Source organism: Notothenia rossii (genome assembly GCF_949606895.1).
Source record: "Notothenia rossii genome assembly, chromosome: 4".
NCBI classification, from domain to species: Eukaryota; Metazoa; Chordata; class Actinopteri; order Perciformes; family Nototheniidae; genus Notothenia; species Notothenia rossii.
In genome coordinates this window covers 276,605-340,065 of record NC_136902.1, presented here as the reverse complement: position 1 = coordinate 340,065, position 63,461 = coordinate 276,605, and the positions used below count along the sequence as shown (strand labels likewise).

Here is a 63,461-nt window from a genome sequence, read left to right as displayed (position 1 = left end):
GTTCTTATTTGATTTATTTGATTCTACAACAGATGATACACATGTGTGTGTCAGTAAATATGTACTAACGGAGTCGGGGGTGTGTGGAAACAACGGGGACAGAGCTGCTGTCAGACGATCAGCTGTGCAGCGTCATCACAAACGGACGTCGCTTCAAGCTCCGGAGGAAAGGACGTCCCATTGCTCTGAAAACTCATTTCCTTCTTCTCGTGGTTTCCTTTCCTCTCTCCATGCTTCCCTGGAGGGAGGGACTAGTCACAGGGAAACAACGCAAGTGAGGGACGCAAGGAATCCATTTTAACCGAAGTGAAACGCAGCCTGAGAGAGGTGTTCAGGTCACAAGACTTCGGCCCATTCCCAAACCGCCCCCTAGACCCTACCCCTCCGTTCACGCGGAGGGTCCGCCATATTGAGGGCTGTTCCAAACCAACGGTTGCAGTCCAACAGTACATTTCTCTTAGGAACCTTCCTAACGGAGTGAAATGACCTGGAAGCCCCTCAGTGGCAGCCATGATAAGTGCTGATTCTCTAGATGATAGGAAAGGAGGTTTCAAACTTCCTTTATAACCTCCTTTAGCTTAGGAACCATTGGACCTCCCTTACCGAAAGGAGAGGAGAAAATGCTGCCCCACAATGCATTGCAGCCGCAGCATTTGCGTCACACAACAGTCGGCCGTTCACGGAAACAAACGATTATGACGGAGAAATGATATCATGAAAGTTACAGTGCTTATTAAGCATTTTAAAACGTATGTGGTAAGTTGCCAAAGTGCTTTGTTTTGAACGTTCATCAGTATTATAATCAAAAAGAGAAATATGAACGTTAGTTTTTACTGAAATGATCAAATAAAGTCAACATTTCTCTGAGCTGTGTGGGGTTTGTTCAACTTTTAAAAGATGTTTGAATGATGTACACAGTGATAGGTGTTAAGGACTAAGGTTTATAATAAATACATTTGTATTGATTTAAGATCTTTTCATCAATCATACGTATTGGGATCATTTGTATTAATGTGGACCGGAGGGAGAGGGTGACGAGCAGAAGTTTCACTTTCCTTTTTTATTTCAATTCCATCTTTGGTCATGAAGAATATGTTTCTCTGTTGTTCATAAAGCATAAAGCAACAGCCTCAGAGCACGGTGCAGAGTCTCTAGATGAGTTTACAGTAGCCCCTCGTTCTTATTAAACCTCCATGTTGTAGGCTACTCCGCTGTATAGAACACTGTAGTTTCCATAGTTTCCCCACAGCAGCAGACGCACATTCAGGACGTCCGCTGGCGCATCATAAACACGTCAGATAGTGAAAGTGCATTCTCTTCTCCTAAGTCCTTTTGAATTCTCCTATCCACTATCCCTAACCCCGTGACCTTTCACTCAGAGGTCAAGGAATAGGAGATAGGGTTAGAATTTAGGAGCTGATTTTTGGATTATCGGAACGCAGCCCAACGAGTGTGGAGCGGTGTGGCGGGGGAGTGGGCTATCAAGCTAGACCCTCCAGAAAAAAGCGATCCTGCGATCGCAGAATTTACCGCATAATCAGCAAAATGGCGCATATTTATCAAAAGGCCGAATAATCCCCGCATTTTTCCACAAAGTTGAGAAGAAAAAAAGTTAACTCGTCTTGACGTGACGTCATCAGCTCGCGCATCACAGAAGGTAAACAACACCGTGAGTGAACGTGTGGAGCTCACACGAGAGAGAAAACACCAAGATGAAACAATCTGATCCATCTCATTTACCGACGAACATTCCATCTCATTTACCGACGAACATTTCTGCTAAAGACCGGGCAAAGCAGCACCTCGATGTCTTTCACAAAAGTGGGGGGAAACTATTCTGCACCCCGTGCAACTGTGTGTTGGAGCATAAGAGAAAATCAACGGTGACGACCCACTTTGATTCATTCAAACATTCGAAAATGCTTTCTGCTGCTGCGGACAAGAAAGCCAAACAATTCACGTTCACAGAGGCATCAACCTCCAAAACCCTTTCGAGGGCTACAAGAAACGAAGTGAGTAGCCTACAAGATTGAAGCTGGTCAGATAATGAACGAGTAAATGAAAACAGAATGAGGCGGAGGTGTGTGTGTGTGTGTGTGTGTGTGTGTGTGTGTGTGTGTGTGTGTGTGTGTGTGTGTGTGTGTGTGTGTGTGTGTGTGTGTGTGTGTGTGTGTGTGTGTGTGTGTGTGTGTGTGTGTGTGTGTGTGTGTGTGTGTGTGTGTGTGTGTGTGTGTGTGTGTGTGTGAGATTAAAATAGCCCAATTGCTTTTCCAGTAAATAAACATTGAATGTGTTCGTTAGTGGCAGTTTGTGTGAGAGAGAATAAATAAGACAGCCCAATATTTAAAAAAAAATCTATTATTTTTCGCAATTTAACTGAATAAAATCACATAAAAACCCCGCATGTTTAATCGCATAATCAAGGATTTTAACCCTCGTTTTTCTGGAGGGTCTATCAAGCCCTCAAACAGCGGGTCTGCAGCGGTGCTGACTTGAGACCGGCCTCTACCTGATCGGAGTCACGCTGTGTGTGTCCGTCAGGAAACAAGCTGTTAACAAGTAGTTCCAGCAAACATCCACTGATAAACTGCGATGTTAACAACCTCATGATAACCTCATATGTTTTAACTTAGGATCATACCTGTGTTTAGTCTAGAAAAAGGTAAATGTGTGCATTTTATTATAAAGTTGTGTATATTTACAGACTGTTGCAAAAACTAAGAAGCGTATAAACATCAGGTTTAAAACTAAAAGAGCTTTAAAAAAAAGTAACACATTGAAAGATGTTTGGAGTTTTATTTGAGTTATTAATTTAAACTTTTTGTCAAAGAGATGCTGATTTGAAACCGTTGTTCCATACAGTTACGGCATTTCCTGTTTCTGCCGGAGAGAGGGGAGGCCGTCACCATAGATATATATAAACCTATGATATAAACACCAGATGGCTCATGGGAGATTTTCCAGCGTAGCTGACCGGCCGCCATCTTGCCACAGTCAACAGTTACTCTGATTCGCGTTATGGTAGCTGGTGTAAGGTGAGTGATCTGCACAAAAATACTCTTCACTCGCTGAAATCTTGACTGATTTACAAACGGTTTGGTTTATTATAAACATTATTAGCATGGCTATGATACAGGATGCTTGGACATGTTGAAATTGCAGCTTGTCTTTGTGTATGTGGTTGTATTTATTAGCTGGCTAATAACAAGAGGCTGTGAGTGAGACCTAGTATTACAAAGTTGACCCAGCAACTTTACACCAGTGGGAGAGGCAGAGCTGCTCTTTCTTTTCAACATAACTTAAGTTACACATGATTTCTTCCAAGTGGTTTGGCTTGTTAAAAATATCTTGCATTATGATACAGGAATTTGCTGGCTTTGTGTTTACAGAAGTACCTGACTATGCCAGACTTTTGTGCAGCCTACGGATGCTCCGCTGTCTGCCACCTACTATGTATTTATTACATCTTCATGTTCCATGAGACGCAGCACTGTGTTCCCCTCATATGTTTATGTTTGCTCAGTCTAATAAACCCATAACATGGTTGTGAAAGAATACCAAAGCTGAGGCTGGACGATGATTGATTGTTTGTGTGCCATGTGTCACCGTGTGTCTTATTGGTTTGGTGTTATCCTGTATTTTATTGTGTGCAGCTGGTCCTTATCTCCAAGACACATTTAAAACAAATAACCTTGAAGCCCCATCTCCCCCCACCTGCTCCTGCTTCCTACATCCCCTCCACACCACACCAAGTTGTTCTTCTTAATAATAATAATAATACATTTATTTTGGGGGGCCGCCTTTCATAACACCCAAGGACACCTTACAGGGCACAATATAGGGAACCATTTAAACAGTGGATTTAGTGAGATATCAGCCGGGGTGAGACAAGACAAACCACAAATGGACTATCAATCAATCAATCAATGTTTATTTATATAGCCCAATATCACAAATGTTACATTTGTCTCAGTGGACTTCACAGTTTGTACAGAATATCAGTATGACAATACGACACCCTCTGTCCTTAGACTACAGAAGGACACAAAAGGACACATGGTACAGTTTATATTATTCTTGGTCTTTTTTCAATAACATATTTCAAAGGTTCTGGATTTGTTTCCAAATATAGAAACTAAATACAAAACTAGGATGAGATGAGATCTCATGTCAAAAATAATTGTGATAAATGAGACAGAACTGGCCTGTCTGTGAGCTCATTTGATGTTGGTTTGGTTCTTCTGATAAAGGTGTGAATATCTAAATAATATACCACCATATGCTATTGTCATTAGTTGTGTCCCTGTTCTTCAAGCTAAGGCATTGCTAAATTAACAAATCGTGGCTTACAGAGTGGTAACATGAGACCTATTTTTATATATAAAATATAAATGTATTTTAATGTTATAATTTATTTATAATTTATTTTAAATATTAACAATATAATAAAAATAAATGGAAATATATACACCGGCCAATATTTAATATAAATACCTTGTGTGTGTGTATAGCTATTGCTTTATCCGATTAATATTATTTTCATATGAAAGTCCATGATTATAAGTATGCAGTATCATAACTACATCTTTGATGTTTATAAAAAACCAAACCGTTTGAAAATTGGTTGAAAATTGAGCAAGCTATGGTTATTTAAATAGTAAACCATAATGTTATGAATGAGAGAACTGCCTGTGGCAAGATGGCGGCCAAGTGGCAAGCTCGGTCTCCATTGGTCAGCAGCGCGGGTGAGTCATCTAGTGTTTATATATCTATGGCTGTCACTACCCGATCTGCAGCTCTGCCCGATCTGCAGTGCGCATGTGCGAGATGGTCCGCCATATTGGACAACTCCGGACGGCAACCCAAGTAGGACAATATTGACACAGTGGCTTTTGGCAAAGCTCAAAAATAAAAGGAGAGAGGGATGAGTTATTGTGATTACAACGTGACTTCACTATTATTTAACAACTCTCTTTATTGGGTTCTTTTATATGGGTTAAGTACATTGTCAGAATAAGTGAGAAATGGATTTAACTTCTGTTAGACAGCTATCATACTGAATACATATGTACTGTGAATGTGTGCAAAGATGTATGGCATATAGCTGTCTAACAGAAGTTAAATTCATTTCTCACTTATTCTGACAATGCACTTAACCCAAATAAAAGAACCCAATACAAAGAGTTGTTAAATAATAGTGAAGTCACGTTGTAATAACAATAACTCATCTCTCTCGAATTTTCCTTTTGAGCTTTGCCAAAAGCCACCGTGTCAATGTTGTCCTACTTGGGCTGCCGTCCGGAGTTGTCCAATATTGCGGACCATCTCGCACATGCGCACTGCAGATCGGGCAGAGCTGCAGATCAGGTAGTGACCTTATTATACATCCATGGTAGTAACAGACATCTATGGTGACAGAGGCCGTCCCAAAGCTTGCTGCTGTATTGACTCCCTCCATCTGACAGGAGGGAGCCTCGTTGAGCTGCGAGTGTGGCAACAGACGGAGTTCACTCCGTCACGGAGGGGTAGGGTCGAGGGAGTGGTTTGGGATTGGGCCTTCATGACCAGAGGAACACATGACGACACAGACCTGAGGGGGGAGGTGTTCAGGTCACATGACTTCATGACCAGAGGAACACATGACGAGACAGACCTGAGGGGGGAGGTCACCTCATTCAGGTCACATGACTTCACTAACTGCTCTACATCGTGATGACTCAGATCTGTCACTAAATATGTTTATAATTAATTTAAACTGGTTATAAAACGTGTTTCCACCGGAAGTCCGTCTTTCTGCGTCTCCATGGTCACTTGGCCGTCACAGACCGGTTGTCATGGATACGGTGTTTCGATGGAGGCGGGGCTCTCCCTTCTGGAAGAGAGCGGAACTGCACCTGAGTTATATGATATAACTCAGGTGTGTTTTCACCTCTCACACACTTTACCACCTCACACACACTTTACCACCTCACACACACTTTACCACCTCTCACACACTTTACCACCTCTCACACACTTTACCACCTCACACACACTTTACCACCTCTCACACACTTTACCACCTCACACACACTTTACCACCTCACACACTTTACCACCTCTCACACACTTTACCACCTCACACACACTTTACCACCTCACACACTTTACCACCTCTCACACACTTTACCACCTCTCACACACTTTACCACCTCTCACACACTTTACCACCTCACACACACTTTACCACCTCACACACACTTTACCACCTCACACACACTTTACCACCTCACACACTTTACCACCTCTCACACACTTTACCACCTCACACACACTTTACCACCTCACACACACTTTACCACCTCATACACACTTTACCACCTCACACACACTTTAAGCCTCAATCACACTTTACCACCTCTCACACACTTTACCACCTCTCACACACTTTACCACCTCTCACACACTTTACCACCTCACACACACTTTACCACCTCTCACACACTTTACCACCTCTCACACACTTTAAGCCTCACACACTTTACATGTCTCTGTTTCAATTCACTGTCTGATTATCTAACATATATATAATACTAATATCACTGTTTGTAATGTAGCCTGGGTATTACCTTCTGTCAGTGAGTACAAGTACCTGGAACATGTCCTCAAAGTATTACTAACGCAGCACTAGCCATCACTGACACGTCTTATTCTAATAATGAAAACAAACACATTTAAAGAAAGATTTATAGACAGGAAGAAATGAATCACGAAGCTGTTGTTATTAACACTTTATTATACATTACAGTTCATCAGAGACCACCTGCAGACCCCCAGAGTTCACACATTACAGTTCATCAGAGACCACCTGCAGACCCCCAGAGTTCACACATTACAGTTCATCAGAGACCACCTGCAGACCCCCAGAGTTCACACATTACAGTTCATCAGAGACCACCTGCAGACCCCCAGAGTTCACACATTACAGTTCATCAGAGACCACCTGCAGACCCCCAGAGTTCACACATTACAGTTCATCAGAGACCACCTGCAGACCCCCAGAGTTCACACATTATAGTTCATCAGAGACCACCTGCAGACCCCCAGAGTTCACACATTACAGTTCATCAGAGACCACCTGCAGACCCCCAGAGTTCACACATTACAGTTCATCAGAGACCACCTGCAGACCCCAGAGTTCACACATTATAGTTCATCAGAGACCACCTGCAGACCCCCAGAGTTCACACATTACAGTTCATCAGAGACCACCTGCAGACCCCCAGAGTTCACACATCACAGTTCATCAGAGACCACCTGCAGACCCCCAGAGTTCACACATTACAGTTCATCAGAGACCACCTGCAGACCACCAGAGTTCACACATTACAGTTCATCAGAGACCACCTGCAGACCACCAGAGTTCACACATTACAGTTCATCAGAGACCACCTGCAGACCCCCAGAGTTCACACATTACAGTTCATCAGAGACCACCTGCAGACCCCCAGAGTTCACACATTATAGTTCATCAGAGACCACCTGCAGACCCCAGAGTTCACACATTATAGTTCATCAGAGACCACCTGCAGACCCCCAGAGTTCACACATTACAGTTCATCAGAGACCACCTGCAGACCACCAGAGTTCACACATTATAGTTCATCAGAGACCACCTGCAGACCCCCAGAGTTCACACATTATAGTTCATCAGAGACCACCTGCAGACCCCCAGAGTTCACACATTATAGTTCATCAGAGACCACCTGCAGACCACCAGAGTTCACACATTATAGTTCATCAGAGACCACCTGCAGACCCCCAGAGTTCACACATTATAGTTCATCAGAGACCACCTGCAGACCCCAGAGTTCACACATTATAGTTCATCAGAGACCACCTGCAGACCCCCAGAGTTCACACATTACAGTTCATCAGAGACCACCTGCAGACCACCAGAGTTCACACATTATAGTTCATCAGAGACCACCTGCAGACCCCCAGAGTTCACACATTATAGTTCATCAGAGACCACCTGCAGACCCCCAGAGTTCACACATTATAGTTCATCAGAGACCACCTGCAGACCACCAGAGTTCACACATTATAGTTCATCAGAGACCACCTGCAGACCCCCAGAGTTCACACATTATAGTTCATCAGAGACCACCTGCAGACCCCAGAGTTCACACATTATAGTTCATCAGAGACCACCTGCAGACCCCCAGAGTTCACACATTACAGTTCATCAGAGACCACCTGCAGACCCCAGAGTTCACACATTACAGTTCATCAGAGACCACCTGCAGACCCCCAGAGTTCACACATTACATACACAGCTGTTCTCTAAAGTGAGAGCTGTCAGGTTATTGATCTGACTGATCAGGTGACCCTAACATCCAGAGGTCTGTGATACAGGCTGTTGTTACAGCTGTTAATGATCACTCTCTCTCTCTCCACACACACTGAGGGGTTAGTGGATTGAAGAGTCCGTCCCAGAGGCTCAGTGGGTTCCTGATTCTGATTGGTCCATTTCAGAGGATGTTAATACTGATAACACAGGAAGTACACACTCACAGGAAGTGCAGCCGGCCGTGACACACACCTGGCTGTGTGTGTGTGTGTGTGTGTGTGTGTGTGTGTGTGTGTGTGTGTGTGTGTGTGTGTGTGTGTGTGTGTGTGTGTGTGTGTGTGTGTGTGTGTGTGTGTGTGTGTGTGTGTGTGTGTGTGTGTGTGTGTGTGTGTGTGTGTGTGTGTGTGTGTGTGTGTGTGTGTGTGTGTGTGTGTGTGTCTCAGGGCAGATTGAGCAGGTCATGTTTGGAGTACAGCTCCTCAGTGATGGTGTAGACCTCCCCCAGCACGGGCACGGCCCCCCCCAGCACCTCCACAGCCTGCGGGGGCTCTCCAGCGTTCAGCATCCTCAGGAAGGGGTCTCGGGGGGGCAGCATCCTGAAGGCCAGGCCGGCTGCAGAGCGGATCACCCAGGGGTGGTGCTGCGAGAGGGACTGGGAGTAGGCCAAGGAGCACAGGGTGGGGGGGGTGCCCTCGTCTCTGCTGACCCCCCCCAGGAAGAGCTGCAGCCAGCGGAGTGCTCTGTGGAGCCGGAGGAGGGTCCTGCAGCCAGACACCCCCCTGGTGCCGGACGCAGGGTTATCCCCCCCCTCCACCAAGCCGCTCTGCAGCTCGTACTGAACCATGGACTGCAGCGACAGGTAGTGAGCCCCCTCAGGACCCCCCCGCAGCGACACCAGGATGCTCAGCTTGTTCACCACGTCTTTAGAGATGAAGCCAAACACACTGCCAAGGCTGTTCAGCAACCTTTAAAGAGAGGAGAGAAGAAGAGATGAAGCAAATGGAATATAATATTAAAGTTAACACTAAAACACACACACACACACATACACACACACACACACACACACACACACACACACACACACACACACACACACACACACACACACACACACACACACACACACACACACACACACACACACACACACACACACACACACACACACACACACACACACACACACACAAAAAAACCACACACACACACACACACACACACACACACACACACAAAAAAAAAACACACACACACACACACACACACACACACACACACACACACACACACACACAAAAGTTGACTCACTTGACCAGCCCCCTCCAGCCCTCCACATATTGATCCAGGAAGATCTCCTTGCTGTCGGACAGACTGAGCCTGAAGGAGTCGATCACTTCCTGGAGAGAGAACTCCTCCGACATGATGCTTCACGAACAGAACCAACACAACCAGGAACCAGAACCAACACAACCAGGAACCAGAACCAAAGGAACCAGAAAAAACAGAACCAAAGGAACCACAACCAGGAAAGCTACCCGAAAGCCACTGGACCTAGAACCAGCAGCTGACCGAGGAGAGATGGTGGTTATTAAATACTGAAGACTGAGGTCAGAGCCGGAGAGAGACCGGAGAGGGACCGGAGGAATTAAGACCGGTAGAGACTCTTCAGGAACAACCTGTCAGTCCAGATCCCTCTCTACTGCGCAGACTCCAGATCCCTCTACTACGGAGACTCCAACCGTTGAACTCCGGAAAACTGAGAACTGCGCCTTCAAAATAAAAGCGTTGCCTTCCATGAAAATATGTACAAGAACCAAAAGTAAATAATAAAGTAAAATAGGAAACATGCTATGAAGAATATTACAATATAAAGTCAGCAGAGTAGATTAAAAAGTACAATACAAAGTGAAAAACATTATAAAAATATGTATTGGAAAGAAATACAGTTGCAGCTACTTTATTTTGAAGGCGCCAACCGGAAGTTGTGTCTGTTGTTTAAAAAAGGGGCAGAAATGATCCTCGTGTTACTGTTTAGAAGATAGATTCAAACATTCTTCATTCATTATAAAGTTAGTTATAAAGTTAGTCATAAAGGTAATCAATAGTTTAACTTGTGAGATGCCGGAGATCAAAGTGACGCCGCTGGGTGAGTGACGTCAGGCTGCTAGCCACTGTTAGCTCCTGAATGCTAACTGCCAACAACAGTCTCTCTATTTAAACTTCTTATCTCCACTCAGATTTACTGCAAACACTGTGTTACTCTCTCTCATAGCGAAGCTGCTGTGTGTCCTGGGTTCATCATGTTCTGTTTCTAACCGGTTCATAGCTCTATCTAGGTTCTTTATCTAACGGTTTATCTTCTTCAACTGATTTAAATAAGTGTATACAGTAGTTTGATAGCTGAGGACCATACAGGAGGGTATGGTCTTTAAAGGATATGTAGTACAGGAGGTAATAGTCTTTAAAGGATCTGTAATAAAGGTATTACAGATGGAGTTACAGTGGTCCGGCAGTGGCTCAGTAAGTAGGGGCTTGGACTGGGCGCACAGGATGTATTTATATATATATATATTTTTTTTTATATATATATATGTGTGTGTATTATATGTATATTATATATGTATCTATATGTATCTCTGTGTGTATGTAGGAGCGGGGCAGGACGTGGGGCGCAGCTGCATTCTGGTCTCCATCGGGGGGAAGAACATCATGCTAGACTGTGGCATGCACATGGGATACAACGATGATGTAATATTACTATCATTACATTAAAGTAAACATGTTGTTGTTGTTGTTGTTGTTGTTGTAATATAATAAGGCTGTGTTTCAGAGGCGGTTCCCAGACTTCTCGTACATCACTCAGAACGGACGGCTCACTGAGTTCCTGGACTGCGTCATCATCAGGTCTTTATTACACTTCTTTAATATATAGACATGTATTCATGAGGATGAACCCCTTGAGATGCACCGTCTGGTTTTCAAGGGGGTCCCGACAGAAGCAACGTCTCACAGACAGACATGAACAAAACAACAGAAAGCAAAGCATGACATGAATATACAAATAAATAAATGTTGACCCATTGTCCCAGTCACTTCCACCTGGACCACTGCGGGGCGCTGCCCTTCATGAGTGAGATGGTGGGCTACGACGGACCCATCTATATGACCCACCCCACGAAGGCCATCTGCCCCATCCTGCTGGAGGACTTCAGGAAGATCACCGTGGACAAGAAGGGGGAGACCAACTTCTTCACCTCGCAGATGATCAAGGACTGCATGAAGAAAGTAGTTCCTCTCAACCTGCACCAGACCGTCCAGGTGAGACCAGATCACACACCTGAGGGTCTCCACAGATCAATATCACACACCTGAGGGTCTCCATAGATCAATATCACACACCTGAGGGTCTCCACAGATCAATGGCACACACCTGAGGGTCTCCACAGATCAATATCACACACCTGAGGGTCTCCATAGATCAATGGCACACACCTGAGGGTCTCCATAGATCAATATCACACACCTGAGGGTCTCCATAGATCAATGGCACACACCTGAGGGTCTCCATAGATCAATATCACACACCTGAGGGTCTCCATAGATCAATATCACACACCTGAGGGTCTCCATAGATCAATGCCACACACCTGAGGGTCTCCACAGATCAATATCACACACCTGAGGGTCTCCATAGATCAATATCACACACCTGAGGGTCTCCACAGATCAATGCCACACACCTGAGGGTCTCCACAGATCAATATCACACACCTGAGGGTCTCCACAGATCAATATCACACACCTGAGGGTCTCCATAGATCAATGGCACACACCTGAGGGTCTCCATAGATCAATATCACACACCTGAGGGTCTCCATAGATCAATATCACACACCTGAGGGTCTCCACAGATCAATATCACACACCTGAGGGTCTCCATAGATCAATATCACACACCTGAGGGTCTCCACAGATCAATATCACACACCTGAGGGTCTCCATAGATCAATGGCACACACCTGAGGGTCTCCATAGATCAATATCACACACCTGAGGGTCTCCATAGATCAATGGCACACACCTGAGGGTCTCCATAGATCAATATCACACACCTGAGGGTCTCCATAGATCAATGGCACACACCTGAGGGTCTCCATAGATCAATATCACACACCTGAGGGTCTCCATAGATCAATATCAAACACCTGAGGGTCTCCATAGATCAATGGCACACACCTGAGGGTCTCCATAGATCAATATCACACACCTGAGGGTCTCCACAGATCAGTATCACACACCTGAGGGTCTCCACAGATCAATATCACACACCTGAGGGTCTCCGGAATGTAGGAGCCACATGAAGGATCTTTCTGTGTTTGTTAGGATGTTTGTTGAGTCCCTACAGGTGGTGGGCGTGTCATTGGATTTGTGTGGTGACGTGTGTGGTTCCATCCGGTTGCTTTTACCGGCGCACTTTGTAATAGATGGAGGGGGAGTGAGCTAGAGAAGGGCATTTTCTGTTGACCCGGCACGCACGCACGCACACAAGGATATACGCATATGGATATGGAATGTTTCTGCTTTGGAAATAAAAGGTCAAACGCATACTTTTGGAAAGACTGAGTTTTTGCGCGTCCAGTGTTTTTTCTCTTGTTTAGTCCCTCGCTTTGTTTAAGAGTGTGTGTGTGTGTGTGTGTGTGTGTGTGTGTGTGTGTGTGTGTGTGTGTGTGTGTGTGTGTGTGTGTGTGTGTGTGTGTGTGTGTGTGTGTGTGTGTGTGTGTGTGTGTGTGTGTGTGTGTGTGTGTGTGTGTGTGTGTGTGTGTGTGTGTGTGTGTGTGTGTGTGTGTGTGTGTGTGTGTGTGTGTGTGTGTGTGTGTGTGTGTGTGTGTGTGTGTGTGTGTGTGTGTGTGTGTAGGTGGACGATGAGCTGGAGATCAAGGCGTATTACGCAGGTCACGTCCTCGGAGCCGCCATGGTTCAGATCAAAGTGGGCTCTGAGTCCGTCGTCTACACCGTGAGTCTGAAGAACACCTCCATCACATGACCTACAGAAGAACCTCCATCTCATGACCTACTGAAACACCTCCATCACATGACCTACAGAAACACCTCCATCTCATGACCTACAGAACACCTCCATCACATGACCTACAGAAACACCTCCATCACATGACCTACAGAACACCTCCATCACATGACCTACAGAAACACCTACATCACATGACCTACAGAACACCTACATCACATGACCTACTGAAACACCACCATCACATGACCTACAGAACACCTACATCACATGACCTACAGAACACCTCCATCACATGACCTACAGAAACACCTCCATCACATGACCTACAGAACACCTACATCACATGACCTACAGAACACCTCCATCACATGACCTACAGAACACCTCCATCACATGACCTACAGAACACCTACATCACATGACCTACAGAACACCTCCATCACATGACCTACAGAAACACCTCCATCACATGACCTACAGAACACCTACATCACATGACCTACAGAAACACCTACATCACATGACCTACTGAAACACCACCATCACATGACCTACTGAAACACCACCATCACATGACCTACAGAACACCTACATCACATGACCTACAGAACACCTACATCACATGACCTACAGAAACACCTCCATCACATGACCTACAGAACACCTACATCACATGACCTACTGAAACACCTCCATCTCATGACCTACAGAACACCTACATCACATGACCTACAGAAACACCTCCATCTCATGACCTACTCAAAAACCTCCATCACATGACCTACTGAAACACCTCCATCACATGACCTACTCAAACACCTCCATCACATGACCTACAGAAACACCTCCATCACATGACCTACAGAAGAACCTCCATCTCATGACCTACTGAAACACCTCCATCACATGACCTACTCAAACACCTCCATCTCATGACCTACTGAAACACCTCCATCACATGACCTACTCAAACACCTCCATCTCATGACCTACAGAAACACCTCCATCACATGACCTACTGAAACACCTCCATCACATGACCTACAGAAACACCTCCATCACATGACCTACAGAACACCTCCATCACATGACCTACTGAAACACCTCCATCACATGACCTACAGAAACACCTCCATCACATGACCTACAGAACACCTCCATCACATGACCTACTGAAACACCTCCATCACATGACCTACTGAAACACCTCCATCACATGACCTACTCAAACACCTCCATCTCATGACCTACTGAAACACCTCCATCACATGACCTACTGAAACACCTCCATCACATGACCTACAGAAACACCTCCATCACATGACCTACTGAAACACCTCCATCACATGACCTACTGAAACACCTCCATCACATGACCTACTGAAACACCTCCATCACATGACCTACTCAAACACCTCCATCACATGACCTACTCAAACACCTCCATCTCATGACCTACAGAAACACCTCCATCACATGACCTACTGAAACACCTCCATCTCATGACCTACTGAAACACCTCCATCACATGACCTACTCAAACACCTCCATCTCATGACCTACAGAAACACCTCCATCACATGACCTACTGAAACACCTCCATCACATGACCTACAGAAACACCTCCATCACATGACCTACTGAAACACCTCCATCACATGACCTACTCAAACACCTCCATCTCATGACCTACTGAAACACCTCCATCACATGACCTACTGAAACACCTCCATCACATGACCTACAGAAACACCTCCATCACATGACCTACTGAAACACCTCCATCACATGACCTACTGAAACACCTCCATCACATGACCTACTGAAACACCTCCATCACATGACCTACTCAAACACCTCCATCTCATGACCTACTGAAACACCTCCATCACATGACCTACTCAAACACCTCCATCACATGACCTACTGAAACACCTCCATCACATGACCTACTGAAACACCTCCATCACATGACCTACAGAAACACCTCCATCACATGACCTACTGAAACACCTCCATCACATGACCTACTCAAACACCTCCATCTCATGACCTACAGAAACACCTCCATCACATGACCTACAGAAACACCTCCATCACATGACCTACTGAAACACCTCCATCACATGACCTACAGAAACACCTCCATCACATGACCTACTCAAACACCTCCATCTCATGACCTACAGAAACACCTCCATCACATGACCTACTGAAACACCTCCATCACATGACCTACAGAAACACCTCCATCACATGACCTACTGAAACACCTCCATCACATGACCTACTCAAACACCTCCATCTCATGACCTACAGAAACACCTCCATCACATGACCTACAGAAACACCTCCATCACATGACCTACTGAAACACCTCCATCACATGACCTACAGAAACACCTCCATCACATGACCTACTGAAACACCTCCATCACATGACCTACTCAAACACCTCCATCACATGACCTACTCAAACACCTCCATCACATGACCTACAGAAACACCTCCATCACATGACCTACTGAAACACCTCCATCACATGACCTACTCAAACACCTCCATCACATGACCTACTGAAAAACCTCCATCACATGACCTACTGAAAAACCTCCATCACATGACCTACAGAACACCTACATCACATGACCTACAGAAGAACCTCCATCACATGACCTACAGAAACACCTCCATCACATGACCTACAGAACACCTCCATCACATGACCTACTGAAACACCTCCATCACATGACCTACAGAACACCTCCATCACATGACCTACAGAAACACCTCCATCACATGACCTACTGAAACACCTCCATCACATGACCTACTCAAACACCTCCATCACATGACCTACTCAAACACCTCCATCACATGACCTACAGAAACACCTCCATCACATGACCTACTGAAACACCTCCATCACATGACCTACTCAAACACCTCCATCACATGACCTACTGAAAAACCTCCATCACATGACCTACTGAAAAACCTCCATCACATGACCTACAGAACACCTACATCACATGACCTACAGAAGAACCTCCATCACATGACCTACAGAAACACCTCCATCACATGACCTACAGAACACCTCCATCACATGACCTACTGAAACACCTCCATCACATGACCTACTGAAACACCTCCATCACATGACCTACAGAACACTTCCATCACATGACCTACAGAACACCTCCATCACATGACCTACTGAAACACCTCCATCACATGACCTACAGAACACCTCCATCACATGACCTACAGAACACCTCCATCACATGACCTACTGAAACACCTCCATCACATGACCTACAGAACACCTCCATCACATGACCTACAGAACACCTCCATCACATGACCTACTGAAAAACCTCCATCACATGACCTACAGAACACCTACATCACATGACCTACAGAAGAACCTCCATCACATGACCTACAGAAACACCTCCATCACATGACCTACAGAACACCTCCATCACATGACCTACTGAAACACCTCCATCACATGACCTACAGAACACCTCCATCACATGACCTACAGAAACACCTCCATCACATGACCTACTGAAACACCTCCATCACATGACCTACTCAAACACCTCCATCACATGACCTACTCAAACACCTCCATCACATGACCTACAGAAACACCTCCATCACATGACCTACTGAAACACCTCCATCACATGACCTACTCAAACACCTCCATCACATGACCTACTGAAAAACCTCCATCACATGACCTACTGAAAAACCTCCATCACATGACCTACAGAACACCTACATCACATGACCTACAGAAGAACCTCCATCACATGACCTACAGAAACACCTCCATCACATGACCTACAGAACACCTCCATCACATGACCTACTGAAACACCTCCATCACATGACCTACTGAAACACCTCCATCACATGACCTACAGAACACTTCCATCACATGACCTACAGAACACCTCCATCACATGACCTACTGAAACACCTCCATCACATGACCTACAGAACACCTCCATCACATGACCTACAGAACACCTCCATCACATGACCTACTGAAACACCTCCATCACATGACCTACAGAACACCTCCATCACATGACCTACAGAACACCTCCATCACATGACCTACTGAACACCTCCATCACATGACCTACAGAACACCTCCATCACATGACCTACAGAACACCTCCATCACATGACCTACTGAAACACTTATATATATATATATATATATATATGTGATAACTTATTCTCTCTGTTTCAGGGCGACTACAACATGACTCCTGACCGACACCTGGGGTGAGTCTGCTGCCATTATACTTCATCTTCATCATCACCCTCCTCCTCTTCCTCACTCTCTGTGTATGTCTCTGTGTGTGTGCAGTGCTGCGTGGATAGATAAGTGTCGTCCTGACGTCCTGATCTCAGAGTCGACGTACGCCACGACCATCAGAGACTCGAAGCGCTGCAGAGAGAGAGACTTTCTGAAGAAAGTGCACGAGAGCATCGAGAGGGGAGGCAAGGTACATATAAACATCATATACATCATATATATACATCATATATGAGTATTATTATTATTAGTAGTAGTGTGTTTATACTATAGTGTGTGTGTGTGTGTGTGTGTGTGTGTGTGTGTGTGTGTGTGTGTGTGTGTGTGTGTGTGTGTGTGTGTGTGTGTGTGTGTGTGTGTGTGTGTGTGTGTGTGTGTGTGTGTGTGTGTGTGTGTGTGTGTGTGTGTGTGTGTGTGTGTGTGTGTGTGTGTGTGTGTGTGTGTGTGTGTGTGTGTGTGTGTGTGTGTGTGCAGGTCCTGATCCCGGTGTTTGCTCTGGGTCGAGCTCAGGAGCTCTGCATCCTGCTGGAGACCTTCTGGTAAAACTGACCCTTTATTATCTCTACACTCTCAGGACATGGTCTTCTGTTCTCCCCTGATCTGAATCATAAAGACACCTCGATGAACTGTAGTTTATAAAAACATCCCATAATAACTCTCACCAGCTGATACCAAATACCAGTTATCTCCACAGGGAGAGGATGACCCTGAAAGTATGATGGTGTAATACCAGTTCTCTCCACAGGGAGAGGATGACCCTGAAAGTATGATGGTGTAATACCAGTTCTCTCCACAGGGAGAGCATGACCCTGAAAGTATGATGGTGTAATACCAGTTCTCTCCACAGGGAGAGCATGACCCTGAAAGTATGATGGTGTAATACCAGTTCTCTCCACAGGGAGAGCATGACCCTGAAAGTATGATGGTGTAATACCAGTTCTCTCCACAGGGAGAGGATGACCCTGAAAGTATGATGGTGTAATACCAGTTCTCTCCACAGGGAGAGGATGACCCTGAAAGTATGATGGTGTAATACCAGTTATCTCCACAGGGAGAGCATGACCCTGAAAGTATGATGGTGTAATACCAGTTATCTCCACAGGGAGAGCATGACCCTGAAAGTATGATGGTGTAATACCAGTTCTCTCCACAGGGAGAGGATGACCCTGAAAGTATGATAGTGTAATACCAGTTCTCTCCACAGGGAGAGCATGACCCTGAAAGTATGATAGTGTAATACCAGTTCTCTCCACAGGGAGAGGATGACCCTGAAAGTATGATGGTGTAATACCAGTTCTCTCCACAGGGAGAGCATGACCCTGAAAGTATGATGGTGTAATACCAGTTCTCTCCACAGGGAGAGGATGACCCTGAAAGTATGATGGTGTAATACCAGTTCTCTCCACAGGGAGAGGATGACCCTGAAAGTATGATGGTGTAATACCAGTTCTCTCCACAGGGAGAGGATGACCCTGAAAGTATGATGGTGTAATACCAGTTCTCTCCACAGGGAGAGCATGACCCTGAAAGTATGATGGTGTAATACCAGTTCTCTCCACAGGGAGAGGATGACCCTGAAAGTATGATGGTGTAATACCAGTTCTCTCCACAGGGAGAGGATGAACCTGAAGGCTCCCATCTATTTCTCCACCGGTCTGACGGAGAAGGCCAATCATTACTACAAGCTGTTCATCACCTGGACCAATCAGAAGATCCGGAAGACCTTCGTCCAGAGGAACATGTTCGAGTTCAAACACATCAAAGCCTTCGACCGTTCCTACGCCGACAACCCCGGACCTATGGTACTGAATATATATATATCTGTGTACCTGCAGGTGGTGCGTTCAGGGTCCCTGGTAGTAATAGTATATCTGTGTACCTTCATGTGATGCGTTCAAGGTCCTGTTATAATACCGTATAACTGTTCTTCAGGTGGTGTTTGCGACGCCTGGGATGCTGCACGCTGGTCAGTCTCTGCAGATCTTTAAGAAGTGGGCGGGACACGAGAAGAACATGGTGAGAGACTTATTGTTATTCCATCATATACAGTGCATCCGGAAAGTATTCATACCCCTTCACTTTGTATGTTACAGTCTTATTAGTGCGAATGCTGTTTACATGGAAGTCAATGGAAGATGCCTTCAAATCCTCTTTTCCTACACCTTGTGCCAAATGCTTCTCCTTCCACATGCTTTCAGCTAGACACTTTAAAATGATGACAAGACCTTCAGCTATAACACTTGTTATTCAGATTCTTCATATCTTTTAAACCCTTTGAGATATTGACCTTAGTTTGGAGCTTGGTAGAGAAGCCTTTTTCAGATTGTAACATTCGAGTGGATGGAGCAGCTCGTTAAGTCTAGAGTGCTTTGATCTCAAAACACAGTGGAGCAGTGCTTGAAATTCTCCCCCAAAAATGTTTTAAACTTGCCATAATACCCAAACCCTACAATCCTCAGACATCATTTTCATGAAAAACGTAGGAAAACCTCTCCTCGGTTGGAAAATCAAAAACAAATTAAGAAAAAATATTTAACAAAATAACCCTTGAGGGCTTGAAGTGCCAAAAACATTCAACATGTCTCCATTAAGGCTTATTGTAAATACAGCCTGCTCTTTCCTCACAGCACCAGCCGCACACCTTTACTTAATCTGACAAAAATGCCACATTATTGACCCAAAAGCACAAAAAAACCACACATAGACACTCCCCACGGTCCTGAGACGCTCCACGCATTGACATTTCACCGATATCTGCTACGGTTCTTCAACAAAACGTTCACATGTAAGAGCTTTATCTCTCATTCAAATCGATGGAAAAGCTCCGCTCGGACTGATTACTGCACATCACCATGGAAACCTTTGATCTCTGGACTCACGGGCAGTTGTTTTGATAAGACGTCATTAGCTCAAACACAAACACCTGTGTGATGATGTCATAACTCCAGCTGACGAGCTCAGAACGCCATCAAGCCATCACACTGTGTCCCTGAACAGCTGGGTGACATCATCTAATCAGAGCAGACACGCCCACAGACACACACACACACACACACACACACACACACACACACACACACACACACACACACACACTGAACATCTCTACCACACACACACACACACACACACACTGAACATCTCTACCACACACACACACACACACACACACACACACACACACACACACACACACACACACTGAACATCTCTACCACACACACACACACACACACACACACACACACACTGAACATCTCTACCACACACACACACACACACACACACACACACACACACACACACACACACTGAACATCTCTACCACACACACACACACACACACACACACACACACACACACACACACACACACACACACATACACTGAACATCTCTACCACACACACACACACACACACACACACACACACACACACACACACACACACACACACTGAACATCTCTACCACACACACACACACACACACACACACACACACACACACACACACACACACACACACACACCATGCTTCACTGGAGGGATGCTGTTGGCCAGGTGATGAGCGGTGCCTTGCTCCTTGGGGGCTTTCATGTGTCTTTTGCTGAGGAGTGGCTTCCTTCTGGCCACCCTACATTAAAAGCCTGATTGGTGGAGTGCTGCAGAGATGGTTGTTCTTCTAGAAGGTTCTCCCATCTCCACAGAGGAACCCTGGAGCTCTCTCAGAGTGACCATCAGCTTCTTGGTCACCTCTCTGACTAAGGCCCTTCTCCCCCGATGCTCAGTTTGGTTTGGGGGGCCAGCTTTAGGAAGAGCCGTGGTGGTTTCAAACATCTTCCATTTGCAAATGATGGAGACCACTTTGCTCGTTGGGACCTTCAATGCTGCAGACATCTTTCTGTACCCTTCCCCAGATCTGTGCTTTGATACAATCCTTTCTCTGAGGTCTACAGACAATTCCTTGGACCTCATGACTTGGTTTGTGCTCTGATATGCACTGTCCGTGGGACCTCATATAGACAGGTGTGTTCCTTTCCAAGTCACGTCCAATCTATTGAATTTACTCCAGGTGGACTCCAGTCAGGTTATAGAAACATCTCAAGGATGATCAGTGGAAACGGGATGCACTTGAGCTCAATGTTCAGTGTCATAGCAAAGGGTGTGAATACTTCTGTACATCTGATATTTCATTTGATTATTTTAACAGATTTGTGAACAATTATTTAAAAACGTTTTCTCTTTGTCGTTATGGGGTATTGTGTGTGGAATGTTGAGAAACAAAAATAATTTAATCCTTTTTGAAATAAGGCTGAAACATAACAGAATGTGAAAAAAGTTGAGGGGGATGAATACTTTCCGGATGCACTGTTCCTGTAATAAGTGGTTGTTGATCTCTGTCAGGCGATCATGAAGGAAGCTCACCTGTGATAACCAGCTGTTGTTGTTGTTGTTGTTGTTGTTGTGTTCAGGTGATCATGCCGGGTTACTGCGTTCAGGGAACCATTGGACACAAGATCCTGAACGGACAGAGGAAGCTGGAGTTGGAGGGCAGGTCTATGGTGTGTGTGTGTGTGTGTGTGTGTGTGTGTGTGTGTGTGTGTGTGTGTGTGTGTGTGTGTGTGTGTGTGTGTGTGTGTGTGTGTGTGTGTGTGTGTGTGTGTGTGTGTGTGTGTGTGTGTGTGTGTGTGTGTGTGTGTGTGTGTGTGTGTGTGTGTGTGTGTGTGTGTGTGTGTGTGTGTGTGTGTGTGTGTGTGTGTGTGTGTGTGTGTGTGTGTGTGTGTGTGTGTGTGTGTGTGTGTGTGTGTGTAGCTGCAGGTGGAGTACATGTCGTCAGCTAACGGTGTGTGTGTGTGTGTGTGTGTCACAGCTGGAGGTGAAGCTGCAGGTGGAGTACATGTCGTCAGCTAACAGTGTGTGTGTGTGTGTGTGTGTGTCACAGCTGGAGGTGAAGCTGCAGGTGGAGTACATGTCGTCAGCTAACGGTGTGTGTGTGTGTGTGTGTGTCACAGCTGGAGGTGAAGCTGCAGGTGGAGTACATGTCCTTCAGTGCTCATGCAGATGCTAAAGGCATCATGCAGCTCATCAGGATGGCTGAGCCCAGGAATGTGCTGCTGGTTCACGGAGAGGCCGTCAAGATGGAGTTCCTCAAGGGCAAGATCGAGCAGGAGTTCAGTGAGTACCCTCAAGATCAATAGGCGCTTTCACACCGGAGTACTTTTCCCGTTTAGTTCCGATAGTTCCTGGAATTTTGCGTTCACACCAAAAAGAGAACTTAGTTCATGAGAACTTTTACCGCATTTTTAGGTACTCTCCTGGGGAGAAAAAAGTTCAAATTTCTGATTGGCTGGGCGAATTGCAAACCACGCCCCGTAAAACTCTGAAAAGTTTTGTGAAGCCGTCATTGTATTTGCTGGCATTAGCATTATTAGCATTAGCCCCGCGCACCAACGCAGAGAGAATAATTTATGGCAACACAAAAAAACATGGGAGCGGTGGAGATGAGGAGGTGTCGGCGACTGAAGCCTTCCCCTACTCCGGGGACTTCCGGCCAGGGACTCCGGGTGGCAGTATACGCCGTGAAGTGGTTTGCGGCCTGCCAGTAAACCCAAAGCAGAAGAAGAAGAAGTGACGTCAGCGGCTTAATTTGCCTAATCCACCTTCAGGGATTTATTCCAGTGTGAACGCGATCTGCACTTTAGTTCCATGGGGGAACTAAGTGCTGGGAACCAAGTACGGAAAGGACTTGGTGTGAAAGCAGCTATTATACACACCCGCAAGATCAATATACACTCCCTCAAGATCACTAAACTCAATGTTAGAGTCACTAAACCCAATGTCAGAGTCTATGAACCCAATGTTAGAGTCTATGAACCCAATGTTAGTCTATGAACCCAATGTTAGAGTCTATGAACCCAATGTTAGTCTATGAACCCAATGTTAGAGTCTATGAACCCAATGTTAGAGTCTATGAACCCAATGTTAGAGTCTATGAACCCAATGTTAGAGTCTATAAACCCAATGTTAGAGTCTATGAACCCAATGTTAGAGTCTATAAACCCAATGTTAGAGTCTATGAACCCAATGTTAGTCTATGAACCCAATGTTAGAGTCTATGAACCCAATGTTAGAGTCTATGAACCCAATGTTAGAGTCTATGAACCCAATGTTAGAGTCTATAAACCCAATGTTAGAGTCTATGAACCCAATGTTAGTCTATGAACCCAATGTTAGAGTCTATGAACCCAATGTTAGAGTCTATAAACCCAATGTTAGAGTCTATAAACCCAATGTTAGAGTCTATGAACCCAATGTTAGTCTATGAACCCAATGTTAGAGTCTATGAACCCAATGTTAGTCTATGAACCCAATGTTAGAGTCTATGAACCCAATGTTAGAGTCTATAAACCCAATGTTAGAGTCTATAAACCCAATGTTAGAGTCTACGAACCCAATGTTAGAGTCTATGAACCCAATGTTAGAGTCTATAAACCCAATGTTAGAGTCTATAAACCCAATGTTAGAGTCTATAAACCCAATGTTAGAGTCTATGAACCCAATGTTAGTCTACGAACCCAATGTTAGAGTCTATGAACCCAATGTTAGTCTATGAACCCAATGTTAGAGTCTATGAACCCAATGTTAGAGTCTATAAACCCAATGTTAGAGTCTATAAACCCAATGTTAGAGTCTACGAACCCAATGTTAGAGTCTATGAAACCAATGTTAGAGTCTATGAAACCAATGTTAGAGTCTATGAACCCAATGTTAGAGTCTACGAACCCAATGTTAGAGTCTATAAACCCAATGTTAGTCTATGAACCCAATGTTAGAGTCTATAAACCCAATGTTAGTCTATGAACCCAATGTTAGAGTCTATGAACCCAATGTTAGAGTCTATGAACCCAATGTTAGAGTCTATGAACCCAATGTTAGAGTCTATGAACCCAATGTTAGAGTCTATGAACCCAATGTTAGAGTCTATGAACCCAATGTTAGAGTCTATAAACCCAATGTTAGTCTATGAACCCAATGTTAGAGTCTATAAACCCAATGTTAGAGTCTATGAACCCAATGTTAGAGTTTATGAACCCAATGTTAGAGTCTATGAACCCAATGTTAGAGTCTACGAACCCAATGTTAGAGTCTATAAACCCAATGTTAGTCTATGAACCCAATGTTAGAGTCTACGAACCCAATGTTAGAGTCTATAAACCCAATGTTAGTCTATGAACCCAATGTTAGAGTCTATGAACCCAATGTTAGAGTCTATGAACCCAATGTTAGAGTCTATGAACCCAATGTTAGAGTCTATGAACCCAATGTTAGAGTCTATGAACCCAATGTTAGTCTATGAACCCAATGTTAGTCTATGAACCCAATGTTAGAGTCTATGAACCCAATGTTAGAGTCTATGAACCCAATGTTAGAGTCTATGAACCCAATGTTAGAGTCTATGAACCCAATGTTAGAGTCTATGAACCCAATGTTAGAGTCTATGAACCCAATGTTAGTCTATGAACCCAATGTTAGTCTATGAACCCAATGTTAGAGTTTATGAACCCAATGTTAGAGTCTATGAACCCAATGTTAGAGTCTATGAACCCAATGTTAGAGTCTATAAACCCAATGTTAGAGTCTATGAACCCAATGTTAGAGTCTATAAACCCAATGTTAGTCTATGAACCCAATGTTAGAGTCTATAAACCCAATGTTAGTCTATGAACCCAATGTTAGAGTCTATAAACCCAATGTTAGAGTCTATGAACCCAATGTTAGAGTCTATGAAACCAATGTTAGAGTTTATGAACCCAATGTTAGAGTCTATGAACCCAATGTTAGAGTCTATGAACCCAATGTTAGAGTCTATAAACCCAATGTTAGTCTATGAACCCAATGTTAGAGTCTATAAACCCAATGTTAGAGTCTATGAACCCAATGTTAGAGTCTATGAACCCAATGTTAGAGTTTATGAACCCAATGTTAGAGTCTATGAACCCAATGTTAGAGTCTATGAACCCAATGTTAGAGTCTATAAACCCAATGTTAGTCTATGAACCCAATGTTAGAGTCTATGAACCCAATGTTAGAGTCTATGAACCCAATGTTAGAGTCTATGAACCCAATGTTAGAGTCTATGAACCCAATGTTAGAGTCTATGAACCCAATGTTAGTCTATGAACCCAATGTTAGTCTATGAACCCAATGTTAGAGTTTATGAACCCAATGTTAGAGTCTATGAACCCAATGTTAGAGTCTATGAACCCAATGTTAGAGTCTATAAACCCAATGTTAGTCTATGAACCCAATGTTAGAGTCTATAAACCCAATGTTAGTCTATGAACCCAATGTTAGAGTCTACAAACCCAATGTTAGAGTCTATAAACCCAATGTTAGTCTATGAACCCTAGTCTATGAACCCAATGTTAGAGTCTATGAACCCAATGTTAGAGTTTATGAACCCAATGTTAGAGTCTATGAACCCAATGTTAGAGTCTATGAACCCAATGTTAGAGTCTATGAACCCAATGTTAGAGTCTATGAACCCAATGTTAGAGTTTATGAACCCAATGTTAGAGTCTATGAACCCAATGTTAGAGTCTATAAACCCAATGTTAGAGTCTATGAACCCAATGTTAGAGTTTATGAACCCAATGTTAGAGTCTATGAACCCAATGTTAGAGTCTACGAACCCAATGTTAGAGTCTATAAACCCAATGTTAGTCTATGAACCCAATGTTAGAGTCTATGAACCCAATGTTAGAGTCTATGAACCCAATGTTAGAGTCTATGAACCCAATGTTAGAGTCTATGAACCCAATGTTAGTCTATGAACCCAATGTTAGTCTATGAACCCAATGTTAGAGTCTATGAACCCAATGTTAGAGTCTATGAACCCAATGTTAGAGTCTATGAACCCAATGTTAGAGTCTATGAACCCAATGTTAGAGTCTATGAACCCAATGTTAGAGTCTATGAACCCAATGTTAGAGTCTATGAACCCAATGTTAGAGTCTATGAACCCAATGTTAGAGTCTACGAACCCAATGTTAGAGTCTATAAACCCAATGTTAGTCTATGAACCCAATGTTAGAGTCTATAAACCCAATGTTAGAGTCTATGAACCCAATGTTAGAGTCTATAAACCCAATGTTAGAGTCTATGAACCCAATGTTAGAGTCTATGAACCCAATGTTAGAGTCTATGAACCCAATGTTAGAGTCTATGAACCCAATGTTAGTCTATAAACCCAATGTTAGAGTTTATGAACCCAATGTTAGAGTCTATGAACCCAATGTTAGTCTATGAACCCAATGTTAGAGTCTATGAACCCAATGTTAGAGTCTATGAACCCAATGTTAGAGTCTATGAACCCAATGTTAGAGTCTATGAACCCAATGTTAGAGTCTATGAACCCAATGTTAGAGTCTATGAACCCAATGTTAGAGTCTATAAACCCAATGTTAGAGTCTATGAACCCAATGTTAGTCTATGAACCCAATGTTAGAGTCTATGAACTCAATGTTAGTCTATGAACCCAATGTTAGAGTCTATGAACCCAATGTTAGAGTCTATGAACCCAATGTTAGAGTCTATGAACCCAATGTTAGAGTCTATGAACCCAATGTTAGAGTCTATGAACCCAATGTTAGAGTCTATAAACCCAATGTTAGTCTATGAACCCAATGTTAGAGTCTATGAACCCAATGTTAGAGTCTATAAACCCAATGTTAGTCTATGAACCCAATGTTAGAGTCTATGAACCCAATGTTAGAGTCTATGAACCCAATGTTAGAGTCTATGAACTCAATGTTAGTCTATGAACCCAATGTTAGAGTCTATGAACCCAATGTTAGAGTCTATGAACCCAATGTTAGAGTCTATGAACCCAATGTTAGAGTTTATGAACCCAATGTTAGAGTCACTAAAGTCTGTGATGCCTGCTCAGATGGTGATATATTAATATTTAACATGTCCCTCATGTGTTTTCAGGTATCGACTGCCACATGCCGGCTAACGGAGAGACGGCCACGGTGCAGACGAACCCCAGCGTGCCGGTGGACATCTCTCTGAGCCTTCTGAAGAGGGAGATGGCTCTGGGAGGTCCGTTATATAATATGATATATATATATATATATATATATACACATGTCAAATATATAAACATGTGTATAACATCTAACTTATATATGTTATTAACGCTGTTTCAGGTCCGCTCCCTGACCCTAAGAGGCCCCGCACCATGCACGGCACGCTCATCATGAAGGACAACGTGAGTCCACCTGACACCTGCCCAACACCTGTCCATCACCTGTCCCAACACCTGTCCATCACCTGTCCATCACCTGTCCCAACACCTGTCCATCACCTGTCCCAACACCTGTCCATCACCTGTCCCATCACCTGTCCATCACCTGTCCCAACACCTGTCCATCACCTGTCCCAACACCTGTCCATCACCTGTCCCATCACCTGTCCATCACCTGTCCCAACACCTGTCCAACACCTTTCCATCACCTGTCCAACACCTGTCCAACACCTTTCCATCACCTGTCCCAACACCTGTCCATCACCTGTCCAACACCTGTCCAACCACCTGTCCAACACCTGTCCAACACCTTTCCATCACCTGTCCCAACACCTGTCCATCACCTGTCCAACACCTGTCCAACCACCTGTCCCAACACCTGTCCAACACCTTTCCATCACCTCTCCAACACCTGTCCAACCACCTGTCCCAACACCTGTCCAACACCTTTCCATCATCTGTCCAACACCTGTCCAACCACCTGTCCAACACCTGTCCATCACCTGTCCATCACCTGTCCAACACCTTTCCATCACCTGTCCAACACCTGTCCAACCACCTGTCCCAACACCTGTCCATCACCTGTCCCAACACCTGTCCAACCACCTGTCCCAACACCTGTCCATCACCTGTCCCAACACCTGTCCAACCACCTGTCCCAACACCTTTCCATCACCTGTCCAACACCTGTCCAACCACCTGTCCCAACACCTGTCCATCACCTGTCCCAACACCTGTCCATCACCTGTCCCAACACCTATCCAACCACCTGTCCCAACACCTGTCCATCACCTGTCCCAACACCTGTCCATCACCTGTCCAACCACCTGTCCCAACACCTTTCCATCACCTGTCCAACACCTGTCCATCACCTGTCCCAACACCTGTCCATCACCTGTCCCAACACCTGTCCATCACCTGTCCAACCACCTGTCCCAACACCTTTCCATCATCTGTCCAACCACCTGTCCAACACCTGGGGGTTCACCTGTCGGGGGGTTTACCTATCGCAGGGTTCGAGGGGTTCACCTGTCTGAGGGGTTCACCTGTCTGAGGGGTTCACCTGTCTGAGGGGTTCACCTGTCTGAGGGGTTCACCTGTCTGAGGGGATTATTTATTAAAGTAACTCATGTATTTATTATTATTTGCTGTGTCCCCTCTCAGAGTCTGAAGCTGGTCTCCTCAGAACAGGCACTGAAGGATCTGGGTCTGAACGAGCACCAGCTGCGCTTCACCTGTAGAGTCCAGCTGCAGGACCAGAGCCCAGAGCAGGAGACACTGAGCAGAGTGTACACACACCTGAGGAGGTGAGACACACACACACACACACACACACACACACACACACACACACACACACAGACAGACAGACAGACAGACAGACAGACAGACAGACAGACAGACAGACAGACAGACAGACAGACAGACAGACAGACAGACAGACAGACAGACAGACAGACAGACAGACAGACAGACAGACAGACACCTGAGGAGGTGAGACACACACACAGACACACAGACACACACACACACACACACACACACACCTGAGGAGGTGAGACACATACACACACACACACACACACACAGAGACACACACACACACACACACACACACACAGAGACACACACACACACACACACACACACACACACACACACACACACACACACACACACACACAGACACACAGACACACACACACACCTGAGGAGGTGAGACACACACACACCTGAGGAGGTGAGACACACAGACACACACACACACACACACACACACACACACACACACACACACACACACACACACACACACACACACACACACACACACACACACACACTAGTTTATTAGAACAACCATATCTGTGTTTCAGTGTGTGTTCAGTGTGTTCTCACCTGTTCTCCTGCAGGTACAGGTGTATCTGACCCTCTCTCTCTCCTGCTCAGTGTGTTGAAGGGTTTCTCGGTGCAGCTGCTTCCTGACGGCACCGTCATGGTGGAGTCGATCCTCATCAAGGTGTCCTCCTCACCTGAAGACCCCGACAGCAAGACCCTGCTGCTGTCCTGGAGCTACCAGGTGACTTTACCTCTCTACCTGTATCCTCCTGGAGCTACCAGGTGACTCTCTCTACCTGGAGCTACCAGGTGACTCTCTACCTGGAGCTACCAGGTGACTCTCTCTACCTGGAGCTACCAGGTGACTCTCTCTACCTGGAGCTACCAGGTGACTCTCTCTACCTGGAGCTACCAGGTGACTCTCTCTACCTGGAGCTACCAGGTGACTCTCTCTACCTGGGGCTACCAGGTGACTCTCTCTACCTGGAGCTACCAGGTGACTCTCTCTACCTGGAGCTACCAGGTGACTCTCTCTACCTGGAGCTACCAGGTGACTCTCTCTACCTGGAGCTACCAGGTGACTCTCTCTACCTGGAGCTACCAGGTGACTTTACCTCTCTACCTGGAGCTACCAGGTGACTCTCTCTACCTGGAGCTACCAGGTGACTCTCTCTTCCTGGAGCTACCAGGTGACTTTACCTCTCTACCTGGAGCTACCAGGTGACTCTCTCTACCTGGAGCTACCAGGTGACTCTCTCTACCTGGAGCTAACAGGTGACTCTCTCTACCTGGAGCTACCAGGTGACTCTCTCTACCTGGAGCTACCAGGTGACTCTCTCTACCTGGAGCTACCAGGTGACTCTCTCTACCTGGAGCTACCAGGTGACTCTCTCTACCTGGAGCTACCAGGTGACTCTCTCTACCTGGAGCTACCAGGTGACTTTACCTCTCTACCTGGAGCTACCAGGTGACTTTACCTCTCTACCTGGAGCTACCAGGTGACTTTACCTCTCTACCTGGAGCTACCAGGTGATGTTAGAACAGGTGATGTTAGAACAGGTGATGTTAGAACAGGTGTTATTAGAACAGGTGTTATTAGAACAGGTGATGTTAGAACAGGTGTTATTAGAACAGGTGTTGTTAGAACAGGTGATGTTAGAACAGGTGATGTTAGAACAGGTGTTATTAGAACAGCTGATGTTAGAACAGGTGATGTTAGAACAGGTGTTGTTAGAACAGGTGATGTTAGAACAGGTGATGTTAGAACAGGTGTTGTTAGAACAGGTGTTGTTAGAACAGGTGTTGTTAGAACAGGTGATGTTAGAACAGTTGATGTTAGAACAGGTGATGTTAGAACAGGTGATGTTAGAACAGGTGATGTTAGAACAGGTGTTATTAGAACAGGTGTTATTAGAACAGGTGATGTTAGAACAGGTGTTATTAGAACAGGTGTTGTTAGAACAGGTGATGTTAGAACAGGTGATGTTAGAACAGGTGTTATTAGAACAGGTGATGTTAGAACAGGTGATGTTAGAACAGGTGTTGTTAGAACAGGTGATGTTAGAACAGGTGATGTTAGAACAGGTGTTGTTAGAACAGGTGTTGTTAGAACAGGTGTTGTTAGAACAGGTGATGTTAGAACAGTTGATGTTAGAACAGGTGATGTTAGAACAGGTGATGTTAGAACAGGTGATGTTAGAACAGGTGATGTTAGAACAGGTGTTGTTAGAACAGGTGATATTAGAACAGGTGATGTTAGAACAGGTGTTGTTAGAACAGGTGTTATTAGAACAGGTGATGTTAGAACAGGTGATGTTAGAACAGGTGATGTTAGAACAGGTGATGTTAGAACAGTTGATGTTAGAACAGGTGATGTTAGAACAGGTGTTGTTAGAACAGGTGATGTTAGAACAGGTGTTATTAGAACAGGTGTTATTAGAACAGGTGATGTTAGAACAGGTGTTATTAGAACAGGTGTTATTAGAACAGGTGTTGTTAGAACAGGTGTTATTAGAACAGGTGATGTTAGAACAGGTGTTATTAGAACAGGTGTTATTAGAACAGGTGATGTTAGAACAGGTGATGTTAGAACAGGTGATGTTAGAACAGGTGTTATTAGAACAGGTGTTATTAGAACAGTTGATGTTAGAACAGGTGATGTTAGAACAGGTGATGTTAGAACAGGTGATGTTAGAACAGGTGATGTTAGAACAGGTGATGTTAGAACAGGTGATGTTAGAACAGGTGTTATTAGAACAGGTGTTATTAGAACAGGTGTTGTTAGAACAGGTGATGTTAGAACAGGTGATGTTAGAACAGGTGATGTTAGAACAGGTGATGTTAGAACAGGTGATGTTAGAACAGGTGTTATTAGAACAGGTGTTGTTAGAACAGGTGTTATTAGAACAGGTGTTATTAGAACAGGTGATGTTAGAACAGGTGTTATTAGAACAGGTGTTATTAGAACAGGTGTTATTAGAACAGGTGATGTTAGAACAGGTGATGTGTTCCTGCTGATCAGCTGTTTGTTACCTGTCTGTGTTTTTAACGTCTGTCTCTCTTCAGGACGAGGATCTGGGCAGCTTCCTGTCCTCTCTGCTGAAGAAAGGACTTCCTGCTGCGCTCTGCTGACACTCTGATTCACAGAGTGTCAGTGAACCTCTCACAGAACTCCTGCTGAGAGCTCTGATTCACAGAGTGTCAGTGAACCTCTCACAGGACTCCTGCTGAGAGCTCTGATTCACGTAGTGTCATTGAACCTCTCACAGGACTCCTGCTGAGAGCTCTGATTCACAGAGTGTCAGTGAACCTCTCACAGGACTCCTGCTGAGAGCTCTGATTCACGTAGTGTCATTGAACCTCTCACAGGACTCCTGAGCTCTGATTCACAGAGGGTCAGTGAACCTCTCACAGGACTCCTGCTGAGAGCTCTGATTCACAGAGGGTCAGTGAACCTCTCACAGGACTCCTGCTGACACTCTGATTCACAGAGAGTCAGTGAACCTCTCACAGTACTCCTGCTGAGAGCTCTGATTCACAGAGGGTCAGTGAACCTCTCACAGGACTCCTGCTGACACTCTGATTCACAGAGAGTCAGTGAAGCTCTCACAGTACTCCTGCTGAGAGCTCTGATTCACAGAGGGTCAGTGAACCTCTCACAGGACTCCTGCTGAGAGCTCTGATTGACAGAGAGTCAGTGAATCTCTCACAGGACTCCTGCTGAGAGCTCTGATTCACGTAGTGTCATTGAACCTCTCACAGGACTCCTGCTGAGAGCTCTGATTCACGGAGTGTCATTGAACCTCTCACAGGACTCCTGCTGAGAGCTCTGATTCACGGAGTGTCATTGAACCTCTCACAGGACTCCTGCTGAGAGCTCTGATTCACGGAGTGTCATTGAACCTCTCGTCTCCTTATTTCCTGTACAGTTTAAATAAACCTTTTTCTACTAAAGTCTCGTCTTTCAGTCATTTATAGTTCCCTCAGCAGACCCCACTCACACACACACACACACACACACACACATGCATACACACGCACACACACACACACACACACACACACACACACACACACACACACACACACACACACACACACATGCATACACACGCACACACACACACACACACACACACACAGGCACATGCACACATAGACATCAAAGTGGGCTTGAACCCCTGCCCTTTCTGTTCCTCCAGAGAAAGTGCCCTTTTCCCCCTTTTTTAATTGTTATAAATGATGAATATATATGTACTGCTGTTTGCTCTGTTTCCCTTTCCAACAATATATTGATTGAATAAAAAATATCAGGTCGGGAGATTAGACTGTGAAGTTCCTATGCTCCTATCCTACGCTCGACCCTCCCTCAACGTCTCCTGCACAGCGGTGCGGACATCGGCAGTCCCTTCAGACAGACAGGTAGCAGCACCTCCCACTTTACAGTCCCTTCAGACAGACAGGTAGCAGCACCTCCCACTTTACTGTCCCTTCAGACAGACAGGTAGCAGCACCTCCCACCTTACTGTCCCTTCAGACAGACAGGTAGCAGCACCTCCCACCTTACTGTCCCTTCAGACAGACAGGTAGCAGCACCTCCCATCTTACTGTCCCTTCAGACAGACAGGTAGCAGCACCTCCCACTTTACTGTCCCTTCAGACAGACAGGTAGCAGCACCTCCCACCTTACAGTCCCTTCAGACAGACAGGTAGCAGCACCTCCCACCTTACTGTCCCTTCAGACAGACAGGTAGCAGCACCTCCCACCTTACAGTCCCTTCAGACAGACAGGTAGCAGCACCTCCCACTTTACTGTCCCTTCAGACAGACAGGTAGCAGCACCTCCCACCTTACAGTCCCTTCAGACAGACAGGTAGCAGCACCTCCCACCTTACTGTCCCTTCAGACAGACAGGTAGCAGCACCTCCCACCTTACAGTCCCTTCAGACAGACAGGTAGCAGCACCTCCCACCTTACTGTCCCTTCAGACAGACAGGTAGCAGCACCTCCCACTTTACAGTCCCTTCAGACAGACAGGTAGCAGCACCTCCCACTTTACTGTCCCTTCAGACAGACAGGGAGCAGCACCTCCCACCTTACTGTCCCTTCAGACAGACAGGTAGCAGCACCTCCCACCTTACTGTCCCTTCAGACAGACAGGTAGCAGCACCTCCCACCTTACAGTCCCTTCAGACAGACAGGTAGCAGCACCTCCCACTTTACAGTCCCTTCAGACAGACAGGGAGCAGCACCTCCCACCTTACAGTCCCTTCAGACAGACAGGTAGCAGCACCTCCCACCTTACAGTCCCTTCAGACAGACAGGTAGCAGCACCTCCCACCTTACTGTCCCTTCAGACAGACAGGTAGCAGCACCTCCCACCTTACAGTCCCTTCAGACAGACAGGTAGCAGCACCTCCCACCTTACAGTCCCTTCAGACAGACAGGTAGCAGCACCTCCCACTTTACAGTCCCTTCAGACAGACAGGTAGCAGCACCTCCCACCTTACTGTCCCTTCAGACAGACAGGTAGCAGCACCTCCCACCTTACTGTCCCTTCAGACAGACAGGTAGCAGCACCTCCCACTTTACTGTCCCTTCAGACAGACAGGTAGCAGCACCTCCCATCTTACAGTCCCTTCAGACAGACAGGTAGCAGCACCTCCCATCTTACTGTCCCTTCGGACAGACAGGTAGCAGCACCTCCCATCTTACTGTCCCTTCAGACAGACAGGTAGCAGCACCTCCCACTTTACAGTCCCTTCAGACAGACAGGTAGCAGCACCTCCCACTTTACAGTCCCTTCAGACAGACAGGTAGCAGCACCTCCCACTTTACTGTCCCTTCAGACAGACAGGTAGCAGCACCTCCCATCTTACAGTCCCTTCAGACAGACAGGTAGCAGCACCTCCCACTTTACTGTCCCTTCAGACAGACAGGTAGCAGCACCTCCCGCCTTACAGTCCCTTCAGACAGACAGGTAGCAGCACCTCCCACTTTACTGTCCCTTCAGACAGACAGGTAGCAGCACCTCCCATCTTACTGTCCCTTCAGACAGACAGGTAGCAGCACCTCCCACTTTACTGTCCCTTCAGACAGACAGGTAGCAGCACCTCCCATCTTACAGTCCCTTCAGACAGACAGGTAGCAGCACCTCCCACTTTACTGTCCCTTCAGACAGACAGGTAGCAGCACCTCCCACTTTACTGTCCCTTCAGACAGACAGGTAGCAGCACCTCCCGCCTTACAGTCCCTTCAGACAGACAGGTAGCAGCACCTCCCACTTTACTGTCCCTTCAGACAGACAGGTAGCAGCACCTCCCACTTTACTGTCCCTTCAGACAGACAGGTAGCAGCACCTCCCATCTTACAGTCCCTTCAGACAGACAGGTAGCAGCACCTCCCATCTTACAGTCCCTTCAGACAGACAGGTAGCAGCACCTCCCACCTTACAGTCCCTTCAGACAGACAGGTAGATGAACAAATGATTAAGCTGCCAGTGCCTCGAGTTTACAGCTAATAATAATTAGCTAAAAGACAAAAACACATAGTTAACTAAGGTAGGCTAACTAAGGTAGGTTAACTAAGGTAGGCTAACTAAGGTAGGCTAACTAAGGTAGGCTAACTAAGGTAGGCTAACTAAGGTAGGTTAACTAAGGTAGGCTACCTAAGGTAGGCTAACTAAGGTAGGTTAACTAAGGTAGGTTAACTAAGGTAGGCTAACTAAGGTAGGCTAACTAAGATAGGCTACTTGCTAATGGATAAGTTAGCTCAAGGTTTAGCTAAGGCATTGCATCATGGGCATACAGGCTAATGTACTGAACTTAAGGGGAGACACTAAAGGTGAATACAGTAAAATGTGTAGTGCCGAGAGAAGGGAGTCGGAGGCGGTGCATCGAAGGTTTAACGTTGGCTTTATTAAGCAGAGAAAAGAACATGTGGTCGGCTTGAAGACCGGGAAGCAACGAGGAAAAAGAAAGGAGGGCACACAATAAGTGTCCGTGTGGAAAGAATACCCCCAACCCGTAGTTCCATGTGGGAATTATGTAACCTAGTTAATTAGTGATCACTACAGTATCTAATAATGTCATCACAATCGCCAAACCGATATGCAAATTAGGCGTTAACTAGGCCTAACTAAAATGCGCTAATGTGCTAGCAGTTACCAAGGCATTGCAGGTGAATAGGATAAAACAAAAAAACATATCACCTCACAACTTCCCCAGATAGTTACTTAAGTCACGTCAGTATTTTCCCCTGAAATGTTTGAATGCAGATTAGCTTTAAATCTATAGATGAATTCAGATATGGTCGTGAAACGAACACCATTTATATGTGTTTCTTGGAAGTTTTATTTCCATTAGAGTGAAAGAAAACATGGAAGCAAAATAGACCAAAATAACAAGTACATGAAAAACCGATATTTGTGCCTGTAATGTCCTCAAACAGTAACTCCATCATTTTGATTGTTGGCTGCTCATTTAATAACTATTAATTGTACTTGTCTGTTGTCTGCTCTTGTGCGCAGTGAATACTAAAGAAGACCATTGTCTCTGTGTTAGCTGATTATTTTGTAGAATTCTGTTGAGTATTAAACAATTGCGTGTGTGAGGGTATTAAAAATAAATTAGTCAGTAAGTCAGAGATGTGCAACTATATTTAACTTTTTGTTTTATAACATTTTTTTATAAATGATTATGGGAAGTGCCCTTTTTCTCACTTGAGCACAGCTGAGCGGCGCTGTGACGCAGCTTAGCCTGCAGGCGGCGCTGTGACGCAGCTCCGCCTCCAACCTGCTACTGTCAACACATCTGCTACTGCTGTTGTTGTTGTTTATTATTATTTAAATGTGTTGTTTAGCTATAACATATTAAGTCCGTGTGACGGATCACAGAGCTGCGGAAGAGGAGGAGGAGCTACATCCGGGGATTCAGAGCCGCAGCATCTCCATCTTCAACATCTTCCTCTTCATCATCTCCTCCTGCATCCTCTCGTGCTGCAGACAGGCAGTGAGAGAGACAGACAGGTAGAGAGAGAGAAGGACAGGTTGCCTCGGCTGCAGGTCGGTGTGTTTTTGATCGTTTTGATTCAGATGCATGTCGCTCTTTAAATCTCAGACTGACAGCTGCTTGAAAACAAGACGTGTGTGTGTGTGTGTGTGTGTGTGTGTGTGTGTGTGTGTGTGTGTGTGTGTCTGCTCGCTGATTGGCTGCTCCTCTCTGCAGCTTGTTGATAGTAGGCTTGTTAGAGACGAGCGAGACCGACGCAGATCTGCGCAATTGCGATCGCCGTCTTGCTCGTGCGTTGCATGATGGTTAGTCATTCTGTCCGACTTGCTCTGGAGGCTCGCTCACATGAGACGTTGAAATCTCGCGGGACAAAGACGCCAGCAGCCTTGAGAGCGAGGCGCGGCGAGGCGGCGCAGTTCCTCTCCACGGGCTGCGGAAGCGAAATGCTTGATGGGAAACGACTCGCTGGTATCTCCAGCTCAGCGCTCATTGGTGGGTTTTACCCCATGCTGCTGATGAAACTCTCCAATTGGCTCGGCCAAAGTTTGTTGTTGTTTTGTGTCAGTTTTACGTCGCCACTTCCATTCACATTTTTCATCATTGTTCCACAATGTTTATCATCATGAAATTAATATCTATATATTGTATGCTATACTTGCACTGCTTACCGTTTTCATACTTTATATATCTGAGCATATCCATACACACTGCTCATACTGCTCACAGGCTGCTGTGTGTATCTAGCAGCGACGTGCGGTCAGGGGAGGCAGGGGAGGCAGAGCCTCACCTATCATACTCCAATGTAACGGAAAAACAACTAAAGAAAAACGAAATGGTAATAATAATAAAATGTCTCCACTGATCTGTGTTGTAAATGTGATTTATGTATGATTCCAATCGCTTTTTAAAGTCAAAATCAGCAAATTTGTCGAGCTCCGCTACAACTACGGGTAGCGATGAGAAGTGATGCAGGGACGAGCTCTGCCTCTCGTAAGCCCACAGTAACTTGCTGGAGCGCGGGCACTAATTTGTGAGCGCGCTCAAGCCAGTTACTGTGGGGTGAGGTGAGGCACAGATGAGCTCTGCCTCACCTCAGAATGCGTCACCCCACAGAAACTGTCTGGAAAGCGGGCCCTAAGCGCATGCCTGTTACCATCTCACTGTAGGTCACCAATGTAATGTTTGTAGATCCCTTTATTACATTTATCCTCGCCATCCATAGTCTCTAAATAACTTATTTAACGTATATATGATATTTAGGCTCGCTGGTCTCATCATACAACGGCAATGAAAAAAGCACCAGGGGAGGCAGCCATAACCTCTGCCGCACTGAAGGGGGCGCACGTGAGCCCACAGGTTCTTGTTGCTACTGTTATTCTACGCAGAGACGGTAGACACAAACAACAAGCTAGACTTTTGAAATTACAGGAAGATAAGGAGGACTTTTACAAAAAACTAATAGAGATTGTTGTCCAGAAGGAGAGCATGGACTTCATCTTCAAGTCAAGGTAAGACCACCATTGTAATGAAAATGGGATCTTACTAAGAAAGAACAATCCAATATTTAGATGTTGGGTATCCTTTTGTTGAACGGTCGGTTTAAAATGAATCGAAGCATCAGACTAAAAAAGCTTTTGAAAATAGCCGAATATTTCGATTAAGGTCAAAATATAATATTTGTAAATCTGACTGAAAGAGTCAGTGCCTCACCAACCATGAACCTCACCGCACGTCACTGGTATCTAGTGTATTCATACACACTGTTCATACTGCTCTCAGGCTGCTGTGTGTATCTAGTGTATTCATACACACTGTTCATACTGCTCTCATGCTGCTGTGTGTATCTAGTGTATTCATACACACTGTTCATACTGCTTTCAGGCTGCTGTGTGTATCTAGTGTATTCATACACACTGTTCATACTGCTCACAGGCTGCTGTGTGTATCTAGTGTATTCATACACACTGTTCATACTGCTCACAGGCTGCTGTGTGTATCTAGTGTATTCATACACACTGTTCATACTGCTCACAAGCTGCTGTGTGTATCTAGTGTATTCATACACACTGTTCATACTGCTCTCAGGCTGCTGTGTGTATCTAGTGTATTCATACACACTGTTCATACTGCTCTCAGGCTGCTGTGTGTATCTAGTGTATTCATACACACTGTTCATACTGCTCACAGGCTGCTGTGTGTATCTAGTGTATTCATACACACTGTTCATACTGCTCACAGGCTGCTGTGTGTATCTAGTGTATTCATACACACTGTTCATACTGCTCTCATGCTGCTGTGTGTATCTAGTGTATTCATACACACTGTTCATACTGCTCTCAGGCTGCTGTGTGTATCTAGTGTATTCATACACACTGTTCATACTGCTCTCAGGCTGCTGTGTGTATCTAGTGTATTCATACACACTGTTCATACTGCTCTCAGGCTGCTGTGTGTATCTAGTGTATTCATACACACTGTTCATACTGCTCTCAGGCTGCTGTGTGTATCTAGTGTATTCATACACACTGTTCATACTGCTCTCATGCTGCTGTGTGTATCTAGTGTATTCATACACACTGTTCATACTGCTCTCAGGCTGCTGTGTGTATCTAGTGTATTCATACACACTGTTCATACTGCTCTCAGGCTGCTGTGTGTATCTAGTGTATTCATACACACTGTTCATACTGCTCTCAGGCTGCTGTGTGTATCTAGTGTATTCATACACACTGTTCATACTGCTCTCAGGCTGCTGTGTGTATCTAGTGTATTCATACACACTGTTCATACTGCTCTCAGGCTGCTGTGTGTATCTAGTGTATTCATACACACTGTTCATACTGCTCTCATGCTGCTGTGTGTATCTAGTGTATTCATACACACTGTTCATACTGCTCACAGGCTGCTGTGTGTATCTAGTGTATTCATACACACTGTTCATACTGCTCTCAGGCTGCTGTGTGTATCTAGTGTATACATACACACTGTTCATACTGCTCTCAGGCTGCTGTGTGTATCTAGTGTATTCATACACACTGTTCATACTGCTCACAGGCTGCTGTGTGTATCTAGTGTATACATACACACTGTTCATACTGCTCTCAGGCTGCTGTGTGTATCTAGTGTATTCATACACACTGTTCATACTGCTCACAGGCTGCTGTGTGTATCTAGTGTATTCATACACACTGTTCATACTGCTTACAGGCTGCTGTGTGTATCTAGTGTATTCATACACACTGTTCATACTGCTCACAAGCTGCTGTGTGTATCTAGTGTATTCATACACACTGTTCATACTGCTCTCAGGCTGCTGTGTGTATCTAGTGTATTCATACACACTGTTCATACTGCTCTCAGGCTGCTGTGTGTATCTAGTGTATTCATACACACTGTTCATACTGCTCTCATGCTGCTGTGTGTATCTAGTGTATTCATACACACTGTTCATACTGCTCTCAGGCTGCTGTGTGTATCTAGTGTGTTCATACACACTGTTCATACTGCTCTCAGGCTGCTGTGTGTATCTAGTGTATTCATACACACTGTTCATACTGCTCTCAGGCTGCTGTGTGTATCTAGTGTATTCATACACACTGTTCATACTGCTCTCAGGCTGCTGTGTGTATCTAGTGTATTCATACACACTGTTCATACTGCTCACAGGCTGCTGTGTGTATCTAGTGTATTCATACACACTGTTCATACTGCTCTCAGGCTGCTGTGTGTATCTAGTGTATTCATACACACTGTTCATACTGCTCTCAGGCTGCTGTGTGTATCTAGTGTATTCATACACACTGTTCATACTGCTCTCAGGCTGCTGTGTGTATCTAGTGTATTCATACACACTGTTCATACTGCTCACAGGCTGCTGTGTGTATCTAGTTTATTCATACACACTGTTCATACTGCTCTCAGGCTGCTGTGTGTATCTAGTGTATTCATACACACTGTTCATACTGCTCTCAGGCTGCTGTGTGTATCTAGTGTATTCATACACACTGTTCATACTGCTCTCAGGCTGCTGTGTGTATCTAGTGTATTCATACACACTGTTCATACTGCTCTCAGGCTGCTGTGTGTATCTAGTGTATTCATACACACTGTTCATACTGCTCTCAGGCTGCTGTGTGTATCTAGTGTATTCATACACACTGTTCATACTGCTCTCAGGCTGCTGTGTGTATCTAGTGTATTCATACCCCTCACTGTTTATTCATCATTCAATTCATTCTATATTTATTCTGTAGATTGTGTAGGCTACATTACTTTTCACTTTACTGCTTGTTGCACTCCTGGTTAGAAGCTAAACTGCATTTCGTTGTCTCAGTACCTGTAATCTGTGCAATAACAATAAAGTTGAATCTAATCTTGAGCAGGAACAAATGTATGTACTTAGAACATATCTGACATTAACGATTAAACACATGTGTGCATTCTTTGTAAATGCAAACCGAGTCAAGCCGACTCCGGAGGTGGCGGTATGCACCTTAAAGCTGTTTGCAATCCGCCAAAAAAACGAGAGAAGAAGAAGAAAGGCTTGTTTGAGACGCGTTGCGGCTCGCCTCGAAAGTAGACGAGAATAGCCGATCGCAGCCGGGGGAGGTCTCAAAAAGCTTGCCTGAAGTCGGACAGGTCCGAGTCGGCTTCTTCTTCTTCTTCTTCTTCTTCTTCTTCTCTCGGTCTTTTGGCGGATTGCAAACAGCTTTAAGGTGCATACCGCCACCTCCGGAGTCGGCTTGACTCGGTTTGCATTTATAAAAAATGCACACACGTGTTTAATCGTTAATGTCAGATATGTACTAAGTACATACATTTGTTCCTGCTCAAGATTAGATTCAACTTTATTGTTATTGCACAGATTACAGGTACTGAGACAACGAAATGCAGTTTAGCTTCTAACCAGGAGTGCAACAAGCAGTAAAGTGAAAAGTAATGTACACAATCTACAGAATAAATATATAGAATGAAGTGAATGATGAAAAAAGAGTGAGGGGTATGAATACACCAGATACACACAGCAGCCTGTGAGCAGTATGAACAGTGTGTATGAATACACTAGATACACACAACAGACTGTGAGCAGTATGAACAGTGTGTATGAATACACCAGATACACACAGCAGCCTGAGAGCAGTATGAACAGTGTGTGTGAATACACTAGATACACACAGCAGCCTGAGAGCAGTATGAACAGTGTGTATGAATACACTAGATACACACAGCAGCATGAGAGCAGTATGAACAGTGTGTATGAATACACTAGATACACACAGCAGCCTGTGAGCAGTATGAACAGTGTGTGTGAATACACTAGATACACACAGCAGCCTGTGAGCAGTATGAACAGTGTGTATGAATACACTAGATACACACAGCAGCCTGTGAGCAGTATGAACAGTGTGTATGAATACACTAGATACACACAGCAGCCTGAGAGCAGTATGAACAGTGTGTATGAATACACTATATACACACAGCAGCCTGAGAGCAGTATGAACAGTGTGTATGAATACACTAGATACACACAGCAGCATGAGAGCAGTATGAACAGTGTGTATGAATACACTAGATACACACAGCAGCCTGAGAGCAGTATGAACAGTGTGTGTGAATACACTAGATACACACAGCAGACTGTGAGCAGTATGAACAGTGTGTATGAATACACTAGATACACACAGCAGCCTGAGAGCAGTATGAACAGTGTGTATGAATACACTAGATACACACAGCAGCCTGAGAGCAGTATGAACAGTGTGTATGAATACACTATATACACACAGCAGCCTGTGAGCAGTATGAACAGTGTGTATGAATACACTAGATACACACAGCAGCCTGAGAGCAGTATGAACAGTGTGTATGAATACACTAGATACACACAGCAGCCTGAGAGCAGTATGAACAGTGTGTATGAATACACTAGATACACACAGCAGCCTGAGAGCAGTATGAACAGTGTGTATGAATACACTAGATACACACAGCAGCCTGAGAGCAGTATGAACAGTGAGGGGTATGAATACACTAGATACACACAGCAGCCTGTGAGCAGTATGAACAGTGTGTATGAATACACTAGATGCACACAGCAGCCTGAAAGCAGTATGAACAGTGTGTATGAATACACTAGATATACACAGCAGCCTGAGAGCAGTATGAACAGTGTGTATGAATACACTAGATACACACAGCAGCCTGTGAGCAGCATGAACAGTGTGTATGAATACACTAGATATACACAACTGACTGTGAGCAGTATGAACAGTGTGTATGAATACACTAGATACACACAGCAGCCTGTGAGCAGTATGAACAGTGTGTATGAATACACTAGATATACACAACTGACTGTGAGCAGTATGAACAGTGTGTATGAATACACTAGATACACACAGCAGCCTGAGAGCAGTATGAACAGTGTGTATGAATACACTAGATACACACAGCAGCCTGTGAGCAGTATGAACAGTGTGTATGAATACACTAGATACACACAGCAGCATGAGAGCAGTATGAACAGTGTGTATGAATACACTAGATACACACAGCAGCCTGTGAGCAGTATGAACAGTGTGTATGAATACACTAGATATACACAACTGACTGTGAGCAGTATGAACAGTGTGTATGAATACACTAGATACACACAGCAGCCTGAGAGCAGTATGAACAGTGTGTATGAATACACTAGATACACACAGCAGCCTGTGAGCAGTATGAACAGTGTGTATGAATACACTAGATACACACAGCAGCCTGAGAGCAGTATGAACAGTGTGTATGAATACACTAGATACACACAGCAGACTGTGAGCAGTATGAACAGTGTGTATGAATACACTAGATACACACAGCAGCCTGAGAGCAGTATGAACAGTGTGTATGAATACACTAGATACACACAGCAGACTGTGAGCAGTATGAACAGTGTGTATGAATACACTAGATACACACAGCAGACTGTGAGCAGTATGAACAGTGTGTATGAATACACTAGATACACACAGCAGACTGTGAGCAGTATGAACAGTGTGTATGAATACACTAGATACACACAGCAGCCTGAGAGCAGTATGAACAGTGTGTATGAATACACTAGATACACACAGCAGACTGTGAGCAGTATGAACAGTGTGTATGAATACACTAGATACACACAGCAGACTGTGAGCAGTATGAACAGTGTGTATGAATACACTAGATACACACAGCAGCCTGAGAGCAGTATGAACAGTGTGTATGAATACACTAGATACACACAGCAGCCTGTGAGCAGTATGAGCAGTGTGTATGGATATGCTAAGATATATAAAGTATGAAAACGGTAAGCAGTGCAAGTATAGTATAAAATATATAGATATTAATTTCATGATGATAAACATTGTGGAACGATGATGAAAAATGTGAATGGAAGTGGCGACGTAAAACTGACACAAACAACAACAAACTTTGGCCGAGCCAATTGGAGAGTTTCATCAGCAGCACGGGGTAAAACCCACCAATGAGCGCTCAGCTGGAGATACCAGCGAGTCGTTTCCCATCAAGCATTTCGCTTCCGCAGCCCGTGGAGAGGAACTGCTCCGCCTCGCCGCGCCTCGCTCTCAAGGCTGCGGGCCTCTCTTTGTCCCGCGAGATTTCAACGTCTCATGTAGGCGAGCCTCCAGAGCAAGTCTGACAGAATGACTAACCATCATGTAACGCACGAGCAAGACGGCGATCGCAATTGCGAGGTCTGCGTCGGTCTCGCTCGTCTCTAACAAGCCTGAAGACTCCGAGCTGTCCGACTTAAGGCGAGCTTTTTGAGACCTCCCCCTCTGCGATAGGCTATTCTCGTCTGCTTTCGAGGAACTGGAAGCAGTGACGTCGCAGTTGAACCAGGAGCTGCAGAGATAAATAATAGGCTTGTTTGAGACGAGCTGCGGCTCGCCTCGAAAGGCAGTCATCTCAACTGTGTGCTCTATCTCATACCGAGTTCCCAATGAGTAAAGCCTTAGAATAACTCTGAACAACCAACATTAAATCATATGTTCATGTTAACAATATTGTTTTTATTCCAGTTGATTGTGATTGAAAAGCCTAAGGAGGCTGGTAAACATTGCAAAGAGGGATTTGTATTCCTTAGTAATATCCGTAAACTGAACCATGTTGTAGCCTGCAGGCTAAACCATATCAAAGAATACATTTATTAACTACGTTATCTCATTTAGCTGTAGCTTTTATAAACAACAACAAGACGTATTGAGCAGTCGTTGAACCAGGGACCCTGCGGTCGTGAGTCAACTGCTTTCAGCTGAGCCACAGCCCACAGGCTGAGTCTACCTGAAAACACTGCTGACTATTTATTCATGTTTTTATTTATTTATTCATGTTTTTATTTATTTATTCATGTTTTATTCCTCCATTTATTTATGCTTGTATTCATTTATGCTTATGACATGTTCCGACCTCTATATGAGTGAGGGTCTGAGCTCTTTTAATTCCATCGTGTCCCCAGCGGGCCCGGGTACAGGAGGGGTAATATGGTTCTTATTATACATCCATGGGTATTATGAGCGTTGTGGTTCAACCGATCTGAATCGCTTCCTGAAGCAGTCATGTGGTATCGACGGGCAGCGAGGCTTCGTTTGTCATCGATGACGTCACTGGCCCAAAACGATACAAGCCTCGATCAAGCTTTACAAAAAGCTTCGGGGGTTACTCGACACGCGCTCCGAAGCCTGGGCGCAATACGTAACATGACTAGTTGTATGATGTTTGTTCCAGCAGCTTCAGAGACTTGTGGACATGTCTCTGCTTTGATGCAGCTTCAGAGACTTGTTGACATGTCTCTGCTTTGATGCAGCTTCAGAGACTTGTTGACATGTCTCTGCTTTGATGCAGCTTCAGAGACTTGTGGACATGTCTCTGCTTTGATGCAGCTTCAGAGACTTGTTGACATGTCTCCTCTTTGATGCAGCTTCAGAGACTTGTGGACATGTCTCTGCTTTGATGCAGCTTCAGAGACTTGTGGACATGTCTCTGCTTTGATGCAGCTTCAGAGACTTGTGGACATGTCTCTGCTTTGATGCAGCTTCAGAGACTTGTTGACATGTCTCTGCTTTGATGCAGCTTCAGAGACTTGTTGACATGTCTCTGCTTTGATGCAGCTTCAGAGACTTGTTGACATGTCTCTGCTTTGATGCAGCTTCAGAGACTTGTGGACATGTCTCTGCTTTGATGCAGTTTCAGAGACTTGTTGACATGTCTCTGCTTTGATGCAGCTTCAGAGACTTGTTGACATGTCTCTGCTTTGATGCAGCTTCAGAGACTTGTGGACATGTCTCTGCTTTGATGCAGCTTCAGAGACTTGTTGACATGTCTCTGCTTTGATGCAGCTTCAGAGACTTGTGGACATGTCTCTGCTTTGATGCAGCTTCAGAGACTTGTGGACATGTCTCTGCTTTGATGCAGCTTCAGAGACTTGTGGACATGTCTCTGCTTTGATGCAGCTTCAGAGACTTGTTGACATGTCTCTGCTTTGATGCAGCTTCAGAGACTTGTGGACATGTCTCTGCTTTGATGCAGCTTCAGAGACTTGTGGACATGTCTCTGCTTTGATGCAGCTTCAGAGACTTGTGGACATGTCTCTGCTTTGATGCTGCTTCAGAGACTTGTGGACATGTCTCTGCTTTGATGCTGCTTCAGAGACTTGTTGACATGTCTCTGCTTTGATGCAGCTTCAGAGACTTGTTGACATGTCTCTGCTTTGATGCAGCTTCAGAGACTTGTTGACATGTCTCTGCTTTGATGCAGCTTCAGAGACTTGTGGACATGTCTCTGCTTTGATGCAGCTTCAGAGACTTGTGGACATGTCTCTGCTTTGATGCTGCTTCAGAGACTTGTGGACATGTCTCTGCTTTGATGCTGCTTCAGAGACTTGTTGACATGTCTCTGCTTTGATGCAGCTTCAGAGACTTGTGGACATGTCTCTGCTTTGATGCAGCTTCAGAGACTTGTTGACATGTCTCTGCTTTGATGCAGCTTCAGAGACTTGTGGACATGTCTCTGCTTTGATGCAGCTTCAGAGACTTGTGGACATGTCTCTGCTTTGATGCTGCTTCAGAGACTTGTGGACATGTCTCTGCTTTGATGCAGCTTCAGAGACTTGTGGACATGTCTCTGCTTTGATGCAGCTTCAGAGACTTGTGGACATGTCTCTGCTTTGATGCAGCTACAACACATCTGTATTTCTCATGTCAGTAGTTTCAGTCATTGATTGTGCTGCAGCTCACACCTGTAATTAAAGTCTCCCCCCCCCCACCCCCCACAGGTATGTCTACCCCCCCACCCCTCGCGGACCTCTCGCGGCTCTATCAGACGGAGTTCGTGCGCAGTGTGCGCGCGGTGGGTGCGCTGTGGGCCGTATGCGCACTCTGCTCCGCGGTCCTGCAGCTCGTGGTGCTGCTGCAGCCCGCGTGGGTGCGCAGCGGGGGGGGGGGCGAGGCCAGCGGCACCCTGGGGCTGTTCCAGGTGAGACACAAGGACACGCCCACACACACACATGCTGTCCAATCAGGGTCTGTGTAGGAGATTTATTTGTATTGTATTTAACCAGATAAAAAGCATTGAGATGAAATCTCATTCACAAAGCTGACCGTGACACGGTGAACACAGAACACAGACACATGAGATACAGAGAACACAGACACATGAGATACAGAGAACACAAACACATGAAATACAGAGAACACAAACATGTGAGATACAGAGAACACAGACACATGAGATACAGAGAACACAGACATATGAGATACAGAGAACACAGACATGTGAGATACAGAGAACACAGACACATGAGATACAGAGAACACAGACACATGAGATACAGAGAACACAGACATGTGAGATACAGAGAACACAGACACATGAGATACAGAGAACACAGACACATGAGATACAGAGAACACAGACATGTGAGATACACAGAACACAGACATGTGAGATACAGAGAACACAGACACATGAGATACAGAGAACACAGACATGTGAGATACAGAGAACACAGACACATGAGATACAGAGAACACAGACATATGAGATACAGAGAACACAGACATGTGAGATACAGAGAACACAGACACATGAGATACAGAGAACACAGACACATGAGATACAGAGAACACAGACATGTGAGATACAGAGAACACAGACACATGAGATACAGAGAACACAGACACATGAGATACAGAGAACACAGACACATGAGATACAGAGAACACAGACATATGAGATACAGAGAACACAGACACATGAGATACAGAGAACACAGACACATGAGATACAGAGAACACAGACACATGAGATACAGAGAACACAGACACATGAGATACAGAGAACACAGACACGTGAGATACAGAGAACACAGACATGTGAGATACAGAGAACACAGACACATGAGATACAGAGAACACAGACATGTGAGATACAGAGAACACAGACATGTGAGATACAGAGAACACAGACACATGAGATACAGAGAACACAGACATGTGAGATACAGAGAACACAGACATGTGAGATACAGAGAACACAGACACATGAGATACAGAGAACACAGACATGTGAGATACAGAGAACACAGACATGTGAGATACAGAGAACACAGACACATGAGATACAGAGAACACAGACATGTGAGATACAGAGAACACAGACACATGAGATAAAGAGAACACAGACACATGAGATACAGAGAACACAGACACATGAGATACAGAGAACACAGACACATGAGATACAGAGAACACAGACACATGAGATACAGAGAACACAGACACATGAGATACAGAGAACACAGACACATGAGATACAGAGAACACAGACATGTGAGATACAGAGAACACAGACACATGAGATACAGAGAACACAGACACATGAGATACAGAGAACACAGACACATGAGATACAGAGAACACAGACACATGAGATACAGAGAACACAAACACATGAGATACAGAGAACACAGACACATGAGATAAAGAGAACACAGACATGTGAGATACAGAGAACACAGACACATGAGATACAGAGAACACAGACACATGAGATACAGAGAACACAGACACATGAGATACAGAGAACACAGACATGTGAGATACAGAGAACACAGACATGTGAGATACAGAGAACACAGACATGTGAGATACAGAGAACACAGACATGTGAGATACAGAGAACACAGACACATGAGATACAGAGAACACAGACATGTGAGATACAGAGAACACAGACATGTGAGATACAGAGAACACAGACATGTGAGATACAGAGAACACAGACACATGAGATACAGAGAACACAGACATGTGAGATACAGAGAACACAGACATGTGAGATACAGAGAACACAGACACATGAGATAAAGAGAACACAGACACATGAGATACAGAGAACACAGACACATGAGATACAGAGAACACAGACATGTGAGATACAGAGAACACAGACACATGAGATACAGAGAACACAGACACGTGAGATACAGAGAACACAGACATGTGAGATACAGAGAACACAGACACATGAGATACAGAGAACACAGACATGTGAGATACAGAGAACACAGACATGTGAGATACAGAGAACACAGACATGTGAGATACAGAGAACACAGACACATGAGATAAAGAGAACACAGACATGTGAGATACAGAGAACACAGACATGTGAGATACAGAGAACACAGACATGTGAGATACAGAGAACACAGACATGTGAGATACAGAGAACACAGACACATGAGATACAGAGAACACAGACACATGAGATACAGAGAACACAGACATGAGATACAGAGAACACAGACATGTGAGATACAGAGAACACAGACATGTGAGATACAGAGAACACAGACACATGAGATACAGAGAACACAGACATGTGAGATACAGAGAACACAGACATGTGAGATACAGAGAACACAGACACATGAGATACAGAGAACACAGACATGTGAGATACAGAGAACACAGACATGTGAGATACAGAGAACACAGACACATGAGATACTGAGAACACAGACACATGAGATACAGAGAACACAGACATGTGAGATACAGAGAACACAGACATGTGAGATACAGAGAACACAGACACATGAGATACTGAGAACACAGACACATGAGATACAGAGAACACAGACACATGAGATACAGAGAACACAGACACATGAGATACAGAGAACACAGACACATGAGATACAGAGAACACAGACACATGAGATACAGAGAACACAGACACATGAGATACAGAGAACACAGACATATGAGATACAGAGAACACAGACACATGAGATAAAGAGAACACAGACACATGAGATACAGAGAACACAGATACATGAGATAAAGAGAACACAGACACATGAGATACAGAGAACACAGACACATGAGATAAAGAGAACACAGACACATGAGATACAGAGAACACAGACACATGAGATACAGAGAACACAGACATGTGAGATACAGAGAACACAGACATGTGAGATACAGAGAACACAGACATGTGAGATACAGAGAACACAGACACATGAGATACAGAGAACACAGACACATGAGATACAGAGAACACAGACACATGAGATACAGAGAACACAGACATATGAGATACAGAGAACACAGACACATGAGATAAAGAGAACACAGACACATGAGATACAGAGAACACAGATACATGAGATAAAGAGAACACAGACACATGAGATACAGAGAACACAGACACATGAGATAAAGAGAACACAGACACATGAGATACAGAGAACACAGACACATGAGATACAGAGAACACAGACATGTGAGATACAGAGAACACAGACATGTGAGATACAGAGAACACAGACATGTGAGATACAGAGAACACAGACACATGAGATACAGAGAACACAGACACATGAGATACAGAGAACACAGACACATGAGATACAGAGAACACAGACATGTGAGATACAGAGAACACAGACATGTGAGATACAGAGAACACAGACATGTGAGATAAAGAGAACACAGACACATGAGATACAGAGAACACAGACACATGAGATACAGAGAACACAGACACATGAGATACAGAGAACACAGACATGTGAGATACAGAGAACACAGACATGTGAGATACAGAGAACACAGACACATGAGATACAGAGAACACAGACACATGAGATACAGAGAACACAGACACATGAGATACAGAGAACACAGACATGTGAGATACAGAGAACACAGACATGTGAGATACAGAGAACACAGACACATGAGATAAAGAGAACACAGACATGTGAGATACAGAGAACACAGACATGTGAGATACAGAGAACACAGACACATGAGATACAGAGAACACAGACACATGAGATAAAGAGAACACAGACACATGAGATACAGAGAACACAGACACATGAGATACAGAGAACACAGACATGTGAGATACAGAGAACACAGACACATGAGATACAGAGAACACAGACACATGAGATACAGAGAACACAGACACATGAGATACAGAGAACACAGACACATGAGATACAGAGAACACAGACACATGAGATACAGAGAACACAGACACATGAGATACAGAGAACACAGACATGTGAGATACAGAGAACACAGACATGTGAGATACAGAGAACACAGACATATGAGATACAGAGAACACAGACATGTGAGATACAGAGAACACAGACACATGAGATACAGAGAACACAGACACATGAGATACAGAGAACACAGACATATGAGATACAGAGAACACAGACACATGAGATACAGAGAACACAGACACATGAGATACAGAGAACACAGACATGTGAGATACAGAGAACACAGACATGAGATACAGAGAACACAGACACATGAGATACAGAGAACACAGACACATGAGATACAGAGAACACAGACACATGAGATACAGAGAACACAGACACATGAGATACAGAGAACACAGACACATGAGATACAGAGAACACAGACACGTGAGATACAGAGAACACAGACATATGAGATACAGAGAACACAGACACATGAGATACAGAGAACACAGACACATGAGATACAGAGAACACAGACATGTGAGATACAGAGAACACAGACATGAGATACAGAGAACACAGACACATGAGATACAGAGAACACAGACACATGAGATACAGAGAACACAGACACATGAGATACAGAGAACACAGACACATGAGATACAGAGAACACAGACACATGAGATACAGAGAACACAGACACATGAGATACAGAGAACACAGACACATGAGATACAGAGAACACAGACACATGAGATACAGAGAACACAGACACATGAGATACAGAGAACACAGACATGTGAGATACAGAGAACACAGACATGTGAGATACAGAGAACACAGACACATGAGATACAGAGAACACAGACATATGAGATACAGAGAACACAGACACATGAGATACAGAGAACACAGACACATGAGATACAGAGAACACAGACACATGAGATACAGAGAACACAGACATGTGAGATACAGAGAACACAGACATGTGAGATACAGAGAACACAGACATGAGAGATACAGAGAACACAGACACGTGAGATACAGAGAACACAGACACATGAGATACAGAGAACACAGACACATGAGATACAGAGAACACAGACATGAGAGATACAGAGAACACAGACACATGAGATACAGAGAACACAGACATGTGAGATACAGAGAACACAGACACATGAGATACAGAGAACACAGACATGTGAGATACAGAGAACACAGACACATGAGATACAGAGAACACAGACACATGAGATACAGAGAACACAGACATGAGAGATACAGAGAACACAGACACATGAGATACAGAGAACACAGACATGAGAGATACAGAGAACACAGACACATGAGATACAGAGAACACAGACATGTGAGATACAGAGAACACAGACACATGAGATACAGAGAACACAGACACATGAGATACAGAGAACACAGACATGTGAGATACAGAGAACACAGACACATGAGATACAGAGAACACAGACATGAGAGATACAGAGAACACAGACACATGAGATACAGAGAACACAGACATGTGAGATACAGAGAACACAGACACATGAGATACAGAGAACACAGACACATGAGATACAGAGAACACAGACACATGAGATACAGAGAACACAGACACGTGAGATACAGAGAACACAGACACATGAGATACAGAGAACACAGACATGTGAGATACAGAGAACACAGACATGAGATACAGAGAACACAGACATATGAGATACAGAGAACACAGACATATGAGATACAGAGAACACAGACATGTGAGATACAGAGAACACAGACACATGAGATACAGAGAACACAGACATGAGATACAGAGAACACAGACACATGAGATACAGAGAACACAGACACATGAGATACAGAGAACACAGACATGTGAGATACAGAGAACACAGACACATGAGATACAGAGAACACAGACACATGAGATACAGAGAACACAGACATGTGAGATACAGAGAACACAGACATGAGAGATACAGAGAACACAGACATGTGAGATACAGAGAACACAGACATGTGAGATACAGAGAACACAGACATGTGAGATACAGAGAACACAGACATGTGAGATACAGAGAACACAGACATGTGAGATACAGAGAACACAGACATGAGAGATACAGAGAACACAGACACATGAGATACAGAGAACACAGACACATGAGATACAGAGAACACAGACATGTGAGATACAGAGAACACAGACATGAGAGATACAGAGAACACAGACATGTGAGATACAGAGAACACAGACATGTGAGATACAGAGAACACAGACACATGAGATACAGAGAACACAGACATATGAGATACAGAGAACACAGACACATGAGATACAGAGAACACAGACACATGAGATACAGAGAACACAGACACGTGAGATACAGAGAACACAGACATGTGAGATACAGAGAACACAGACACATGAGATACAGAGAACACAGACATGTGAGATACAGAGAACACAGACACATGAGATACAGAGAACACAGACACATGAGATACAGAGAACACAGACACATGAGATAAAGAGAACACAGACACATGAGATACAGAGAACACAGACACATGAGATACAGAGAACACAGACACATGAGATACAGAGAACACAGACACATGAGATAAAGAGAACACAGACACATGAGATACAGAGAACACAGACACATGAGATACAGAGAACACAGACACATGAGATACAGAGAACACAGACACATGAGATACAGAGAACACAGACATATGAGATACAGAGAACACAGACACATGAGATACAGAGAACACAGACATGTGAGATACAGAGAACACAGACATGTGAGATACAGAGAACACAGACATGTGAGATACAGAGAACACAGACATATGAGATACAGAGAACACAGACATGTGAGATACAGAGAACACAGACACATGAGATACAGAGAACACAGACATGTGAGATACAGAGAACACAGACACATGAGATACAGAGAACACAGACATGTGAGATACAGAGAACACAGACACATGAGATACAGAGAACACAGACACATGAGATACAGAGAACACAGACACATGAGATACAGAGAACACAGACATATGAGATACAGAGAACACAGACACATGAGATACAGAGAACACAGACACATGAGATACTGAGAACACAGACATGAGAGATACAGAGAACACAGACACATGAGATACTGAGAACACAGACACATGAGATACAGAGAACACAGACATTTGAGATACAGAGAACACAGACACATGAGATACAGAGAACACAGACATGTGAGATACAGAGAACACAGACACATGAGATACAGAGAACACAGACACATGAGATACAGAGAACACAGACATGTGAGATACAGAGAACACAGACACATGAGATACAGAGAACACAGACATGAGATACAGAGAACACAGACACATGAGATAAAGAGAACACAGACATGAGATACTGAGAACACAGACACATGAGATACAGAGAACACAAACATATGAGATACAGAGAACACAGACACATGAGATACAGAGAACACAGACACATGAGATACAGAGAACACAGACACATGAGATACAGAGAACACAGACACATGAGATACAGAGAACACAGACACATGAGATACAGAGAACACAGACACATGAGATACAGAGAACACAGACACATGAGATACAGAGAACACAGACACATGAGATACAGAGAACACAGACACATGAGATACAGAGAACACAGACATGAGATAAAGAGAACACAGACACATGAGATACAGAGAACACAGACACATGAGATACAGAGAACACAGACACATGAGATACAGAGAACACAGACACATGAGATACTGAGAACACAGACATGAGATACAGAGAACACAGACACATGAGATACAGAGAACACAGACACATGAGATACAGAGAACACAGACACATGAGATACAGAGAACACAGACACATGAGATACAGAGAACACAGACACATGAGATACTGAGAACACAGACATGTGAGATACAGAGAACACAGACACATGAGATACAGAGAACACAGACACATGAGATACAGAGAACACAGACACATGAGATACAGAGAACACAGACATGTGAGATACAGAGAACACAGACACATGAGATACAGAGAACACAGACATGTGAGATACAGAGAACACAGACATGTGAGATACAGAGAACACAGACACGTGAGATACAGAGAACACAGACACATGAGATACAGAGAACACAGACACATGAGATACAGAGAACACAGACATATGAGATACAGAGAACACAGACACATGAGATACAGAGAACACAGACATGAGAGATACAGAGAACACAGACACATGAGATACAGAGAACACAGACACATGAGATAAAGAGAACACAGACACATGAGATACAGAGAACACAGACATGTGAGATACAGAGAACACAGACATGTGAGATACAGAGAACACAGACACATGAGATACAGAGAACACAGACACATGAGATACAGAGAACACAGACACATGAGATACAGAGAACACAGACATGAGAGATACAGAGAACACAGACACATGAGATACAGAGAACACAGACACATGAGATAAAGAGAACACAGACACATGAGATACAGAGAACACAGACATGTGAGATACAGAGAACACAGACACATGAGATACAGAGAACACAGACACATGAGATACAGAGAACACAGACACATGAGATACAGAGAACACAGACATGTGAGATACAGAGAACACAGACATGTGAGATACAGAGAACACAGACATGTGAAATACAGAGAACACAGACATATGAGATACAGAGAACACAGACACATGAGATACAGAGAACACAGACACATGAGATACAGAGAACACAGACATGTGAGATACAGAGAACACAGACATGTGAGATACAGAGAACACAGACATATGAGATACAGAGAACACAGACACATGAGATACAGAGAACACAGACACATGAGATACAGAGAACACAGACATGAGATACAGAGAACACAGACACATGAGATACAGAGAACACAGACATGTGAGATACAGAGAACACAGACATATGAGATACAGAGAACACAGACACATGAGATACAGAGAACACAGACACATGAGATACAGAGAACACAGACATGTGAGATACAGAGAACACAGACATGTGAGATACAGAGAACACAGACATGTGAAATACAGAGAACACAGACATATGAGATACAGAGAACACAGACACATGAGATACAGAGAACACAGACACATGAGATACAGAGAACACAGACACATGAGATACAGAGAACACAGACACATGAGATACACAGAACACAGACACGTGAGATACAGAGAACACAGACACATGAGATACAGAGAACACAGACACATGAGATACAGAGAACACAGACACATGAGATACAGAGAACACAGACACATGAGATACAGAGAACACAGACACATGAGATACAGAGAACACAGACATGAGAGATACAGAGAACACAGACACATGAGATACAGAGAACACAGACATATGAGATACAGAGAACACAGACATGTGAGATACAGAGAACACAGACATGAGAGATACAGAGAACACAGACACGTGAGATACAGAGAACACAGACACATGAGATACAGAGAACACAGACATGTGAGATACAGAGAACACAGACATGAGATACAGAGAACACAGACATGTGAGATACAGAGAACACAGACATGAGAGATACAGAGAACACAGACATGTGAGATACAGAGAACACAGACACATGAGATACAGAGAACACAGACATGAGAGATACAGAGAACACAGACACATGAGATACAGAGAACACAGACATGAGAGATACAGAGAACACAGACATGAGAGATACAGAGAACACAGACACATGAGATACAGAGAACACAGACACATGAGATACAGAGAACACAGACACATGAGATACAGAGAACACAGACACATGAGATACAGAGAACACAGACACATGAGATACAGAGAACACAGACATGTGAGATACAGAGAACACAGACATGAGAGATACAGAGAACACAGACACATGAGATACAGAGAACACAGAAACATGAGATACAGAGAACACAGACATGTGAGATACAGAGAACACAGACATGTGAGATACACAGAACACAGACACATGAGATACAGAGAACACAGACACATGAGATACAGAGAACACAGACACATGAGATACAGAGAACACAGACACATGAGATACAGAGAACACAGACACATGAGATACAGAGAACACAGACACATGAGATACAGAGAACACAGACACATGAGATACAGAGAACACAGACACATGAGATACAGAGAACACAGACACATGAGATACAGAGAACACAGACACATGAGATACAGAGAACACAGACATGTGAGATACAGAGAACACAGACACGTGAGATACAGAGAACACAGACATGTGAGATACACAGAACACAGACACATGAGATACAGAGAACACAGACACATGAGATACAGAGAACACAGACATGTGAGATACAGAGAACACAGACATATGAGATACAGAGAACACAGACACATGAGATACAGAGAACACAGACACATGAGATACAGAGAACACAGACATGTGAGATACAGAGAACACAGACATGTGAGATACAGAGAACACAGACACATGAGATACAGAGAACACAGACATGTGAGATACAGAGAACACAGACATGTGAGATACAGAGAACACAGACACATGAGATACAGAGAACACAGACATATGAGATACAGAGAACACAGACACATGAGATACAGAGAACACAGACATATGAGATACAGAGAACACAGACACATGAGATACAGAGAACACAGACACATGAGATACAGAGAACACAGACACATGAGATACAGAGAACACAGACACATGAGATACAGAGAACACAGACACATGAGATACAGAGAACACAGACACATGAGATACAGAGAACACAGACACATGAGATACAGAGAACACAGACACATGAGATACAGAGAACACAGACACATGAGATACAGAGAACACAGACACATGAGATACAGAGAACACAGACATGTGAGATACAGAGAACACAGACATATGAGATACAGAGAACACAGACACATGAGATACAGAGAACACAGACATGTGAGATACAGAGAACACAGACATGTGAGATACAGAGAACACAGACATGTGAGATACAGAGAACACAGACACATGAGATACACAGAACACAGACATGTGAGATACAGAGAACACAGACACATGAGATACAGAGAACACAGACACATGAGATACAGAGAACACAGACACGTGAGATACAGAGAACACAGACATGTGAGATACAGAGAACACAGACATGTGAGATACAGAGAACACAGACACATGAGATACAGAGAACACAGACACATGAGATACAGAGAACACAGACACATGAGATACAGAGAACACAGACATGTGAGATACAGAGAACACAGACACATGAGATACAGAGAACACAGACATGTGAGATACAGAGAACACAGACACATGAGATACAGAGAACACAGACATGTGAGATACAGAGAACACAGACACATGAGATACAGAGAACACAGACATGAGAGATACAGAGAACACAGACACATGAGATACAGAGAACACAGACATGAGAGATACAGAGAACACAGACATGTGAGATACAGAGAACACAGACACATGAGATACAGAGAACACAGACACATGAGATACAGAGAACACAGACATGTGAGATACAGAGAACACAGACACATGAGATACAGAGAACACAGACACATGAGATACAGAGAACACAGACATGTGAGATACAGAGAACACAGACACATGAGATACAGAGAACACAGACATGTGAGATACAGAGAACACAGACATGTGAGATACAGAGAACACAGACACATGAGATACAGAGAACACAGACATGTGAGATACAGAGAACACAGACACATGAGATACAGAGAACACAGACACATGAGATACAGAGAACACAGACACATGAGATACAGAGAACACAGACACATGAGATACAGAGAACACAGACATGTGAGATACAGAGAACACAGACACATGAGATACAGAGAACACAGACATGTGAGATACAGAGAACACAGACACATGAGATACAGAGAACACAGACACATGAGATACAGAGAACACAGACACATGAGATACAGAGAACACAGACACATGAGATACAGAGAACACAGACACATGAGATACAGAGAACACAGACACATGAGATACAGAGAACACAGACACATGAGATACAGAGAACACAGACATGTGAGATACAGAGAACACAGACATATGGGATACAGAGAACACAGACATATGAGATACAGAGAACACAGACACATGAGATAAAGAGAACACAGACACATGAGATACAGAGAACACAGACATGTGAGATACAGAGAACACAGACATGTGAGATACAGAGAACACAGACACATGAGATACAGAGAACACAGACACATGAGATACAGAGAACACAGACACATGAGATACAGAGAACACAGACATGTGAGATACAGAGAACACAGACATGTGAGATACAGAGAACACAGACATGTGAGATACAGAGAACACAGACATGTGAGATACAGAGAACACAGACACATGAGATACAGAGAACACAGACATATGAGATACAGAGAACACAGACATGTGAGATACAGAGAACACAGACACATGAGATACAGAGAACACAGACATGTGAGATACAGAGAACACAGACACATGAGATACAGAGAACACAGACACATGAGATACAGAGAACACAGACACATGAGATACAGAGAACACAGACATTTGAGATACAGAGAACACAGACACATGAGATACAGAGAACACAGACACATGAGATACAGAGAACACAGACATGTGAGATACAGAGAACACAGACACATGAGATACAGAGAACACAGACATGTGAGATACAGAGAACACAGACACATGAGATACAGAGAACACAGACATGTGAGATACAGAGAACACAGACACGTGAGATACAGAGAACACAGACATGAGAGATACAGAGAACACAGACACATGAGATACAGAGAACACAGACACATGAGATACAGAGAACACAGACATGTGAGATACAGAGAACACAGACACATGAGATACAGAGAACACAGACATGTGAGATACAGAGAACACAGACATATGAGATACAGAGAACACAGACACATGAGATACAGAGAACACAGACACATGAGATACAGAGAACACAGACACATGAGATACAGAGAACACAGACACATGAGATACAGAGAACACAGACACATGAGATACAGAGAACACAGACATGTGAGATACAGAGAACACAGACACATGAGATACAGAGAACACAGACACATGAGATACAGAGAACACAGACATGTGAGATACAGAGAACACAGACATGTGAGATACAGAGAACACAGACATGTGAGATACAGAGAACACAGACACATGAGATACAGAGAACACAGACACATGAGATACAGAGAACACAGACATGTGAGATACAGAGAACACAGACACATGAGATACAGAGAACACAGACATGTGAGATACAGAGAACACAGACACATGAGATACAGAGAACACAGACATGTGAGATACAGAGAACACAGACACGTGAGATACAGAGAACACAGACACATGAGATACAGAGAACACAGACATATGAGATACAGAGAACACAGACATGTGAGATACAGAGAACACAGACATGTGAGATACAGAGAACACAGACATGTGAGATACAGAGAACACAGACATGTGAGATACAGAGAACACAGACACATGAGATACAGAGAACACAGACATGTGAGATACAGAGAACACAGACATGTGAGATACAGAGAACACAGACACATGAGATACAGAGAACACAGACACATGAGATACAGAGAACACAGACATGTGAGATACAGAGAACACAGACACATGAGATACAGAGAACACAGACATGTGAGATACAGAGAACACAGACATATGAGATACAGAGAACACAGACATGTGAGATACAGAGAACACAGACATTTGAGATACAGAGAACACAGACACATGAGATACAGAGAACACAGACATGTGAGATACAGAGAACACAGACATTTGAGATACAGAGAACACAGACACATGAGATACAGAGAACACAGACACATGAGATACAGAGAACACAGACACATGAGATACAGAGAACACAGACATGTGAGATACAGAGAACACAGACATGTGAGATACAGAGAACACAAACACATGAGATACAGAGAACACAGACACGTGAGATACAGAGAACACAGACACATGAGATACAGAGAACACAGACATGTGAGATACAGAGAACACAGACATGTGAGATACAGAGAACACAGACACATGAGATACAGAGAACACAGACACATGAGATACAGAGAACACAGACACATGAGATACAGAGAACACAGACACGTGAGATACAGAGAACACAGACACATGAGATACAGAGAACACAGACACATGAGATACAGAGAACACAGACACATGAGATACAGAGAACACAGACACATGAGATACAGAGAACACAGACACATGAGATACAGAGAACACAGACATGTGAGATACAGAGAACACAGACACATGAGATACAGAGAACACAGACACATGAGATACAGAGAACACAGACACGTGAGATACAGAGAACACAGACATGTGAGATACAGAGAACACAGACACATGAGATACAGAGAACACAGACACATGAGATACAGAGAACACAGACACATGAGATACAGAGAACACAGACATGTGAGATACAGAGAACACAGACACATGAGATACAGAGAACACAGACACATGAGATACAGAGAACACAGACACATGAGATACAGAGAACACAGACACATGAGATACAGAGAACACAGACACATGAGATACAGAGAACACAGACACATGAGATACAGAGAACACAGACATGTGAGATACAGAGAACACAGACACATGAGATACAGAGAACACAGACACATGAGATACAGAGAACACAGACACATGAGATACAGAGAACACAGACACATGAGATACAGAGAACACAGACACATGAGATACTGAGAACACAGACATGAGATACAGAGAACACAGACATGTGAGATACAGAGAACACAGACATGTGAGATACAGAGAACACAGACACATGAGATACAGAGAACACAGACACGAGAGATACAGAGAACACAGACATGTGAGATACAGAGAACACAGACACATGAGATACAGAGAACACAGACACATGAGATACAGAGAACACAGACACATGAGATACAGAGAACACAGACATGTGAGATACAGAGAACACAGACACATGAGATACAGAGAACACAGACATGTGAGATACAGAGAACACAGACATGTGAGATACAGAGAACACAGACACGTGAGATACAGAGAACACAGACACATGAGATACAGAGAACACAGACACATGAGATACAGAGAACACAGACATATGAGATACAGAGAACACAGACACATGAGATACAGAGAACACAGACACATGAGATACAGAG

General features: G+C 44.2%; 3 protein-coding genes across 9 annotated transcripts in view; 2 read left to right on the top strand and 1 right to left on the bottom strand.

Moving 5' to 3' along the window:
* Window positions 1-6,757: 6,757 nt before the first annotated feature.
* On the bottom strand, window positions 6,758-10,168 carry cptp (ceramide-1-phosphate transfer protein). 5 transcript variants are annotated; one of them, XR_013807416.1, is made up of 3 exons: window positions 9,644-10,168; window positions 8,283-9,297; window positions 6,758-7,341 (listed from the first exon to the last, which is right to left on the bottom strand). XR_013807416.1 is itself a non-coding variant. In XM_079677228.1 (2 exons), the coding sequence occupies exons 1-2, from the start codon at window positions 9,754-9,756 to the stop codon at window positions 8,772-8,774; spliced, it is 639 nt and encodes a 212-aa protein (XP_079533354.1). In that variant the 5' UTR covers window positions 9,757-10,168; the 3' UTR covers window positions 8,163-8,771. The 5 variants fall into 5 exon arrangements, 1 of the variants encoding a protein (XP_079533354.1); XR_013807417.1 differs by lacking the exon at window positions 6,758-7,341 and adding an exon at window positions 7,387-7,476; XR_013807418.1 differs by lacking the exon at window positions 6,758-7,341 and adding an exon at window positions 8,078-8,149.
* Window positions 10,169-10,315: 147 nt separating this feature from the next.
* Window positions 10,316-33,312, top strand: ints11 (integrator complex subunit 11). The gene is made up of 17 exons (XM_079677227.1): window positions 10,316-10,481; window positions 10,986-11,083; window positions 11,166-11,239; window positions 11,425-11,653; window positions 13,251-13,349; window positions 17,641-17,675; window positions 17,761-17,899; window positions 18,184-18,248; window positions 19,322-19,511; window positions 19,642-19,725; window positions 22,184-22,273; window positions 22,724-22,886; window positions 27,705-27,815; window positions 27,923-27,984; window positions 29,185-29,327; window positions 29,971-30,100; window positions 32,425-33,312. The coding sequence occupies exons 1-17, from the start codon at window positions 10,454-10,456 to the stop codon at window positions 32,488-32,490; spliced, it is 1,806 nt and encodes a 601-aa protein (XP_079533353.1). The 5' UTR covers window positions 10,316-10,453; the 3' UTR covers window positions 32,491-33,312.
* Window positions 33,313-37,130: 3,818 nt separating this feature from the next.
* Window positions 37,131-63,461, top strand: part of lhfpl4b (LHFPL tetraspan subfamily member 4b) — a 43,541-nt gene continuing 17,210 nt past the window's right edge. The window contains exons 1-2 of one of the 3 annotated variants that reach the window (XM_079679140.1): window positions 37,131-37,420; window positions 47,686-47,885. In XM_079679140.1, coding sequence (XP_079535266.1) covers window positions 47,688-47,885 — 198 coding nt within the window. In that variant the 5' untranslated portion in view covers window positions 37,131-37,420; window positions 47,686-47,687. Of the gene's footprint in view, window positions 37,421-37,725; window positions 37,860-47,685; window positions 47,886-63,461 lie in introns of those variants that run through there. The other 2 variants (XR_013807822.1, XM_079679139.1) reach the window with 2 other exon arrangements.

What these genes read in the sequence shown, in the direction of transcription:
- cptp (XM_079677228.1), bottom strand. Translation starts at nt 9,756, where the DNA reads ATGTCGGAGGAGTTCTCTCTCCAGGAAGTGATCGACTCCTTCAGGCTC. An exon ending in GGCTGGAGGGGGCTGGTCAA is followed by an intron (nt 9,298 to 9,643) that starts GTGAGTCAACTT and finishes CTCTCTTTAAAG; the next exon opens with GTTGCTGAACAGCCTTGGCA.
- ints11 (XM_079677227.1), top strand. Translation starts at nt 10,454, where the DNA reads ATGCCGGAGATCAAAGTGACGCCGCTGG. An exon ending in ACTCCTGACCGACACCTGGG is followed by an intron (nt 17,676 to 17,760) that starts GTGAGTCTGCTG and finishes GTGTGTGTGCAG; the next exon opens with TGCTGCGTGGATAGATAAGT. An exon ending in CCGACAACCCCGGACCTATG is followed by an intron (nt 19,512 to 19,641) that starts GTACTGAATATA and finishes ACTGTTCTTCAG; the next exon opens with GTGGTGTTTGCGACGCCTGG.